This window comes from Ictidomys tridecemlineatus, unplaced genomic scaffold (genome assembly GCF_052094955.1).
Source record: "Ictidomys tridecemlineatus isolate mIctTri1 unplaced genomic scaffold, mIctTri1.hap1 Scaffold_42, whole genome shotgun sequence".
Lineage (NCBI taxonomy): Eukaryota > Metazoa > Chordata > Mammalia > Rodentia > Sciuridae > Ictidomys > Ictidomys tridecemlineatus.
In genome coordinates, this window is record NW_027522720.1 from 2742183 (window position 1) to 2793972 (window position 51790).

The 51790-nt window shown below is 36.1% G+C and overlaps 1 pseudogene; it reads right to left on the bottom strand.

Moving 5' to 3' along the window:
• Positions 1 to 26029: 26029 nt before the first annotated feature.
• LOC144373549 (cytochrome P450 3A9-like) lies at positions 26030 to 46501 on the bottom strand (annotated as a pseudogene).
• Positions 46502 to 51790: the final 5289 nt, after the last annotated feature.

Genomic DNA, 51790 nt, shown 5'->3' on the forward strand with positions numbered 1-51790 from the left:
TGTCAGCTTTGGGGGTTTTGTTTTGTTTTGTTTTGTTTGTTTGGTGCTGAGGATGGAACCCAGGGCCTTGTGCATGCAAGACAAGCACTCTACCAACTGATCTGTAACCCCAGCCCTGATCCTCAGCTTTTAAAGCAGGTTTTCTTCAGAGCACCAGAGTGGTACCTAGAATTTCTCATTCATTTTTCAATTCCTTTCAGGAATGGCAGAGTCTTGTAGACAGATCACTATGAAGAGAATGTTCCCTCAACAAAAGGAATCATATCATGACATCTACATTGCCTTTCTAGTATCCAATATCTGGTAGATAAACATCCTGAGCAGTAAGTAAAATTTACCCCTTTCAAGTGATTAGGACTTCTCAGGAGCTACCTCACAGTGCTAGAACTGAGATAGTGATCCATGAGACTACAGTTTGGGCAAGATTGCTTAACAATGCATACTTCTTCCCCACTGCTCTAATTCTTATATAAAAGCCTTCAGGTCAACTCCACACCTTGAAGACATGCCTAAAAATATATCTTCCTGGGGTGGATACACAGATTATATTTCTTTACTTGCTTTTTACATTTACCCTTTGCGTTTGATTTTGGGGGTGAGTGGCCAGACCTAGATTTTGTATCTGGCCTGAAACTTCTGTAGTATGCTTAGTGTATGTTTGGTGAAAAAATAAATATATCACTGTGTAATCAATAATGTCAATGTTATTTAATATTTTATTTTTGAACTCAAGCAAAACCATTAGCATTTAATTTTCTTAATTTTTCATAGCACCATAGCTGATGACATGAGAATACACGAGACCTTCATCAAAACAAGCTACATCCATAAATCTTTGGCTATACAGGTTACTGCACCTAGAATGTTTTTGTGCCTCACAAAAGACTTCAGCTTACCCTTCAAAAACCAGCTCCCACAGCACCTATTTTGGTATAGTCTTTCCTAATTTATCTTGAGCAGTAGGAAAACTTATTCCTTGCTCTGATCTCCAAGACTCTGAAAGCTGACGAAGGAGGATTGCAAGTTTAAAACCAGTCTCATAAATTGATTGAGGCCCTATGACACTTAGATAGACCCTCTCTCAAAATAAAATATAAAAAGGGAAGAATAATAGAATGAATAATACAGTATTACTTTATGTGCATATATGGTTACACAATCCAGGTAAATCTACATCATGTACAACCAAGAGATTCATTTTACTATACTTCCTACTCATAAACCCCCTTCATTCCCTTCACATATTTCTACTTAATCATGTCTACACCCCACTTTATTGTGAATTAGCATTAAGATATCAGAGAAAACATTTGAAATTTGGTTTGGGGGGATTGACTTATTTTGTTTAACATAATATTCTCCAGCTCCATCCATTTACCAGTAAATGCCATTTTATTCTTTTTTAAGGTTGAGTCATATTTCATTGTGTGTGTGTGTGTGTGTGTGTATCACATTTTCTTTATATATTCATCTTTTGAAGGACACCTACATTTGTTCCATAGGTTAAGTATGAAGATCTGCTCACGTATTTGGTTATATACAGACTCAGCCCCAGATACCATGCTGATTTGAGAGGGGCACACATGAACAGGCAATTGTAGGATGCCAAATAAAGTAATCATAGAGGTATGAGAAAAAAACATTCTTATCAATTTTAAAGGTGGAGCTTCTTTCTTGGCATGGGACAGTCCATTCTCTTGTGCATCGTAAGTCCACATAATATCTGTTTTGAGAAGCCTGTTATCACTTCCACTGACAAATAAATTGCACATGGGTTTGGCTTTTGTTTTACATTCAAAACTCACAGGTCATAATCTTAAGTATGCAAAAAAATAGAATGGAATGAAAGAAAAAAAAAGTAAGATGATTTTTTAAACTCAGCTCTCAAATGCTCTTTCTTTTAAGTAGGTACTATTTTCATCTTGCTAACTTTGAGAGGCAGAAGTATCTAAGCTTTGTGGTGGGGAGAGGGAATAGCCAAGTATTCTCGGCCTTGTGTTTTGAGTGGTGTGAAGACTGTCAGGTCCAGGAACACATCCTCTTGGACTGAAGGAAAAATGTTCCTCAACCCATAGTCACTGCAGGTTGAATGTGATGTATGCCCACTGTGTTCAGGACCTGTGTCAAGCATTACACATGAACTATCCAGAAACATGGCTTTCATGAATTTTAACCATTGTTGGGGGAATTAAACACTAAACAGCAAGATGAAAAAAAACCCACACATATAGATTTTGAATTACAAATTTGGATGAGTTCTGTGAAGTTAAAGAATACTTTACTGAAACTTGTAGCAGGATTTGACTCACTCATTTTTTCCTTTGTCAAACTTACTCATTTTTCAAAAAATATAAAAATAGCATAATCAACAAAACTAAAGAGAAGGGAAGTGTGAGCCATTGGGTGTAACTAGACTTCTTTCCTCATGTAGGTGATGGATATTGGCTAGAATTGACCTAAGATGTCCGCGGGTCTTGTTATCTGAATCACAGGACTTGCTCAGGACCGCCTGCCTCTCTCAGGATTGATATAAAACACACCACTTCTTCATTATTCTACTTATCTTGTATATTAAAGTCCATAATTTCCTGCAGTCCAGTCAGGAACCAAGAGATCCTATGATCATGATGCACAAAGGTAGAATAGGCAGGATCTTAAAGAAGACACAGCTGCCATGGAAGCTCTGAGTCCTAAAGTCTAGAGAGTTTTCTCAACTGGGAGTGCAGAGAGAGAGGTACACCACACCTCCACACACCCCTTACCTCAAGAAAAACTAGCTAGTGTTTATTTTTTAACTCTTTAAATTTTTATTTGGGGTTTTTTGATATATATGAAAGAAGATTGTATTTTGACATTATACATACGTGGAGTATATCTTATTCAAATTAAAATACCATTTTTGTGGTTGTACATCATGTGGATTTTTTCTGGTCATGTATGCATATATGAACATAGGAAAGTGACATCCAATTACTTCTACTTTCTTTTCTAATATCTTTTTGTTGTTGTTTTGTTGTTGTTGTAAGGACTTCTCCTTCATTAACTGGCACAACCCATCCAACAATTCTATGAGATATGTATGGCTATAATTATCATTTTATGAAAGAGCAACTAAGCCCCAGAAATTTAATTCATCACATACAGTTACATAGCTAATTACTACCATCAAAAAGTGGGGCCCTGGAGCAAAATCTTGTAATTTCATTTTCCATTGAAAGTTCAAAAGACCTTCTAAAAAACCTGGTTGATGTTTCAACCTCACATGTGTTACATATTTCTTTCCGCATCTTCCAGAACACTCCCAACACAGTTACAAAATGTTGCAGAACTGCTTGTAAACACAAATCTACAGACGACCTTTTGTTTATTTATTACTAAATGTGAATTCACTGAATTCTATGAGTCAGCAGACAGTCAGAGGTAAAAGGAGTTCAGCCATTTTGCAATCAGAATCATTCCAATAGTCAGGAAAACAAGAAGGAAAAGAGGTCAAAACCAATAAATCAAAGATAACTGAGAGAATTAATCAGTGAGGACAAAATGTGCATCATGGGGTTATGTTGAAAAAGCCTGAAAAGCCTGCACACTGCCCCTCTATGTGGGCCAGTGACTTTCTAACTTGCCTGGTGGGACTGCGGGCTGGCCTTATTCAGGGAATGACCTGCTCACCATTATGGAGATCTCTGTAAAATGCATCTGTTAACATTTCTTACTGATTTTGTTACCCAGTCCTTTTGATTTTGAAACAGAGTCTTCCTAAGTTGCTTAGAACCTCACTATGATACAGATTAAAACTGATAATTCACTGGCTTATGTAAGCTTTTCTTTTCAACAATTTCACCAAGAATTTTGGATTTACCATAAAACAGTTATTTCATAAGGAATATTCCATATTCCCTCAAGGTCAAGCCATTGTAGAATGAGCTCGTTTATCTATTAAGCTACAATTACAAAAATTAAAAGGGGGATATAAGACTATGACTCCCCAAAAAAACCTCAATAATGCTGTATTTGTTTTAAATTTTCTAAATTATGACTCAGAAGGTCACACTGCACTGAGTGACACATCTCTTCCACAGCAACAGGCCCTTTAGGACTTACAGACTGATCAATGGAAAGGACAAGACACAGTGATTATGTGGGCCATAGGTCATGCTTGTATTTTGCAAGAAGGTGGTTTTTGTTTTATTTGGGTACCTTTGTCTAATGTAAGATGACTGCAATTATGTGGGTTAGTCTCTGTGTCCTCTATTCTGTACTATTGTTCTAGCAGTCTATCTTGGTGCCAATACCATGCTGTTTTTGTTACTATTGCTCTGTAGTATGGTTTAAGTTCTAATATGGTGATGCCACCTTCTATACTTTCTTGCTAAAAAGGGAATATTAGAGAGAAGATCTTATACTAAGACATCTAAAAGCATAAAAGAAAAAAGAAAAGAGATATTAGAAAAGGGAATTTAGAGTCAATCTTGAATTTTCTTGAAGTATTGTACATATTGAAGTAATTATTCTCTTTTTTCTTTGAGATAAGATTTTGCGATGTTCTCTATGTTGGGTATAGTCCGAGAAGTGGGATATCTGGGACAAATGGCAGATATATCTTCTTAAAGGTCCTCAGATTACTCCTGGATTTGCAATTCTCCTGCCTCAGCCTCCAGAGTGGTTGGGACTATAGGTATGTGCCACAGTTTTGCTTGTTGTCCTTGAGTAGGAATATGAAGCAAATCTAGTTTTCTGTATCATTTTCTCATGTGCATGAACTGTTTTTGAAATCCTTCCAACTTTGAATCATTCCTTCCACCTGGATGTGAAAAAATCAAAGCTGAGAGAAAGTGAGTGAGTTTCCCAGGGACATTCTCAAGGACACTTCACTCATTTTTTCCCCAGATCTTTTTCATTTCTTTCATTAATCCTTCTAGAATCATGGGGAAATTAGGAAATTAAAGGCACAAATCACCTCTTTAGTTAACCATGTTGATGTGATTAGTTTAATTGGCTTCTTCATTACTGTGACCCTGACAAGAACCACTGGACTCACAGTTTCAGAGGTCTCAATTCATACACGGCTTACTATGTTGCTGTGGTCTGCAGTGAGGCAGAATAACATGGCAGAAGAGTGTAAAAGAATAAAATAGTTTAGGACATGGCACTAGAAAGCAGACAGAAACTCCACTAACCAGGGACAAAATGTATGCCTTGAAGCCAGGCCCTCAGAGACCCACCTCTTCCACCAATATCCTACCTGCCTACAGTTGCACCCAGTTAATCCTTACTGAGGAAATTCTGTAATGAGTAGATTAAGGCTTTCAGAATTCAATCACTTTATTTCTGAACTTTCCTCACACATGAGCTTCTGAGGGACACCAATGCCATAACAGTGATTCTCATGTATGTTGTAAAGTGAGAAAGAATAAGTATGGATTGACAAAATGGGGTCACCTTCCAGTTTTCCAGCTCAATGTGGAAAAGATGGGGAGATGCCACTCTACCCATGGGAGTCAGCAAATTAAGTTCTCTAAGTTTTTGCTTCTAACACTTAAAAATAAATCTTCTTGTTGCTATGTTTCAGGGGTGATATTTTATGATGCACAGGGAGACCCCCAATTATGTGGATCTTACAGCCTGTCTAGTATACTGTTGAACAGAAAAACGTGAATAGGAAAATAATGCCTTTTTAGCAGAAATAGCTAAATTATGAAATTCTCAGATGGTCATTAGATCTCAGAATTTTAGAATTAGAATATGATAAATAAGCCTCAGTGTTTGGGAGAGATAATCTGAGCAGAGTGTAGCCTTTTTTCTGGCCTCTAATTTTGAGCTCATGAATTTCTGTCCAGTAATCAAGATTTGAGTCAAATACCTAACCAGGTTAGTCCCAAATGCAAGCCACAATTTCACATTTCTTTTGGAATATTCCATTCAGTTGACTTAAATTTTAATAATATTTAAATCACCCAATTTCTGCTCATTTGAAATCACTAAATGTGCCTTTGTTGAAAAAACAATACTCGTCTTATGTTTAATTATGTGAAGTCCATAGATAAAAACTGTCTGATCTCATTTATAATTTTTTTCATTTGACATCACTAAATGTGCCTTTGTTGAAAAAACAATACTCATCTTATGTTTAATTATGTGAAGTCCATAGATAAAAACTGTCTGATCTCATTCATAATTTTTTCCTTCTAAGATTTATAGACAGGGCATTATCTTTGGAGAATAATAAAAAATTCAGAATGCTTTTGTTTCATCTCTCAATTCCTCTAAATGTACCTTCAGTAGTAAAACTTGAGTAGTGCCATAGAAATAACCACAAATTTAGACATTAAGAAATTATGTATGTGTAAATTATCAAACTATGAATACTTGCATTGCTCAAGAAATTTTAGTCTCAAATCTATCCATGAACATTTTTAAATAGCTACTCATGAAATCTAGTTATGAATACGAGTGTTTGAATGTGCTTGATGTCTTCTATTTCACAGATTTTTGATCAAATATTAAATACAATATAAATTTCCTGGAAATGTGCAAAGGCAAATTAAACATCCCCTTTATGATATGTACAAGTCTGAACAACATCATGAGCATCCAATGCAGATGAACTAGAGATCTGAGCTGTTCCACTGAGGCTCTTGAAAATTTAACAGCAGAGCCCCAGGGAAAATCTGGCCATGCTCAGCGTGGAGCTTGCACACTGTTTCAAAAAGGATGAGAGCTGGGAACTTCCTCCAAAAGAAGTGCAGTTTTACCAATGACATTAAACTGGTACTTTCTTTTTGCCAAAGAAAAAAGAGGGAACTCAACCATACTCACCTTGCAGTAGTACAGAAACATTCCAAAGAAAGACAAAGGTGTTGGCTCAGAAATTCCCAACTTCTCAAACAGCACATATGAATAGGTTTCAAATATATAAATTGAGAGACAAAGCCAGGTGAGTATGATTGTCATTCTATAGATAAGAGCCTGACCAGTCTTTGACTCAGAAACTGGACCAGGCAATGAGATAGGTAACATGTAGGTGATATATAACAACTCCAACTCACAGTGTGAGAAAGTGGGCACATTCGATCTTTCCCAACTTCATTTAGAAAGCACTCCCTTACACCAAAGTCATAATGATGAGTTAAGAGAAGTTGAGATTTTATTACTCAATTATTAGGTTTATACTCAATACACATTCCCAGACTTGAGTGCTCCTGCAAGGTCCAGCCTGGCATTCTGCCAGGGCATTTCATTTGCATGTCTCTTTGGTATGTTGGCCCTTCCTTAATGTAGTATTTCCCAGTCTAAAAAGGGGGGTGATATTTTGAAGTTACTTTGATGAAGAGATTTTGCTTAACACAGTCTATTCAATCACAGAGGGCCCATTGAGAGCCTCTGGTGACATTTTTTTCTTACAACTTGGTCATAAAACTTTGGGGTTTTTCATTTTTTCTCTGCAATGCTCCCAGTTCAGCATCCAGCCCTTCTTGAAAATTGACTTTATATGGATCCTTGGAAGCAGTAATAATATCCTTCTGTTGAATGGCAAATATACCATTTTGAAACAATGAGACTTCCCTCTACCTCACACAAATGTGAGCCATGTTGAGTGTCACCCAAGTCTGTTGTCAGACAATCTGGTTGCCTTGATTCAAAGGGAAGACCGAGTTCCTTGTGTCCTCTGAGTGCTACAGCGAGGAATGAATGACTGAGGAATCATCTCCAGGCAATTCTCTCTCATTGATTCTGTTTCTCCAACTGTGATGCTCAGATAGTAGCCCAAAGCCAGGCATGCTCATGTTCATCAAGGTGGCCAGTCACAGCACACTTTGTTTATTGCCCCCATGCATCAACTTCCTTTGTATGAAAACCCACAAAGGCTGGTGCTCCTTTAGCCTGGCTGGCAGCAACTCAGATGTGTCATACTCACAGCCCCATGCCAGAGTGTTCTATGTCATACAACCCATGCTCCACCATCCCCAAAATGAGGGAAACATGGAGAAAAAGAAATAGTGTACAAGAGACTCCTAGCAGCTATTTTAACCATTAAACAGCTATTTCTGCAAAAGTGGCCCCATAGTGGCAAAGGAGAAAACTGTGGCATGGATAAATGGCCCAGCATGCTCTGTAATTCCTCTCATCTACATGGAGGGGGACCCTCCAAAGTTCAGGAACTGTCTTTTTGAATGAGAAAAAAATATGCAATATAAAATAAGAACCCATAATGTGTTCCAGACAGTTGCAATAAGAACTTGCTGCTGCTTTTTAGAGGAGAATGTTTAAGGCAGTGTAGGTTTCTTATATTCTTACAAATCCTGCCATTTAATACTGTGATAGTAAAATTAAATGTGACTCCATTTTGTTTTGTGTATCCATTCTATAAAACGACCATGCCAAGTAGAAGGGTCATGACTGGGTCAAGATGTTCTTTTCCTTTTTTTATCAAAACCTTTAAGGACATGGAACTACCTAATGGGGCATGGTTTCTATAACTAGGGTAACAGGGCTCTGTTTCTGTAACTGGGGTGACTGAGCCAACTGTGATTGGTTAGGCTTCCTGCCACTTGACTGCACTCTTCCGCTTCTGAAACCTGGCTTGCTTGCATTGGCTGGACCCCCAAACATCCCTTTTGTGGTTTTCAGGGTTATAAGTAGCACCCTTGCAATTGTTCAGGACTGATCAGGGGAACAGCTTTATATTCTGTTAAGTGGCCACTAGTGTGCTGCAAAAAAGGCTTGATTCGATTATACAAGAGTGGTCTGGAAGTCAATTTGTGAAACCCTGGGGTGAAGCTTTAACTATAACATCTGGGGGGCTATAGCATCCTAGGATGCTCCTCCGGCTGGCCTCTCAGAAATGGTGAGTGGACTCCTCTGGGGAAAAGGCCAGATTGGGCAAAGTTGCTTACACCTTTCCTGGGACAGGAGGAGATATTGCCACTGTCTCCCTGGAGACCTCCCAGTGGGCTCTTACCTTTGCCTGGGGCAGGATGAGTCATGACTCTGCCCCATTGGAGGACTCCCTGTGTGACCTCACCTGTCTGTATCTTGGGGCATGAGGAGACATTGTCTCTGTCCCCCTGGAGGACTCCCTGTGGGGCCTCATCTTGTACCTGGGGGCAGAATGAGACGTGGTCTGTGCCCCATTTGAGGTCTCCCTGTGTGACCTTACCGATTGTTGCTTGTCCTGCATCTGTTCTGCTGTTTATCGTTTCTCCAGCTTCTGCCTTTCTATTTGTTATTTGTCCAGTGTCTGTTTGCCGGACATCTGTCTTGTGTTTATCTGTTCCTGTGTTGTGCATGGGCCCTTTTTTTGTTCTCACAACTGCTCTTCTCTCATCAGAACTCCTTCTCTTCACCATCATCATGGGACAAGGAAGCTCTATAGAGATCTCTACCTGGACCCCTTTAACTTATTTTCTTAACAATTTTCAGAACTTTTGTTTGTTGGTTTGTTTTTGTTTGTTGCCTTTGTGTTCTGTGTTGATTTCTACTTCAATTTGTTTCTAATGAGAAAAGAAATGATTAAAATGGTTTTAACTGTGCTCACTACAGCTTTCATTAAAATATAAAGTGCTTCCAACAGGAATTGTCAATAGTAAAAGCTAAAGGTAAAAAAAAAAAAAAAAGCAATCTGGAGATTGCCTTCACTTAGTAACTAGGCCAGGTGCCAACTGGGTAAATCGTGTCAGTTCTTATAGAGAACAGATTAAAACTAAAGTGTTTTATAAAATTATTATTACTAAATTGTATAACAAAAAGCATAATTTTGTCTAGGAAGTTTGGATTTTGTCTCTCAGTATTTGCAAGCATGAATAACTCCCAACTATTAAAAAAGTGGTCCAAAGATTTTTCTATGTCAGGTTAAAATTTGGTCGCCACAATCCAGGAAATGAGGAAAAAACAGTTTAGAATGAGTCCCCAACCTAGGGACTCTCCCTAGGAGACCAGTGGAGCTGCATCTTTCGGAAGTTTTTTCAGGAAAAAAATAAGACCCTTTCATTTGTCTATATTCCCTTAACTCATTTTAGCTTTGATGAACAGGACCTCCTCAAGGAAAAGGTCAAAAAAACTTTTAAAATTTTATATTTGCCAAATTGATAACTTTGATCCAATATGCCTAGATTAATATGTTTTTCTGATTACACTCTGCTTTATTCTAAGGCCAATTTACAAGGGTTAACCCTCAATCTAATAGGTTTTAAAAAATAAGTTACAAGGCTTTTGTTTGCCTGTTTGCTTTGTGTGGGTGCACCCGTGTACTGTCCATCTACATGTATTGCCATGTCTACATATATTTGGTACAAAAAAATTGACATCTGAGATCATAAATTAAAATTAAAAAATAGATCCAAATACCTTTCATTATTATGATTTAAAAGTTTTAATTTAAATTGGTAAAATAAATAAAAATACAAATGTCTTTAAAGTTACTAATGACAGTTTTTTTCTAGATGGTTAAACAGCTGTTAAAATGTTAATATTTATAAAGTGTCTGATATCCATTCTCTCTAGGACTTTTCTTCAACAGGAAAAAACGATTACTAACACTATTGAATGCACCTGTTTGATACCTTGTTTTTTAAAAATGAAACATAAATTACACCTAAACATATATAAAATTAATCATGGATGTGTTTGGTATAGACATCTAATTGTTTAACAAAGTTAAAATTCTAACTGTTAAATATAGTATCAAGTACTTTTAACACCTTAAATTCCATAAGGCAAAATACCTAAACAATGTTTGTGTTTTCATAAGTTGGTAAATTAATTTTTTAAAAAATTATTTGTGTGGGACAGAGAATGTGGCTCAAGTAGTAACGCACTCGCCTGGAATATGCAGAACACTGGGTTCGATCCTCAGCACTACATAAAAATAAAATAACAATATTGCCTCCACCAAAATCCTCAAAATAAATATTTAAAAACTCTCTCTCTCTCTCTCTCTCTCTCTCTCTCTCTCTCTCTCTCTCTCTCTCTCTTCTCCAAAAATATTTTGTGTTATCATAAAAACAAGGTTACTACAAATTAAAAGTCCCAACAAGTATAGTTCTATATGCAAGGAGTCAAGACGTTTCAACTACATTTCAATTAAAGACCATAAATAACAAATATTTCATCTTATTAAAATAGATTAATTTATCTAATTCAGGAATGTATAAGGGTTATTTCAAGGTATAAACAGAAAGAAAGATCAATGGATTAAAAATTATTAAAATGTTCTAATATAAAAATATATTTAGTAAAAATCTAATAGGTTTTAAAAAATAAGCTAATGTTTCAGATGTATGTCATATTGTGCTAGCTAACATTCATACAGAGTCAGGAAACAATATATGTAAACTTTATAAAATAATATTTTAAAAGAGAGACAAAAATCAGCTTTAAAACCATTTAAAAATAGGTTCCAGGTAAAAAGTCTTTATGTGGTAAAGTATAATTTTAATACTTCTAAGTAAACAACAAAAGGATCTAATTAAGTAATATAAAGGTCTAAAAATAAAAGATAAATATTAAAAGGTTTATATGTAAATAAGTTGGTTATATGTGTAACACAAATAGTTAAAACTATTCAAGTTCTTTCCCTACAGACAAATATTAATGTACTGATATATTTATATACTAAAATGACAAAACCTTCTGAAAATATTAATTACATTGTGTCTGTGAATTTTATCCCCTACAACAAATAATCTTGGTTAAACAGCAACGTTTATTTTAAAGTATTTTTCTACATTACACAGTCTAGATTTTTCATTAAAAGCTAACCTTGGTTAATATAAAAACATCAATACAAGTGTGGTACATTACTCTTCTTTACAGATTGAATGTGTTCAGACTTGAGGCAGACAAAAGAAGCTGACACTTGTTCAGCCTGCTCCACAACTAACAATAACTGAGCCTGTTAATGTGTTATAGAAGTAAAACTTCATTAACACACAACCTAAGTTAATTTGACATAATAAGCCATCATCTGTAGACAGATAATAATTAAAAGAGGTTAAACTAACTGAAAAGGGGCTAAAGTTATAGCTCAGCAGTGCAGTGTTTGCCTTGCATGAGTGAGTCAATGGGTTTAATCCTCAACATTAAATAAGTTAATAAAAAATAAAGATATAGTGTTATGTAAAAAAATTAACTCTAAAGTTATAAACATTAAGGTTAAAACAGAGTATTCTCAGTTTAACACTGATATAACTGACTTGCTAGATGCTTAGGATCAAATTTAAAAATTAAGATTAAAATAAAGGGGACAAGAAAACCAATATTTGGCTCTTGCCCTCTGTGTCAGCCTGAACCCAGAACAGGAGGAAGAGCTTTGCAACTCTGGGCCACATAACCTCCTGATAAGGGAGATTAATGAGACTACTGGAGAACAGAAAGCCAATGAGTATACATGCTTCAAAAGAGAAGGTTCATTAAAAAGAGGAGACATGCCTGATGCTTCCAAGGGAAGCCACATGGTCAGCAAGACCTTGACCCATCCTAATGTAGATGGCACTAGCAGAGCTGAAATACTGCTCACAATTTCCCCAAGAGTGTCCTCCAAGGAAACTCAGCTGACTCTTTCCAATAGATAGAAAAAAGGTCAGTTTGACCAGCTTGGTCTTAATCACCTAGCAAAAACAGTTAAAAACCAAAGCATAGCCATTTCTTGGCATTTAAAATAAACAACACTTATTTTAATGTAACATAAAGTGTACACTTGTGTTAACACCCTCCAGTAAGTAAGACTGGAGACAACAAAAGAAAAATTCTTGGGCAAGAATGCCTGATAATAAAAATTGCGAGTCAGAAGTTTTTAGTCAGTTTAAGGCCTACATATTTTCCTAACCTCATACACAAATAGACTTAATCAGTGTTTGTTAGTATAACTATCTTCCCCTATGTAACAAAGAAATCTCTACTGAATGTAGAGGTCATGCCAATAAAGATATTTTACAAAAATAAGATGACATTATCTAACTTACCTAAATGTTGTGTCTACATTCCTGATAATTCTGACAATGTTAAAGATTTATTTCCCTAAAAAAGGGCCTTATTAGGCTTTGTTAGGCCTTGTTATGGGAACAATTTCTCAGGTCTTTTGCCTCCTGGTAAACAATTATTAATTTCTATCATTTTCATAATATTCATGAAAAGATTTCAGATGCTACAACTACTACTTTGCATTAATCTTATTTCAGTACTCATGTCATTTTGTTTCTCTCATAGAAGTGCACACCCCCAGATGAATTTACAATCTATTCTTCCTGAATCAAATTTTTACCATGGACTCCTTGACCCTCTCAGTTTCTACAAAGGGACTCCAAACTGCTTGCCCACTGCACATCGCTCCCTCTCAGCTCGAAGCAGTAAGAACAGTCATCTCCCTTTTACTTTACAGCAGTAGTAGGTCCCTAATATTATAGAAAAAATTATGGTCAGTATAGATATTCGCCAATATGTCTAGCTCAGGAAGATGTACCTGGGGAATTACCCCCAAGATCACCCTGGGTGATCTTCCAGAAAGAGACACTTGCTTTCACAATCCAAATTATAAGTGGGACAACTCCCCATTTACCAAAAATTGTGCTTCCAGGTCCCACTTTAAACTCCTTGCCTAAATCTCAAAACTGTCAATAACTCTTATCTATGTAACCTACTATTTTGATGGAGAAATTGGAAAAGTACCTGGGCTTATTAAAAGACCAGGGCCCTCTGATTTATCAACATAGACAGGCTGACCCCATTTTAGTTCCCCTCCTGGCTGGTATGGGAATAGCTGGATCAGTATACTGCTTTGGGAACTGCAGCTCTTATCACAGGCTCTAAAAATTTTAAGTCCCTCAGCCATAGAATATATATAGATTTTGGAGAACTAAAAATATCAGTCTCCAAACTAGAATTTTTACTAGACTCTCTGACAGAAATAGTATTACAAACAGATGGGGTCTAGATCATCTCTTTCTAAAACAAGTAGGATTTTGTATGGCCCTAGGAAAAATGTGTTGTTTTTAAGCAAACCATTCTGGGAAAAAAAAAAAAAACAATTTGGTGCTAGTGAGAAAGAAACACAAACCATAAGAAGCTTCAGGCAATTAGTTCTAAAACTATTGCTCCTGGTCTCCTTGGCTGACTACAATCATCTCAGCCATAGTTGGGCCCTTAAGTCTTTCTCCTGATTGGGACTACTATAGGGCTCTGCCTATTACACAAGAGTGTAGGTGAGGTGCGACTTATGGTCTTGCCAGCCTAGTATGGTCCCTTAGACACAGAAGGATGAAAAAGAAACTGAAGCCTAATGATGTGCAAGATTGACAACAAACCTACTAAAACCAGTGGGAATGTGATAGTAAAAAAAATGTGACTCCATTTTGTTTTGTGACTCCATTCTGTAAAACAGCCATGCAAAGTAGAAGGGTCATGATTGGGTCAAGATGTTCTTTTACTTTTACTATCAAAACCTTAAGAACATGGAACTACCTAGTGGGGCAATGTTTCTCTAACTAGGGTAACAGAGCTCTGTTTCTGTAACTGGGGTGACTGGACTCACTGTTATTGGTTAGGCTTCCAATCGCTTGACTTCACTCTCCTGCTTCTATAACCTGGCTTCCTTACATTGGCGAGACCCCCAAACATCCCTTTTGTGGTTTTCAGGCTTCTAAGGAGCACCCTTGAAATTGTTCAGGGCTGACGGGTGGGGGGGGCAGCTTTAAGTTCTAGTCAGTGGCCACTAGTGCACTGCAATAAACGCTTGATTTAATTATATGTGACCAGAATGGAAGTTAGTTTATAAAACCCTGGGACAAAGCTTTAACTATAACAGTACAATAAAACTAAATTACATCACTTCTAGATTGTATGGATTCATTCTTTCATGCTGGAGTGTGGAGGGAAATAATAAAGAAAAGCCCAATTGGGTTTGGGGTGTTTGTCAGGTTGCTAGTAGATTTTATACTGGGGGTAAATAAGTCTCTTTACTGATGCTAATCTCCCAGAGAAAGGAAAGATAATACAAAAGAAAAGAATAAAACTTCTTAAAATTTCTGTCAGGTATTTTTGCTCTAGATGCTCATCATTTAGACATTTCTGTGAATTTCAGGGTGGGAGAATTGAGATTTTTGAAGGAAGGATGTGCTAGGAGAGGTTCACAGAAAAGAGGGAATTGTTCAGTCAGCCTCCCAGGGAGTCTGAGGGGCTATGGTGCATTGTACAAATGGTTCTACAGCCAGGAGGGCACAGGAATCACCATATGAACAGGTACAGTCCTCCAGAATATTTTTAGCAGATAACCCAGAAGATGAAGAGACTAATTTTCCCCAGAATTCCCAAAGCTTGAAAGGGTGACGTTCCCACTACATGTGATAAGAACTTATGCATTAGCTGTATCTGTTGAATTCTGGTTCATCACTCTATGTGTAAACTCAGAGCCAATCAGATTATTACTGGGAATACACATCAACATGAATCCCCAAACCCATAGGAATATAGATTTCAGTGCAGGGAGAAGCTCAAGCAGTCTGCCTAATATCAATAGAAAATTCTTAAGTGTGTATAACAATTTCAATTCCATCATCTATTTCGATCTTCTGAATAGTTAAGGAAAACAGGAACCTGATTAGGCCACCAACTCCAGGCTTCTGGAGGAGAAAAGGCTTGACAGTGACTCACAGACAGAAAAGCATAAGGCTGATAGCGAGGAGCACCCAGGTGTCTATGAAAGAATTCAGGGATAGGTTCTTCACCACTTTTCCTCATAAGTTTTGAATTCTGTATCTTTCTTTCAGCAAGATGGGCTGCCCTTTGCAGAACTGTGCCTGCAGAGTGTCCCTTCTGTGACAAGCTATGATTCAGTGAGGCTAGTTTTTGTGCTGGGGAAGGAGGTGGGGCCAGGGATGAATTCAGTGGAAAGGCCACCTTTGCATCTCCTAGAATTGGAGGGGTCAAGTGTCCTCTTTGCAGCTGGCAAAGAATCACGCACTCTCCTTCTTTGACCTTTGCTTGAAAACAAGGACTTACAGATACTGCCTTGGGTAAAGACATTGACTCTGGGGCCTGCCGCTGTACAATGAGTAACTAAAAGCAGGATAAAGCTTGGCATTCTGCCTTAATTCAGGATCCTTTACTAACTTAATATTTGTGACTGCTCAGCTGTGCACATAGACATGTTAATAATTTAAGGAATGCTCATATAAAAACTAGCAATAGATTACCAATTTATCTAATCTGTCTTATCCCCCTTGAATATTAAGGCAATATTGAAGGAACATTCAACTATCAGCTTTTAAAAAAAAATATTCTTTTTAGTTGTAGATGAACAAAACACCTTTGTTTAATTCATTTAATTTTATGCAATGCTGAGGGTCAAAGCCAGTGTCTCACACATGACAGTCAAGTGATCTACAACTGAGCCACAACCCCAGCCCATCAAGTGTCAGCTTTTACAGTATCTTTTTTCAGAATCCAAGGGTGCTTCTCAGAAATCTTCAGTCATTGTTTATTTCCTTCCAGGAAAGGCAGAGCTTGTAGACAGATATACACAGGAGTTTATTTCCTGAACAGGAGCAATCATCTCATGGGACATACACTGTTTTTTTTAGGATTCCAGGTCTGGTAGATAAATATCCTGAACAGTAAATAAAATTTATTCCTTTCAAGTGGTAAGAACTTCTCAGGAGCCACCTAAGAGTGCTAGAAGTGAGATAGTGATCCCTCAGACCTCAGTTTGGACAAGACTGCTTCACAATGCATACTTCTTCCCCACTGTCCCAATTCTGCTTCTATTTAAACCTTCAGGTCATGCCAGCACCCAGAAGACATGACTAAAAACATGGATCACCTTGTCTTTCTGGTGTGGCTGCACTGACTAAAGTTCTTTTTTTGATTTTTGCAATTTCTTTTTGGATTTTTTTTTTGGGGGGGTGAGTGGCCAGACCAGGATTTTGTACCTGGCATGGGACTCCCATAATTCTTTACATTATTATTTTGTGGAAAATCAATAAATCACTGTGTAGTCAATAATGCCAAAGGTTATGTGATATTATGACAAACTCAACTGAAGCTACGGGGACTAATCTCCTTATGTGTTCTTGGAACCTAGCTGCTTTTCTTTTTGCTGATTTTGTTGTTGTTGTTGTTAGTGTTATAAGTGGACACAATATCATTATTCTTATTTTCCTGTGATGCTGAGGATCAAACCCAGTGTCTCACACATGGTAGATGAGCATTCTACCTCTGAGAAAACCCAGTCCCATAGCTGCTGTATGTACAAATCTTGAGACCTTTGTGAACACAAGCTCCATCCATATATCTTTGCCCACACAGGTTTCTCTGCCTAGAATAATTTTGTGCCTCAGAAAAGACTCCTGTTGAGCCTCCAAAAGCCAGCTCTTTTAGCACCTATTTTGGTAGTCTTTCCTTACTAATCTCAAAGAGTAGGACAACTTATTCCTCGTCTCTTCTCCTTTGGACTCTATAGTCTGAGGCGGGAAGATTATGAGTTCAAAACCTGCTTCAGAAATGCAGTGAACCCCTCAGCATCATATATATAACAGCAGAAAAAACTGGTCATTACCCTATGTGCATATATGGTTACATGACTGGTGTATATCTGCATCACATACAACCAGAAGAATAAGAATTTATACTCCATTTTTATATAATGTGTCAAAATGCATTCTACTGTCATGTACAACAAATTAGAACAAATAGTGAAGTGTTGGGGATATGGCTCAGTGACTAAGCACCCCTGGATTCAATCCCCAGAACCAAAATAAATAAACAAATAAATAAAAATAAATGAATAAAGGCTGCACCTCAGTGGAGAATCACGTCTGGTTTAATTCCCAGTTCAAAACAAAACAAAACAAATTCTCACAAACCAAGAAATGAACAAACCACCACCATCACCACCAGCAATAGCACTTATTCCTCTGAAGCAACTTCTGTGCTCTGCACACACTTCCATTGTTTTCTTCTCTACTCTTATATCACATTGCTTGTTTCCACCAGTGTTTCCCTGAACCAGACATTGAGCTTCTCAAGGGCCCAGTCTGGGTATCATCCACTATTTTAGCCTGATATCCAGCAGAAGGTTTTACTCCTGGCATCAAGAAAAGTTGGCTGAGTTGAACTGAGTGAGATTGTTGTGGTTGTGCATGATCCTTTCTGGGGAGTCTTTGGTGACCACTTAATCTTCCTGCCTTGTTAATATACCAAGAAAAGTTGTCTCTGTGTCAGTCACCTTAACTGTACTTTCAGTCTGATCTGTACTAATTCTGTTGGGAAGATGGCCTCTCAAGAAGAGATGGGACATAGACAAGATGGAGCTGATGGTCTCACCAGTGTGTATTTATGTTGCTGTGCAGTTCCTGAGGGAATATTGCAGTACACAGCAAGTTACCCAAATTCTTGACAAAAGAGAGGTTCATGCTTTCCGGAAATTCTGCATGTCCCAAACCAATGGATGTGAAAGAAAAGAAAAAGAAAACAGCGGCCTGCATGGACACATAGACCTCCAACCCCCTTGGTGCAATGCCAGAGCGGATACAAGGTCTAGGAACACCAAAATATGATTTGAACTTTTCCTTTGGGATCATAAGTCAGAATATATGGCCTCCTGATTTTTGGTGAATAGAGGGTTAATTAAATGGGTGGGCATCAATTCTGGGAAGCTAAGAGAGGAACAGCTCTGTAACAGGTGTCATTACTACCTGTAAGCCCCCATCACTTTAGTGATGAAAGACATCCCCTGATTATATGGAAATAACACCAGTTTTTTATCTAATTTCACCATATGATGGACTATCTATCTAATTGGAACATTATCTATTATTCTGTGTCTACTTGGTCTGAGGAATTAAGGATTAGGTGATAAATCTTCAAAGTTCTTAAAAATCAACAGAAAAAAGTAGGAATTTAAGCAGCACAAGGAGGTCATTCTATTTTTATCTGTTCTCAGTGTCAACCTTCTGTATAAACTTGTAACTACCCCAGGCAACTCTTCCCATCTCTCTGGTCTGTAAATCCCCAGGGATTACTGACACTAGCCTGAAAATGTGGACTTCTCACTGGCAAAATATGATAAGGTTTGAATGCATGTGAAACAACATTCATTCATCAAGGAAAGTTTGAAATATCATTTCATAACTATAAACAATTTAATTAGTCCACCCAAACTCTAATCATTTTTATTTTTTTTTTGGAGACACATTCCTATGGAAACTATATGTTTCTATGTTATAAAAACATGTGTTTTTCTGAGATGATGTTATGACTAAATCTAATTTGACTTTCCACATGCTCTGCTTACATGAGCAACAGCTCACATATGTTAAAATGGACATAATGGAGTTTTACTCAGCCATAAAGAATAATGAAATTATGTCATCTAATAGGAAAAGTATGGAACCACATAACATCAGAATAAGTGGAATAAGCCAGATTCAGACAGTCAAGTGTTGAATGTTTTCTGTCATACACAGCAGCTATACCAAACTAAGAAATAAAATGGGGAGTGAAATCCCATGAAAGTGAAAGGGAGGTCAGGGGGGCAGAAAAAGGGGATTGAGAGGAAGGAAGGAGCAATGGGAAAAAGAGAGAAAAAATAAAATTAAATTTACCAAATTATTGTATGTCCATAAATGAATGTATTACATACATTGAATTTCACCTTTATGTACATCTACAAACACTAATTTAAAAGCTATAAATAAATAGAACACCAATAGATTAAATGAAGTGGAACAGGGGAAAGGAGGAGAGGAGAAAAAGTGGATGCACTGGGGACCAAAGTGAAGCAAATTATATTTTATGCTTGTATGATTACATCAAAACAAACCCCAATATTATATATAACACACAAATAGAATCATTAAAAAAACTGACATCAATATCAATAGGATAATCTGTGCTTAAGACGAAATGTAATATGTACCAGGTATTAACCAATGCATTGGACCATTCATTGATTGGATTATGTGTTATTTGGTGTTAAATTTTTTTTAGTTCTTTATACATCCTAGATATTAATGCTCTATCAATGTGTATATGGTTAAAAATTTGCTCCTATTCTATAGGCTCTCTATTCACCTCATTGATAAGAAGCTTTTCAGTTTGAATTCATCCCATTTATTGATTTTTGATTTTTATTCTTGCACTATAAAGGTCTTATTAAGGAATTCAGGGCCTGATCCAACATGATGAAGATTTGGACCTACTTTTTTGTCTATTAGGTTCAGTGTCTCTGCTTTAATTCAGTGTCTCTGGTTTAATTTCTAGGTCCTTGATCCACTTTGAGTTGAGTTTTGTGCATGGTGAGAAATTGGGTTTAATTTCATTTTTTGCATGTGGATTTCCAGTTTCCCTAGCCTCATTTTTTGAAAAGGCTCTATTTTCTCCATTATAAGTTTTTGGCTCCTTTGTCTAGTATTATATAACTGTATTTATGTAGGATTGTCTCTGTGTCCTCTATTCTGTACCATTGGTGCCAATACCATGCTGTTTTTGTTACTATTGCTTTGTAGTTTAGTTTAAATTCTGGTATAATGATGCCACCAGCTTCACTCTTTTTGGTAGTTTGCTTTATGTATTCTGGGTCTCTTATTTTGCCAGATGAGTTTCATGATTGCTTTTTCTATTTCTATGAGGAATGTCTTTGGGATTTTGATTGGGATTGCATGAAATCTGTATAGTGCTTTTGGCAGTATCATCATTTTGAAAATATTAATTCTGTCTCTCCAGGAGCATGGGAGGATCTTCCATCTTCTGAGGCTTTTTCAATTTCTTTCTTTAGTGTTCTGTAGTTTTATATTAGAGGTCTTTTACTTCTTTCATTAAGTTGATTCCCAAATATTTTATTTATTTATTTACTTTGAGGCTATTGTAAAGAGGATGATTTTCCTAGTTTCTCTTTCAGAGGATTTGACACTAATGTAAAGAAAGGCCTTTGGTTTATGGGTGTTGATTTTACATCCTGCTACGTTGCTGAATTCATTTATTAGTTCTAGAATTTTTCTGGTGGAATTTTTTGGATCTTCTATGCATACAATCATGCTGTTGGAAAACAGTGAGAGTTTGACTTTTTATTTTCTAATCCATATCCATTTAATTTCTTTAATCTGTCTAATTGCTCTGGCTATATTTTCAAGAACTATGTTAAATAGAAGTGGCAAAAGAAGGCATCACTGTCTTATTCCAGTTTTTAGAGGGAATGCTTTTAATTTTTCTCCATTTAGAATGATGTTAGCCTGTGGCTTAGCATAGATAACTTTTACAGTATTGAAAATGTTCCTGTTATCCCTAGTTTTTCTAGTGTTTTGAACATAAAGGAGTGCTTTATTTTGTCTTTCCTGCATCTATTGAGATGATCATATGATTCTGATCTTTAAGTCTATTAATGTAATGAATTACATTTTATAATGAATGAATTGTACTGATGTGATGAATTACATTTATATTTATGTTGAACCAACCTTACATTTCTGGGATGAACCCTATTTGATTGTAGTTCACTATCTTTCTAATATGTTTTTGTATTTTATTGGCTAGAATTTGATTGAGAATTTTTGCATCTATGTTAATTAGAGATAGTGATCTGAGGCTTTCTTTCTTTGATCTGTCTTTGTCTGATTTTGGAATCAGGGTAATATTGGCATGATAGAATTAGTTTTCAAGTGCTCTCTCTTTTTCTCTTTCATGAAATAGTTTGAGGAGCATTTGTATTAGTTCTTTGAAGGTCTTTTAGAACTCAGCTATGTATCTGTCTGGTCCTGGGCTTTTCTTGTTTGGGAGGATTCTGATGCCATCTTCTATTTCATTTCTTAAAATTTATCTATGTAACTTGTGAATATTATCCTGATTCACTTTGAGCAAATCATATGACCCTAGAAATTTGTCTATATCTTCGATATTTTCTATTTTACTGGAGTACAAATTTTCAAAATAGTTTCTAATTATCTTCTGTATTTCTGTCGTGTTCATCATGATATTACCTTTTCCATCACAGATATTAGTAATTTGAGTTTACTCTCTCTTCCTTGTAAGCATGGCTAACGGTTTATTGATTTTATTTATTTTTTTCAAAGAACTAACTTTTCATTTTGTCAATTTTTTTCAATTGTTTTTTTTGTTTCAGTTTCAGTGATTTCATATCTGATTTTAATTATTTCCTGTCTTCTACTGCTTTTGGTCTTGATTTGTTGTTCGTTTGGGGGGCTTTCAGATGTAATTTTAGGACATTTATTTGTAGACTTTTTATTCTTTTAAGGAATGAACTCCATGCAATGAACTTTCCTCTTAGTATGGCCTTCATAGTGTCCCAGAGATTTCAATATTTGTGTCAGTGTTCTCATTTACCTCCAAGAATTTTTAAAATTATTTTAGATTTTGTGTGTAGTTGTACATGGACATTATGTCTTTATTTTACTTATTTTCATAAGCAGTTCTAAGGATCAAGCCCAGAGACTCACACATGCTAGGCAAGCATTGGGTCACTGAGCCACAACCTCTAATAATTTTTAATCTCCTCTTTGATGTCTTTCACAACCCATTGTTCATTCAATAGCATAATATTTACTCTCTAAGTTTTGGAGTATCTTCTATTTTTTATTTTGTTATTGATTTCTAATTTTATTTCATTATAATCAGATAGAATGTAGGGTAGTGTCTCTACTTATTTGTATTTGCTAAGAGTTGCTTTGTGGCATAATATATGATCTATTTCAGAGAAGGATCTATGTGCTGCTGAGAAGAAAGTGTATTCACTCATTGGTGAATGATATTTCTCTATATGTCTGTTAAGTCTAAGTTATTGATTGTATTATTGAGTTCTATGATTTCTTTGTTAACTTTTGTTTGGAAGATCTATCCAGTGGTGAAAGAGGCATATTAAAGTCATGCAGAATTACTGTATTGTGGTCTACTTGACTCTGGAATTTGAGAAGAGTTTGATTGGTGAGCATAGATGCTCTACTGCTTGGGGCATACATATTTATAATTTTTATGTCTTGTTGATGTATGGTTTCCTTAAGTAGTATGCAATGTTCTTCTTTATCCCTTTTGATTAACTTTGGCTTGAAGTCTGTTTCATATGAGGGTGGAAACCCCTACTTGTTTACACAGTCCACGTGCATGTGCTTTTTCCCAATCTTTCACCTTTGGTCTGTGGATGATTTTTCGTATGAGATGAGCCTTTTGAATGCATCATATTGTTGGGTCTTTTTTAAAAAAATTCCACCTGCTACTCTATGTCTTTTGATTGGTGAGTTAAGGGCATTAATATTGAGGGTTACTATTTAGACATGATTTGTATTTTAAAATACCAAAAATAAACATAAATAGTCATTATGTTTATTTTTGGTATTTAAATTGACTTGGTTTCTCTTTTGACTTATTTTTCCTTTAGTGTAATAACTCCCTTTGCTGATTTTCATTGCTGTTTTTTATTTTATTCTCATGGACTATTTTGCAAAGAGGTTCTGTAGTGCAGTCTTTCTAGTTGTAAATTCTTTAAACTTACATTTGTCATGGAAGATTTTTATTTCGTCATCAAATCTAAAGCTTAATTTTGCTGAATATGATTATTGGTTGGCATCCATTTTCCTTTATAGCTTGGTATATATTTTTGCAGAATCTTCTAGCTTTCAGGGTCTGGATTGAAAAATCTGCAGAGATCCTAGTTTGTTTTCCCTATATGTGATCTCATTCCTTTATCTGTGGCTTATAAATTTTTATCCTTACTCTGTATGCAAGACCTTTTCATTATAATGCATCTTGGTGTAGATTTGTTGTAATTTTGGTTTCCTATAGGCCTCTTGTATTTGGTTTTCCAATTTATTCTTCATACTTAAGAATTTTTTTAATATTATTTCATTGAAGAGATTGTGCATTCCTTTGGTTTGAATCTTTTTCCCTTCCTCTATCTCAATAAATCTTAGATTTGGTCTTTTGATATTATCCCATAATTATTGGGTGTTCTGTTTATCTTTTCTTAACTTTTTCGCTGTGCTCAGGTTTACTTTCAAGCTTGTATATTTTTTTCTTCATTATCTAACATTCTGTCTTCCAAGTGTTCTAATCTGTTGTTTATGCTTTCTGTTAAGTTTTTGCTTGTTTGTTGATTGTTTCCTTGATTTCTGATTTTATTTTCAGAATCTCTCTTTCTTGAAGTCCTCTATTGCTACCGATATTTGCCCCCTTATCTCTTTGTTGGTGTGATCAATGGTTGCCTGTATTTTCTCAGTTAGGTCATTCTTTACTTTATAGGTCATTTTAATTTTGTATATTCTTAATTCCTTTTCTGACATTTCATCAACTGTACTGTCCATGGATTCTATTATTATAGTATCTTTGTGTTTTGGGGACAATTTTCTCTTTTTTTTCCATGTTATGTATATGTCTTCCTTTTTTGCAGTGCAAATCTGTGTTATTACAGTTTCTACCCTATAATCTTATAGTTTTCCTGAAGATTACTTGTACCTCACCTCGGTTTTGGACTTCTGGCCCCCAGTCAATGTCCCGTGATAATGCTACTGTAACTAAATATGATGGTGGCAATAGTGGAGATAATTCAAGATAGCTGTGGGGTTGTCTTAAGATGGATGCAACTACTTTCAGAGATGGGGCTAAAAAGTGGGCCTTACAGTGGCTTTGAGCTGTCTGTTCTGAGATGCAGCTGCCTCCACGCCCTACCTGTTTTCCCAAGGTGGAGACTACTGCATAAGGAAGGTTATGGTGATACTTATAGAGGCCCAATATGGAGGTGGGGTTAGGCCTGAGTTCTGTTGTAGGTCTGCCAGTTGGCTGGGTGGACCTGGGATTTCTTCCACCCTTTTTTGAATGTTTTCTTGCATTTAGCACAAAAAGACTCACCTTGGACTTTCACAAATTTTAACCTGGAATCAGCCTTTTGTGTAACCAGCCCTGTTTCCTATAGTGAAATATGGTATTTTAGTTCCATGATCTGATCACCAAGATTGATCCACTGGTCTTGCTATTAAAATGTCACTGTTACCCAGTCCCATTAGTGCAGACAAGTATGAATTTAATTTTCTACATTCGAACACTCAAAAACACACACACACTTGTTTCCTCTATTTTTATATCTGGAAAAGCATAAATTCACAGTGATTCATCCATTTCAGTCCTACTTAACAGGCCGCATCCCAATTTTCTTTACTGAATCATAGAGTCACTTCACCAAAATTTCCTATGAAAAACTGGATTTTATTGTCCTTAATGTATTTACTTATTTAAACAATCTCTCTTTTATACAACTAAATTTTATTCATCCTATTCTAAAACCACACACCCTCCTTAGCTCACCTAGGTGTTTTTTACCCTGTTTTGTAAATGAGTGTTTATGATAGGCTACCTCTCTCTGTGGAGCCCATCTTAGGTTCCTTGGGCTTCCATACAAAGGCCAGGCTGTCCCTTCTGAGGATACCTTCCCAATTGTATCTCATATCTAACTTGAAGCCACCATTATTCACTCCTCTATCACAAAGTGTGCCCTCACATTGCTGAACCACATCTAATGGCATTAGGAGTGAATTATTCAAGAAGGTATGGGGAAGTAAAGGGAAGGAAGAGAAGGGACAGGACATAAGATGGAAAAATCTTGTGTAGCTCCTGATACCAGTTGAATCTGAGGAGCAGTGCTATAGAAACAATTGACTATCAACCACTTTCTAATTCAATGATCCTTCTGCTTGTTATAAACTTAGGAGTTGCAGATGGACTACAAATTTGTTTCTTGCTTTCCAGAATCAACAATAGAGATAGGATTGGAGTATGAAAGCTAAGCTAGAGATATAGTAATACCTACCTCAGTAGAGTGTTACAAATTTTGTGCTTCAAAAATGACACAAGGCCACTATGAATATTCTTTTCAAGCAATGGGTAAATTCACAGTGGATTAACTCTATCTTACTATTTAATTTGAATTTCTGAAAAAGCTCCATGTATTCACTGATTGTGGTGATCACAAGACTGAATTTTTATTCTCACTGATTCAGTACTATATATCCCCTTAAATAAACATAAATGCTTCAGATAAACATCTATAAGGATATGTTTATTGACTTTCTCATTATAAAATTTATCCCAACATATTTCAAAGAACACATCATATATCAATGTCACTACAAAAGCCACCACAACCACCCTCATTCTAATTAAAAATTATTGAAATATTTGGTGATAATTGTTGATTCTCTAATTAGAGCTCAGGAGGAGCTGCCAGGACTAACTGGCAGTGAGAGGAGAGAGCCCATTATACCCAGAAAGGGTGAGTCTTCACATCCAGAACTGAAGTGAGTACCTCCTTTCCATCAGAAAATACATAATACTTTGCACAGACCCTAGCAAGCTCAGCAAAGGTCCAGCATCTCTTATCATTTATCAATTGAGGAATATAGAGTTTATCTTTATTTTGAGTTTTCTTCACAAAATAAATTTTTGTTCTCTGATGTTCTGGGTCCCAGGCTCTGAGGACAACAATGCAAAAATCCTTAGGAAAGTTCAGGCTCCACTTATTGACCCATCTCTGCACACAGCCTTTAAAATAATGGACTTTTCAGTTTGAAGAAGTCCTTGATTAGTTAATTTCAGGGGAATCTGTAATGTATAGACAAGCACATGGAGAAGCAATGAATGAAACACCAGGAACCGAAGCAGCAAAGTAGAGAAGATACATTAAGCCCAGTGATGCTCCAGAAACAAAAAAACTATTTTTAGTATCATGTACTTTGAATTTGTCCTAATCATTCTCTAAGGTGTGTCATGATTGGATAGTAAAATTATTCATTTATCTGAAAAATTATTTCATAAACATTTATACTGTACAAGGCCTGAGATAGGCAGGTTTTGTAAGTTCTGGTGAGGAGAACTTTCCTCAAAAATCAGAACCCTGTGGTCACCACACCTCATGACTATGCACAGGGTCTCTCCAGGAGACATGGAGCTGAATCTACACTGTGCTTAAGTTCACAGTTCATACATACACATGTCACACTAATCTTCATTGAGCCCATATGTTTTTTACACTTTGGTCTTCATAAAGCCATAGATTTGGAGCCCCCATGGTGAAGAACTCTAAATCTCAAAGATGGTGTAAAAGAAACTCACTGAACTATAGATCTAAGAATTAAATAATGAATGAACATATATTTTTCTGTGACTCAGCCCCTCTATTTCGAAAAACATCTTCAAATAAAACATTATGTATATGAAAAGGTACTGACCTGTGTTTCCTTACAAGTTTGGAAGAAAAAGGTCTGCATTACTTTGACAAGAGTAAGTTTTATATTCATGAGAGCAAACCTCATGTTAATGCAGTTTCGGGGTCCATTTCCAAAGGGCATGTGAATGTAAGGATTGATGCTGTCCTTGTTATTCTTACTGAACCTGGTTCCACAATAGATGAGAAGTCAAAGAAATATTAAAACCACAACAGTTACTTGTTTCAGTTTGTGCCTTAGACACCCCCAAACAATAGTGTAAAAAATGATTTCATGGGCTTGTCATTGAAATACAGCTGTGGTTTTGCTCTGAGAATTATTAAGCTATGGAGTTTTTCTACCTTTCTCTTCCTTAGCCTATATAGTTTTCCACATTTCTTCTCCTTAGCCTACAGGACCTTTCAGTCTTTTTGAGATGAGATAAATGCTGTTTCAAAGGAAATCATGGTAAATTGAGACATTAAAGAAAACAAAACACACATAAAATATAAAAAGTATGAGAGTGAATACATACAATGAAATGAGATAGTGATTATGTCAGTTATGGCACATGATATAAAATTTGAAAACACATAAACACAGACACACACACACACATGCACGCACATGCATATACACAAACAGAGTCATGGTGCCATATCTGAGGATAATTAGTTTTAGCATAGGAATAAACAAAAATCCTGGGTGATCAAGTCTCTTATAAAAATAATGGGAACATACTTGTATAACCTATGCATATCCTGAAATATATTTTAAATCATCTCTGGATTGCTTATAATAACTAATAATATTTAAATGCTACATAAATACTTATTGTATTACACTGTTTAGAGAAAACTGACAAGAAAAAACATTTATAAGTTAGTTGAAAGTATAGATGCAAAAACCATACATACACGCTGAGCATGGCACACACCTGTAATCCCAGCATCTTGAGAGGTGGAGACAGCAGGATCCCAAGTTAAAAGCCAGCTTCACCAATTTAGTGAGGTCCTAAACATCTCAGCGAAACCCTGCCTGTAATAAAATACAAAATAGGGCTACAGATGTGGCTCAGTGGTGGACCACCCACGAGTTCAACTCCTGGTACCTTGCAAAAAAAAATCATACATTCAGAGGTTCAATGTATATATTATCAGGTGCTAGCAAAAATCAAATATGATACAATCTAGTTTAGCAAAAATATCTACATATGCCTAGAAATATGTTTATGAGAACATGATCATATTATTAATTCATGATTATTTAAAGAATTTAACAAGCTAAAAAGTTTCTTCTCAGCAAAAGAAACAATTTGTGAGGTGAATAAAGAGACTACACCTTGGGAGCAAATTTTTACCCCTCACACATTAGATAGAACATCAATCTCTAGGGTATATAAAGAACTCAAAAGTGAAGCACCAAAAAAACCCAAATAATCCAATCAATAAATGGGCCAAGAACCTTAACAGACACTTCTCAGAAGAGGATATACAATCAATCAACAAATATATGAAAAAATGCTCATCATCTCTAGCAATTAGAGAAATGCAAATCAAAACTACTCTAAGATATCATCTCACTCCAGTCAGAATGGCAACTATTATGATGCCATTATAACTGTTGGCAAGGATGTAGGCGAAAAAGTACACTCATACATTGCTGGTGGGACTGTAAATTGGTGCATCCAATATGGAAAGCAGAATGGAGATTCCTTGTAAATCTGGGAATGGAATCACTATTTGACCAAGATATCCCTCTCCTTGGTTTATACCTAAAAGGTATAAACATGCTACAGGGACACAGCCACATCAATGTTTATAGCAGCACAATTCACAATAGATAAATTGTGGAGCCAACCTGGATGCCCTTCAGTAGATGAATGGATTAAAAAATGTGGCATATATACACAATGGAATTTTACTCAGTATTAAAAGAGAATAAAATCAAGGCATTTTCAGGTAAATGGATGGTGCTGGAGAAGATAATGCTAAGTGAACTTAGCTAACTCCAAAAAAACAAATGCTGAATGTTTTCTCTGATATAAGGAGGCTGACTCATAGTGGGGTAGGGAGGGGTAGCATGGGAGGAATAAACAAACTCTAGATAGGGCAGAGGGGTGGAAGGGGAAGGGAGGAGGCAGGGGATTAGCAAGGATGGTGAAATGTGATGGACATCATTATCTACAGTACAGATATGAAAACATAAATTGGTGCAAATTACTTTATATACAAACAGAGATATAAGAAATTGTGTTACATATGTGTACTAAAAATTTTAATGCATTTCATTGTCATTTATTTTTAAAAACGCAATTTAAATTTTTTTTAAAGAATTTAGGATAGTGAATGGACATAGCATTCATTTTGTTCCTTGACACAAATTCATATCATTTTGCAAGAAAGTGTTATATTTATAACAATAAAACTGCTTAAAATACAAAGAAATATATGAAAATAATTACATAGCTACTTATTTGTCATCTATGATAAGAAATACAAAGACATGCTTGGACAACCCTAGCCCAGGGTGGTTCCCTTTCCCAGAGGCCCTGTACCTTTCAGGGCAGAACTCCTCAGGCTCTGGCCAGTGCTGTGGGTTTCGATGAAGAACAAAGCTTGATATCATCACCACTGTCCCCTTCCTAATGGACACTCCATTGATTCAACATCTTTCTTACAGACCCTCTCAAGTCTGCCAGCAATTGGGTACAACCTGAGAGTTTCATTCACCACCATGTCCAAGTACTCCATCTGTAACACGGTATCATAGGTAGCAGATGCCTGAAGAGAAAAAAAAAGAGATTTTTGAAAATTCATGTTTGGAACTAACTGTAAACTCAATCTACATAGTTATATTAAAGTGTTAGGAGGTCCGAAGAATAACAGAATGGTGAAGAAGAGTATTGATTACAATTGACTAAGCATTGTAATAACAATAATGTCCATTTGACAATCATGTCCATGGCTCATTGAGAAGTGCAGAGTAGTTATGAACATAAGAGGCCTATGGAACAATCCCAAATTCAGTGTATAATATCCTCAGCATCATCATGTACAATTTTTCCTCATGTGAGGAAAAGTAACTAATAGAATATGACAATTACACTCAGGCAAAATATGTGAAAGTCACTGTTACCTTTCTCTAAAAAAGTCACATGCCTATTTAAAGGAAATAGAAAAGAGGAAATAACCCATTATATATCAGTTTTTTCTTGAATAATTCTGCTTTGAATATATATATAACTTAGAGATAACACTACATCATTTAAAAAATGTTGGGAGAAACTGGTAACTTCCATCCCAGTACCACCAAAAGAAGGCTAAGATTCGATGGCACCATGTCAAACAATTTCAGTTTCATAGGACACTCTAAGGAGGATAGAAAGTCACTCTCACCCCCACCCCTTGATGCTGGACCAGTCTCCTGGTTGTTCTTCAGGGCTTTATTGTGAGCTCTGAAGAAGAGGCTTTGTGCCCACTTCACTGCCAAACCAGCCATGTCAGCCCCAGAGACCAGGTGTCTTCATATTCAATAGACTCAATAGACTTCCTGTTTAAGCAGAGGACAGCAGGCACAACATGTGGCTAATGCCTGGTATGACATTGGAGAGGATACAAGGTAGAAGTAAAGAGTTTGTCTCAGGAGTCCGAAAACCTGACTCATCCCCTGGATGCTTCTCTCTAATACATGACTAGAGTGTGAAGTTGTGTGGAGCAGAGCAGAGCTGGCCTGCCCACCAAGACTAGGCTCACTCAGCAGACAGCCAGGCAGGAGCTCATGCCACAGATCAGCAGAGCCAATGATCTGGACACTTGAGTGACACATGCTTACACTTCCTAGGTGTCATCAGAGTAACTGGTAATGGATACAACTGAAACTACACTCTTTTAAAAATTTCTTGTAGTTTTGGCAATAGAATTTTCCCCAAAATACTGTTTTCTCCCTCATTTGTCTCTTCAGATCCTTTCCAAATAGAGCTGGTGAAAAGAATCAGTGTATATATTTTGGCCAAAGCCTCCTAGAAAGTGACGAGGAGGGAGTCTTGTTGAATCTCCACCTCTCTCCTCCCTCTCCAGGTACCATCTTCTAACCTTATTGGGCAAAGCCACATCAATCTCCGGCTGCAGTTTGGTCTGTGCATCAGGATGGTTGGCCAGTTCATAGAAAATAAAGGAACAAGCACTGCTAATGGTCTCATAGCCAGCAAAAATGAAGATAATTGATTGAGCCACAAGCTCCAGATCAGACAGGGCTAATGGAAGAGAAAACACAACTTAGGTAAATCCAGCAAATCACAACATCAGAAGTTTAGATGAAGAGAAATCCCATTAAAACCCACAGATCACTAGGCAGGACCATGGAAAAGCAATTCAGAGGCATTCTCAGAGTGGTTTTTCATTTCCTTGTCTATCTGATATGGGAGACAAAGGAAAACTTTTTTTAATCCAGTTTTTCTGAGGTCTATACCACTCTTGGACTTGGCTACTAACTGTGCCATTCTCAGCACCACCAAAGATAGGTAAGCAGGAAGTGTGAATCAGGCGGTATAGATTCAAACTATACCAGATTTCAAACTATATTAAAGAGCAATAGTGACAAAAACAGCATGGTACTGGTACCAAAACAGGCGGGTGGACCAATGGTACAGAATAGAGGACACAGAAACCAACCCACAAAACTACAACTTTCTTATATTTGATAAAGGGGCTAAAATCATGCAATGGAGGAAGGATAGCATCTTCAACAAATGGTGCTGGGAAAACTGGAAATGCATATGGAACAAAATGAAACTGAATCTTTTTATCTCGCCATGCACAAAAGTTAACTCAAAATGGATCAAGGAACTTGATATCAAATCAGAGACACGGCATCTGATAGAAGAAAAAGTTTGCTATGACCTACATACGGTGGGGTCGGGCTCCGAATTCCTCAATAGGACACCCATAGCACAAGCATTAATATCTAGAATCAACAAATGGGACTTACTCAAAATAAAAAGTTTTTTTCTCAGCAAAAGAAACAATGAGAGAGGTAAATAGGGAGCCTACATCCTGTGAACAAATCTTTACTCTTCACACTTCAGATAGAGCCCTAATATCCAGAGTATACAAAGAATTCAAAAAATTAGACAATAAGACAACAAATAACCCAATCAACAAATGGGCCAAGGACCTGAACAAACACTTCTCAGAGGAGGACATACAATCAATCAACAAGTACATGAAAAAATGCTCACTATCTCTAGCAGTCAGAGAAATGCAAATCAAAATCACCCTAAGATACCATCTCACTCCAGTAAGATTGGCAGGCATTAGGAAGTCAAACAACAAGTACTGGTGAAGATGTGGGGAAAAGGGTACACTTGTATATTTTTGGTGGGACTGCAAATTAGTGCAGCCAATTTGGAAAGCAGTATGGAGATTTCTTGGAAAGCTGGGGATGGAACCACCATTTGACCCAGCTATTCCCCTTCTGGGTCTTTTCCCTAGAGACCTAAAAAAGAGCATGCTACAGGGACACAGCTACATCAATGTTCATAGCAGCACAATTCACAATAGCAAGACTGTGGAAACAACCTAGATGCCCTTCAATAGATGAATGGATAAAAAAATGTGGCATTTATACACAATGGAGTATTACTCTGCATTAAAAAATAACAAAATCATAGAATTTGGAGGGAAATGGAAGGCATTAGAGCAGATTATGCTAAGTGAAGCTAGCCAATCCCTAAAAAACAAATGCCAAATGTCTTCTTTGATATAAGGAGAGTAAGTAAGAACAGAGTAGGGAAGAAGAGCATGAAAAGAAGACTAGCATTAAACAGGGATTAGAGGTGGGAGGGAAAGGGAGAGAGAAGGGAAATTGCATGGAAATGGAAGGAGACCCAAAGGGGTTTACAAAATTATATACAAGAGGAAGTGAGGGGAAAGGGATAAATAATACAAGGGAGAGGAATGAGAGAAGTGGGGTAGAGAGAGAAGTGGGGAGGGGAGGGGAGGGGAGGAGGGATAGTAGAGGATAGGAAGGCAGCAGAATACAACAGACATGAGTATGGCAATATTTAAATCAATGGAAATGTAACTGGTGTGATTCTGCAATCTGTATATAAGGTAAAAATTTGAGTTCATAACCCACTTGAATCAAAGTGTGAAATATGATATGTCAAGAACTATGTAATGTTTTGAACAACCAACAATATAAAAAAGAAAAATAAATAAATAAAAATGAATTTAAAAAAAGAAAGACAAGAAAAAAACAGAACTGCAATGGGAGTATTTGAGTATTACAGAAATAAGCAATAAATTAGAAAAAAAAATTTTGAATGAGAGAGAAAAATAGTTTATATCCTGGATATGAGTAGATACAGAAATATTTCTTTCCTCTGTTGCATGTAGAAGTATTTCATGTTAATAATGTTTTCTACTGAGAGTATCTAAAAGCAAAAATCCACAAGATGATGACAAATTTTGATTTCTAAATTCCATTAATTGTGAAAACAAAAACAAAAAACAAAGCTGTCACGAGAAACAGAGCAGAAACCTAGAATATCTTAAATCAGAAAGGAAGAAAATACTTAGAAAATAAATGATAAGGGCATAGAATACACTGTATGCTACTATAATGTGGATACATGTCATAGAATGTACAAGACCAAGAGCAAACCCTAAGGAAATCTATGAACTGTGAATGGTAGACGTGTCTCAATATAGGTTCCTGGACTGTGATAAATATAACTCTCTGGTGGTGGATATTAGGAGTGAAGCAGTGTATTCCTGACTACATGGAAAACCTCTATGTTTTCAGTTCAATATTGCTATGGATAAAATAAACAGAAGCTACCTTTAAAACAACCATTAAAAAGATGACAAGAATAATAGAGGACTCAGGAGCCTACATGAAAGGAATCCAATGGACAAATATGGGGGAATTGAGCATCAAAATAAAAATAGTAAGAAAAGAAGTTGAATAAAAATTACCATGCTAGTGAAAGAAATAGTTTATATCAGCTTCAACATTTGAACATGGCTCTAGGTGTGCTTCTCTAGAAAGTTCCTCAGGCTACTGTATATGATATCCAAGCATGCACTTTCTGCAACTAGGTAGAAACGCTTTTCTTCCTGGAAAATCTCCTGCACATTTCCAGAACAATTCTTCCCTCTGAGTTTTTCCATCAGTAGATGAGGTAGCAACCTTGTTTACCTTTATGAGACTCCACATCTTTGGAATTCTGCGAATTTATTATAAGCTGAAGAAAATCCACCCGATGCTAGAAACATAGAGATTTCAAAGATAAAAGATCAATTATGAAGTCAGAAATAAATTAATAGTGCAGAAGTAATCTTCCCTTCTGAGACCATGACTTCTTTAAGTACAGAAGTCCAGCTGGAGTTTCCTAAGTCATCAGTGAAGAAAAACATCCATATACAAACTGAAGAGTAGGATGTTTCCCTGAGTGAAAACTGGCTGTGGTGTCCAATAGCTACTGGCCTTTGCTCTCCCTACTTGTGAGCTCCTGTAGATTCTGAACATAGCCTCATGGCCAGAGAGTGGCTGGCTTTGTCTCCTGTTACATTTGTTTGCTTAGGGAGAAGTCCTGGACTTCAATATTTTGTTTTACTACCTTAATTCTTCATCAAAGATGCCATAGATTAATCTCCTGATATTTTTAGAACTCATCATCAGATTTTGGGCAAGCATCTTGGAAGATTCCACCATGCTTGAAGGTATGAACGTTGTACTGACTGACACCTGGAGGGCCCATCCTGGCTCCCTGGCCTGCCCACATCCTTGTGCTGGTCTTTGTACATGAGGCAAAACCTTCACCTAAAAAAACCCCATGCCTGCTCTATGAGGGTCCAGACAGTGCCAGCTACCCTGAGGATGCCTTCTGTGGAGACTTTGTAAAGTGAGAGGTTTGGAAATGCAATGATTCTTGACCATATAAAATTTGATGAAATTATAGCACCAGGAAAATGTTTATGTTGAAATTTTATCTATTGAAGAGAAGGGATATGATAAAACATTTTTCCTCTATTTAAAAAAATAATTTCAAATGATATATAAGAACATTAAGCTATACACATATTAACAAGGTACCTGATTATTTTGATATATGTATATGCTATTTGATGTTTATGTCAGTTTAGAAACATCTTTAATTGCATTTATCATTTCCTGCTGGTGGATGTTTTCAAAATCTATTAGGCTCAATTAATAAGAACAATTTTAACATAGTGCTGCAATAAACATGGGAGTGCAGATGTCTCTTTGACATACTGATTTCATTTCCCGTGGTTATACACCTAGTAGTGAGATTGCTGGATTATACAGTGGGTCTGCATTTGATTTCTGAGGGTCCTCCTTACAGTTTTCCATAAAGGCTACCCTAATTTGCATTCTAGCCAACAATGTATAAGGACTCCTTTTTTTTTTTTTTTTAGAGATTTTGGGCTTTTTCTATCAGCAATATTTATGCCTTGACAAACTAAATTCCATGCCCATTATTTAATTTTAAGTGCTTTCTCTCTGATTCATTATTTTTTCAGTATTTGGAATATATAATTTTCTTTATTTAAGTCTTTTTTATTAGTTCTTTTTAGTTATATGAGAGTAGAGTCTATTTTGACATAATTATAAAAGCATGGAATACATCTTACTCTAATTTAGTTCCCTCCCTGATTCATTCTTGTATCTCAATTACCAGATACTAAATTCTTTATTCTTCCCAAATGAGAACCCTCTACTATTCTCAACCAAGAGTTCTTCATCTACCTTTTAAAAATATACAAAGAAGTATGGAAGTCTTACACCCACAGGCATATAAATTATCAAAAATGAACCTCCTCTGTAACCACCACCGGATTTTACCTGTTGTTTCTCTTGAAGGCGACTTTCTTTCATTCTCTTTATAGCTTTCTTTAAAAAAATTGTGATTTTTTGGAAACAGAGAGATATTCATTGCCTCATAAATTTGAGTAAGGAATGGAAATATTACTCTAGGGGAAAGAAAAAACAAAGAACACTTCAGAGAAAAATGTAAAGTTTACCTGGAGCAATTACATCTTTTCTACCTATCAGAAAAGTGGAAGTCACAAGGGTTCCTAAAGAGAAACTGTTCGTGATAGGACCACTGATTGGGCTCCAGGCCACTGGTGGAGCAAGAGGATGTCATATATACGGCCACCACCAAACCAGTGAGATCAGTGGCCCCTTCTGCCTCTGTGGAGTGACCAAAGGAGCAAGATGAAAACTCTGACCACTTTCCCCTTCATGTACTGTAATAGAGTGTCTTTGGATAAACCTAGGCTTTAGTCTGAGGCTCCAGTTAATCATGCTCTTCAAGAAAGAGCAGTCAGGATGGGACCAACAGAACATGTGTTCCTTGAGCACCACAGGAGGAATCCAGAAGGCATTATTAGAAAGAAAATTGGGAAACTCATAGTATGAGCAAATTGATCAATATATTCCTGAATAAACACTGAATGAAAGAAGAAATAGAGTGAAATAGATAAAGTATTGAAAGGAAAAAAGGAGGCATAATATATGAAACTTATAAAATGGAGAAAAAGCCATCATTGCTCAGAGGGAAATTCTTATCTATTAAATAAAAACAAATATCACAAATGAATGATCAAACTTTACATAATAAATCATGAAAAAAAGAATACAACAGTCACTAATAGGGCATTATGGAAAAATGTGGATATGTAACCGATGTGATTCTGCAACTTGTATTTGGGGTAAAAATGGGTGTTCACAACCCACTTGAATCAAATGTATAAAAGATGATATGTCATGGATTCTGTAATGTTTTGAACAACCAATAAAAATAAATAAATAAAATAAAAAACAACAAAAAAAGAAATGCAATTCTTTAAAAAAAAAAAATTCACAAAATAATAGCTACACTGACCCAGAAATAGAAAGGCTACAGTTAGTAGCATTCAAAATGAAAACTGGGGAAATACTGACATTATAAACATAGAAAGAATTATAAAGATTTTGTAACAATCAGATTATTATAACAATTATACAAATTACATAAATGAAATAGAAAAATTTCTAAAAAGACACAAACAACAGAAACTAACTCATAAAGTAATACAAAATATATATTGACATACATCCTGTGATGAGACTAAATTAGAAATTAGAAACTTTTCTACAAAGTGAAGCTCAGGTCCAGATGTTCCAAGGACAATTCTACCAAACATTAAAAGAACTAATACCAATTCTTTACCTCTTTACAAACATTCATAGAAATACCTAGTATTTTCTAAGTATAGAATATAGTGAACACTTGTAAAAGATCCTAAAATGCCCGTGTTAACCTAATCCTAAGACTTAACACAAAGATAACACAGAAGAACTACAAACTAATATATCTTATAATTATGGATGCAAAAACTCAACAAAATAATTTGTTATTCTTCTCTCTCTCTCTCTCTCTCTCTCTCTCTCTCTCTCTCTCTCTCCCCACTTATCTATCTCCCCAGTCTCTTTCTCTCTTTTCTCCTGCTACTAGCTAACATCTTTTGATTCCTCTTTTATGCTTCCTAAGATCTAATAACTCTATATCCTCACCTCCTACTTCCTTAACATCTCATCCTAAACCCACCCCCCCATTCTCTCTTTGCCCACCATTATTAACTATAGGTCCTTTTGCAACCTACTGTTTACATTGTTAATAATAATCAAACTCACCATTTCTGTCTGTTGTGACAAAACTGTAAACATCTCAATAGAAGCTCTTTGGTTTAATTAAGCCTGAATTTTATTTTGCATTGGGATATGTTAATATTGATCTCCTCCTTAAAGGAGAGGTCATGGAATTCTGCAGGGACACTATAAGTCTATTCATATAAACTGTAATACCTTAGATATACACTGCTAAAGGAAAAGACACAAAAACAATGTGAAAAAACAAGGGAAGAAAGTGCCCCAAAGAAACCAAGATACATTACTAGAACCAATGGCCAGCATAGCAGAAGATATGTCCAAGAGAAGTTCAGGAAGTATGTAATTAAAATGTTCTGTGAATTAAAGGATGATATAAGAAAGCAAACACAGGCAACAAAAGGTCATTTCAATAAAGAGCTACACAGCCAAATACAGGAAACAAAAGATTACTTCATAAAGCAATAGAGATTCTAAAAAAAGGAAAAGAAATCATTGAAATGAAGGAAACAATAAAGCAAATTAAAAACTCCATAGAAATCATCACCAACAGACTAGATCACTTTAAAGATAGGACCTCAGACAATAAAGACAAAATATATAATTTTGAAAGTAAAGTTGACCACACAGTGAAGATTGTAAGAAACCATGAGCAGAACATTCATGAATTATGAAAAGGCCAAATGTAAAAATTATTGAGATAGAAGAAGGCATAGAGTTCCAAAACAAAGGAATGAACAGTTTATTCAATAAAATAATATCAGTAACTTTTCCAAACCTGAATAATGAATTGGACAATCAAATACAAAAGGCTTACAGGACATCAAGTGTTCAAAATCATGACAGATTCTACACCAAGGCACATAACAATGAAAATGCCTAACATACAGAATAAGGAAAGAAATTTAAAAGCCACAAGAGAAAGGAATCAGGTTACATATAGGAGGAAATCAATTAGAATATCTGCAGATTTCTAAACCCAGACCTTCAAAGCTAGAGGGTCCAGGAACAATATATACCAAACTCTGAAAGAAAATGGATGCCAATGAAGAATCTTACATCCAGCAAAATTAAGCTTTAGATTTCATGATAAAGTGAAAACCTTCCATAATAAACAAAAATTGAAAGAATTTAAAACTAGAAAGCCTGGACTACAAAATACATCCTTAGCAAAATATTTCATAAAGCAAAAATGAAAAACAACCATGAAAATCAGCAAAGGGAGGAAGTACACTAAAGGAAAAGACAATCAAAGGAGAAACCAAGTCAAGTTAAAAACCAAAATTAAGCAAAATGACTGGAAATATGAACCATGTTTCAATAATAACCCTGAATGTTAATGGCCTAAACTCATCAATCAAAAGACATAGACTGGCAGATTGGATTTTTTACAAAACCAACAATATGCTGGCTTCAAGAGACTTATCTCATAGGAAAAGACAACCACAAACTGAAGGTGAAAGGTTGGGAATAAATATACTACTCACATTGACTGTGTAAATAAGCACAGGTTTCCATCCTCATATCAAATAAAGTAGACATCAAGACAATGTTAATCATAAGGAATAAAGAAGGACATTTTATACTGCTTAAAGAAACCATTTATCAACAAGATTGAATGAAATAAACAAGAAATAACAATTGTAAATACTTAAGCACCAAACAATGAATTATGGGCTAACAAGAAAAGGACAAATGTAATGGCCATCTACATTCTTCAAACTCTTCTTAATTTCAAGAGTAAAATAGACCACAATACAATAATACTGGGTGACTTTAACACAACACATTCACCACTAGATAGATCTTCCAAAAAAAAGCTAAATAAAGAAACTATAAAAATAAATAATACAATCAATAACTTAGACTTAACAGACATACAAAATTACAAGAATAAAATAAAAAAAAACAGACACACAGAAAATATTTCACCATCAGTGAGTGAATACACTTTCTTCTCAGCAGCACATGGATCCTTCTCTAAAATAGGCCATATATTATGTCACAAAGCAACTCTTAGCAAGTACAAATAGAGATACTACCCTGAATGCCATAAGATTATAATGGAATGAAATTAGAGATTATTGATAAAATGAAAAACAGAAGCTACTCCAACACATGGAGACTAAATAATATGCTACTTAATGAGCAGGAGATAGCAGAAATCATCAGAGAGGAGATTAAAAAATTTTTAGACGTAAATGAGACCAATGATACAACATATTGAAATCTCTGGAATACTATAAAGATGGTACTAAGAGGAAAGTTAATTACATGGAGTTCATTTTTTTAAAGAAGAAAAAGTCAATAAATAAAGGACCTAAAATTGCATCTCAAAGCCCCCCAAAAGAGAACAATCAACACCAAAAGTAGTAGAAGACAGGGAATAATTAAAATCAGAGCTGAAATCAATGAAACTGAAACAACAGAAACAATTGAAAAAATTGGCAAAACAAAAAGTTTGTTTTTTGAAAACATAAATAAAATTCATAAACCCTTAGCCACACTAATACAGAGAGAGAAAACTTATATTACTAAAATATGTGATAAAAAGAAAATATCATGATGGATACATCTGAAATACAGAAGGTAATTAAAAACTATTTAAAAATTTACACTCCAATTAAATAGAAAATAACAAAGACATGGACAAATTTCTAGAGACATGATCTATCCCAATCGAATCAAGCTAATATACACAAGTTAAACAAATCAATTTCAAGCAAGTAAATAGAAGACACCATCAAAAGCCTACATACAAAGAAGAGCTCAACCAGTCAGGGTGGGTGGGGGGTCATCTGAGGAATGAAGGAACTTTGGATAGGGCAAGGGAAATGGAGGGGAGATGGGTGTAGGATTGATGGTGAAATAAGATTGACATCATTACCCTAGGAACATGTATGATGACACAAATGGTGTGAATCTACTTCATCTACAAGTACAGAAGTGAAAAGTTGTGCTCCCTTTGTGTTTTATGTAGTGGAATGCATTCTGCTGTCATCTATAATTCATTAGAACAAATAAATAAATATTTTTTTAAATAAAGTACTCACACATGCTTCAGGATGGAAGAATTTGAAAGTACAATGATAAATGAAAAAAGTCAGACATACAAAGCCACATATTGTAGGATTCATTAATACAAAATTCACAGGGGCTGGGGATGTGGCTCAAGCGGTAATGTGCTCACCTGGCATGCAGAGGGTGCTGGATTTGATCCTCAGTACCACATAAAATAAAGATGTTGTCCACTGAAAATTAAAACATAAATATTTAAAAATTCTCTCTCTCTCTCTCTCTCTCTCTCTCTCTCTCTCTCTCTCTCTCTCTCTCTCTCTCTCTCTCTCTCTCTATCTCTATCTCTTGAAAAAAAAGAAAATTAAATTAACAGTATCAGCAAATCTTTAGTCAGAAAATAGATCCATGGTTGCTTAGGCTTAGGGAATAGAGAGTTGATAATGAAATGGTAGCCTGCTTCTGAGTTGACAAATGGTCACTAGTGATGAATGAGTATATCTTTGTACTAAAAACAATTTAATTGTATAATTAAGTGGGGTAATTAAAAGATTATTAATTATGTATCAATTATGATCTTATTTAAGTAAAGAAAGGGAACAAATAACATGGTATTCCACATACTTATTGAGAAGCAAAGGGTCAAAGAAATTAAATTTTAAGAGCTTCTTGACTTTCTTTACAAAGGGATCTTGTGGGTTGTTGAGGGAATCGATGTTCACTCCAAATGATGTAGCAGTGCTCACATTCAAGCTGTAGGCCCCAAAAATGCTGAATAGAGAAAGATATAATATGAAAAGATAAAACCAGTGCCTCTTCCCAATCTTTCCACTACACATGCAGCAAGAATTAGGAGTAAGTTCACATACCCAGGCAAGACAAGCAGAGAGCCACACACTCACAGTTATCTGCTAAACTATCAGATGACTCCATGATCCCTTCACACATACTATGAGGATGAGTTTCAAATTAGGTATTGCCCTTGTTCCAGGAGTGATGGGTACAGTGAGGTGAGTTAGACTCACCTCTGAACTCAAGAAGCTTACCCACACCAGAATAAGATCCATAATCAGACACACTACAGTAGCACAAATAGAATGTGAATAATGATAGTTGTATACAAACTGAGCTTCATCAGGACAAGGGAGGAATAACTAAGTCTTCCTAGAGGACTCACGAAAGGTGATCTTGACCTTGTCTTCTAGTATATCCAAAGTCACAAATATTTGCAGCCAAACAAACCTTGGCAAATACAGGAGAGATCCTTTCTCCCCCAGCTGCCCTGTCTCCTTCTGGGAGCAGCATCTTCTTGGATGAACAGTTGGAGTTGTGACTCCAAACTCTTGCTTTGTCTGCTCATTGCACTAGCTCAACATTTGAAATTCAGTTCTGTGGCAGGCAGTTGGAGGGGCTCCTGCTTGAGCTTGGAATGCCAGAGCTGCCCTTTTACTTCCTCTTTCAAATTGATAAACTTTCCCTTCTCTGATTACAGTCTTATGTTTTTCACCAACACATCTCCATACTGGTTAATGATGGGGAACATCTACACACAAAACACAAGATCACCCATAGTTAAGTAAGGAGACTCAGTCCCCGACGCTATAGCTTTCCCAGGATGAAGAAGTATGAGGCATTTATAATGAATCTCACTATATCTCTTCTAAAACATAATGACAGAAGAATATTTTTAGGAAGTTCAAATTCAGAGGACTATCCGTTTGAAAGGGACTACTATCTCTCTCACTTTCTACCCATACCCAGATTAAGCCTTTAAGTTTCCTATGAAAAGCCTTCCTATTTTATTACCTCCTTGAGTTTTCCACTGTTAAAGATTGGAGACAGCAGTGTTCTTATTCTCTTCTATTCTTCATCCTCAGATACAGTGATGGCTTTTTTTCATTAATCCCACTGGAACAAAATTCTAAGTCCAAAGAAAAAGAGATTTTGTCTACATAAATGTGGAGGTCTCTACAGTTGCAAAAGTTTGTTAAACAAGTTCTATTTATTTAAAAAAAATGTTTAGTGTGTGATAGTAGAAAGAAAACACCTGGACTTAAGCCAAATGATGTGCAAGATTGACATAAAACCTACTAAAACCAGTGGGGAATGTGATAATAGGAGCAAATGTGACTCCATTTTGATTTACGACTTCATCTTGTAAAACAACCATGCCAAGTAGAAGAGTCATGACTGGGGCAAGATGTTCTTTTCCTTTTGCTATAGAAACTTTTAAGAACATGGAACCACCTAATGGGGTATTGTTTCTGTAACTAGGGTAACAGGGCTCTGTTTCTGTAACTGGGGTGACTGGGCTAACTGTGATTGGTTAGGCTTCCCTCTGCGTGACTGCACTATCCTGCTTCTGTAACCTGGCTTGCTTGCATTGGCTATACTCCCTGAACATCCCTTTTGCAGTTTTCAGACTTATAAGGAGTGCCCTTGCAATTGTTTGGGGCTGATTAGGGGAACAGCTTTATGTTCTGGTCAGCCACCACTAGTGTGCCTCAATAAAGGCTTGATTCAATTATATGTGAGTGGTCTGGAAGTCAGTTTATGAAACCCTGGGATGAAGCTTTAAGTATAACATTTGGGGGTTCGCCCTGGATTTATTTCTTCCTGACCGTCACGGTTAATTTGCATCCAACGATGGGCCATTAGACCTCAGCAGCAGAGTAGAGGGGAGCTCCTGAGAGACACTCCACAGCCTCACTCCAATCCATCCTAGGATGCTCTGAAAAGCCTCCTGCTGGCTGTAAGTTCTGGTGAGTCCACTCTTCTCTGAGGGAAAAGGTCATATTGGATGCAGCTGCTTACACCTTCCCTGGGACAGGACGAGATGTTATCACTGTCTCCCTGGAGGTCTTCCTGTGTGACCTAATCTGTCTGTATCTGGGGCCCACTGGAGGTCTCCCTGGGAGGTCTCATCTGTCTGGGGGCAGGAGGAGACATAGTCTCTGTCCCACTGGAGGCCTCCCTGCAGGGCCTCATCTGTCTGGGGGCAGGGTGAAACATGGTCTCTGCCCCATTAGAGGTCTCCCTGTGTGACCTCAGAGATTGTTGCTTGTCCTGTGTCTGTTCTGCTGTTTGTCATTTCTCCAGTGTCTTCTGCTGTTGGTCATTTGTCCATTGTCAGTTCACTGGCCATTTGTTCTGTTTGCATGGTCTCTGCCCCATTAGAGGTCTCTCTGGGTGACCTCAGCTATTGTTGCTGTCCTGTGTCTGTTTGGCTGTTCGTCATTTCTCCAGCGTCTTCTTGCTGTTTGTCATTTGTCCCGTGTCTGTTCACTGGCAGTTTGTCCTGTTTGTCTATCTGAGTGTTGTGCATGGGCCCTTTTCTTGTTCTCGTAACCGCTCTTCTTTCAACAGGACTCCTTCGCTCCACCGATATCAGAGACAAGGAAGCACTACAGAGATCTCTACCTGGACCCCTTTAACTTGTGTTCTTAACATTTTTTAGGACTTTATCTGTTGGTTGGTTTTTGTTTGCTCCCTTTGTGTCCTGTGTTAATATCTACCTCAGGTGGTTTCTAATGGGAATAAAATGATTAAAATGATTTATCTGTGCTCACTACAGCTTGTATTAAAATGTAAAATGCTGCCAACAGGACTAAAAGAATTGTCAAAAGTAAAAGCTAAGGTAAAAAAAAAATTAGAGATTGTCTTCATTTAGGAACTAGGCCAGGTGGCCAACTGAGTAAATCATGTCAGTTCTTATAGAGGACAGATTAAAACTAAAGTGCTTTATAAAACTATTATTCCTAAATTATGTAATAAAAATCATTATTTTGTCTAGAAATTTGGCTTTTGTCTCTCAGTATTTGCAAGCATGAATAACTTCCAACTCTTAAAAAATTGTCTAAATATTTTTCAATGTCAGGCTAAAAGTTGGTGGCCACTATCCAAGAAACCAAAAAAATCAGTTTAAAATGAGACCCAAACCTGGGGGACTCTCCCAAGGAGATCAATGGAGATGCATCTTTGGGAAGGTCCTCCAAAAAAAAAAAAAATAAGCCCCCTTCATTGGTCTATGTTCCTTCAACTCTTTTCAGTTTTCATGAACAGAACCACCTCAGGAAAAGGTTAGAAAACTTTTAAAATTCTGTATTTGTTAAATTCATAATTTTGATCAAATATGCTTAGGTTAATGTTTTTCTGATTAAACTCTGCTTTATTCTAAGACCAATTTACAAGAGTTAATTCTCAATCTAATAGGTTTATTAAAAATAAGCTACAAAGTTTTTGTTTTTGTTTTGTGTAGGTGCACTGGTGTACTGTCTGTCTACATGTATTTCCATGTCTACATATACTTGGTACAAAAACTTGACATATGAGCTCATAAATTAAAATTTTTAAAAAATGAATCCAAATACTTTTGGTTTATATAATTTAAAAGGTTCAATTTAAATTGGAAAAAATAAATAAATGTACAAATGTCTTCAAAGTTACTAATGCACATTTTTGTTTTTAGATGGTTAAACAGCTGTTAAAATGTAAATGTCTATAAAGTGTCTGATATCCATTGTCTCTAGGATTTTTATTCGACAGAGAAAAAAATGAAAATTAATTACTAATACTATTCAATGCACTTGTCAGATACCTTGTTTTTTAAAAAAAAGATATGTAAATTTCATCTAAACGTATATAAAATTAATCATGGATGTGTTTGTTAGAGACATCTAATTGGTACAAAGTTAGAATGCTAACTGTTAAATATAATATCAAGTACTCTTAACTCCTTAAATTCCATAAGGTAAAATATTTAAGCAATGTTGGTGTTTTCATAAATTGGTAAAGTAAAAAAGAAATTTGAAACTATTTTGTGTTATTATAAAAACAAGGTAACTATGAGTTACAATGTCCCAATAGGTATAATTCTGCATTCAAAGAATCAAGATGTTTCAACTGTATTTCAATTATAGTACTGTAAGTAACAAGTATTTCATCTTATTAAAAGTAATTAATTTATCTAAATTCAAAAATTTATAAGGGTTATTTCAAGTTACAAACAAAAAAAATCAATGGGCTAAAAATTATTAAAAAGTTCTAAATATAATAATATATTTAATAAAAAACATTTCCAGGTAAAAAGTCTTTATGTGGTAAAGTATAATTATAATACATTTAAGTAAACAAAAGGGTCTAATTAAGTAATATAAAGGTCTATAAATTAAAGAAAAATATTAAAAAGTTTATATGTAACTAAGTTGGTTACATATGTAACACAAATAGTCAAAACTATTCAAGGTTGTTCCCTAATGACAAATAATAATGTACTGATCTATTTATATGTTAAATTGATAAAAACTTCTAAAAATATTAATTACATTATGTCTATTAAGGTTTAATCCTCTAGAACAAGTAATCTTAGAGAAATTAAGGTTTGTACATTTATGGCTAAACAACAACTGTTATTTTAAAATATTGTCCTATGGAATTCAAGCTTCCGTTCGCCTGCATCTCCCAGGCAAACAACTGTGACTCAGCACTAAACGATCTCGCTGAAATAACTGGTCGGCCCTTTGGAACCTGTGGAGGTTAACACCAACCGAGCCTTCATAGGCAGTGGCCACAGGATTGAGACAGGGCTTGCGAGAGCAAGTCAAGACCCACACTTGCATTGGTCACCTGGCAAAGAAAACAAACTGTAGCCATTTGCATGGGATACCACCATGGCAGAGAACTGACATCACCGGAATGCTGCGGAAGAGATCACTTCATTGAAACTGTCGGCGACAGGTGTGTAACCCCCTAGCCCTTCTTCTCCACACAGCAGGGAAACCTTAAGGGCCCCTCCCAGCTCTCCTGTGAGCACAATCGTCAGACCAAGGGAATCAGGAGTGGCGAGGGACCCGAGGCGCGAAACCCTTGGCTACTGTTCCCACCAGTGCTGACAACTGAGGGCTCTTGCACCAGCTACCAGGGGGGCATGGCTACTGGAGGGCAAGTAAAATTTTCTGAGGGTTCTCAGCCCCAAGCTCCACAAACTTAGGGTCTGAGGGAATGGCAAATAGAAAGAGTGTGCCCAGTCTTTCAAGAAAATAGGACTCCTGGGAACAGCAGACCTGGCGTGCAGCCAGTATTGTGGTAAGCGTCACCGGTGAGTGGGGCCTCGCTTGAGGAAAAGTGGGGAAGTGACTAGACACAAGAGAAGGCCCTTGGCACTCAGGATTGGAGACCTGCCCAGTCTGGGAAGAAGAGGTTCTGCACAGTGATTGGTTCCCGCCTATTGAGAGGAAAAACTTGGCGTGGTGGGCACAGCTCCACCTACTAAAAGAGAAGTTAATAAAAATATAAGATTGCATTTATTAAAATTTTTTTATTTGAGTTTATTTTTCATTTTCATTTTTTTAATTTTTTTAAAATTTTAAATTATCTTTTTAAATTTTTTTCTTATTTTCTTTTCTATTTTTTTCTTTTGTCTTTTCATTTCTTTTCAACTTCCTTATTCACCCTTCCTTGAATTCTACCTGCTTACTCTCATTCTCTTTAGTGACTTCTTTCCTTCCCTTCTAATACATTTCCTCCCAAGCATCAAATAAATTTATAGGAGTAAACAGTAACTCAGCAGTCAAACAGAACAAGAAGTAACATGAGCAGCATGAAAAAGAAAAAAGAAAAGGAGTACACACAATGCAGGATAGCCTAAATATTCAGGAGGACCTAGAGGCATCAGAAAAATGGACAAATAAAGAAATCAAATAATACCTTAGACAGATGGAATGGAATCTGAAAGAGGATATGAGACAGCAAATTCAAACAGTGAAAGAACACATTGAAAATGAATTACATAAACAGATAAAAAAGAAATAAGCATCTTTATCAGGAGATAGAGATTAGAAAAAAATAAAACAATAATTCTAGAAATGAAGGAAACTATAAACCAAAATAAAAACTCAAATGAGAGTATCACTAACAGAGTGGAGCAAATAGAAAGCAGAACATCAGATAATGAAGAAAAAATGTATCATCTTGAAAAGAGACTAGCCAACTCAGAAAGGCCGGTAAAAAAATCACGAGAAAAACATCCAAGAGATATGGGATAACATAAAATAACAAACTTAAGAGTCATCAGGATAGAGGAAGGTATAGAGGTTCAAACCAAGGGAGTGAGAAACTCGCTGAATGAAATAATTATAGAAAACTTTCCAGAAATAATAAAGAAAACGAATATACAAATTGTTGATGCATACAGGACACCGAACATACAAAATCAGAGTAGACCAACGCCAAGACACATTGTTATGAAGATATCCAATATACAGAACAAAGAGAAAATATTAAAAGCTACAAGAGAAAGGAGGCAGATTACATTCAGGGTTAGACCAATAAGGTTAACAACGCATTTTTCATCACAGACGCTGAAAGCAAGAAGATCCTGGAACAACTTATTTCAAACACTAAAAGCCAATGGATGCCAACCAAGAATTCTGTATCAAGCAATATTAAGCTTCAGGTATGACAATAAAATAAAAATCTTTCATGATAAACAAAAGTTAAAAGAATTTGCAGCCAGAAAACGAGCACTGCAAAGCATCTTGAGCAAAACACTACATGAGAAAGAAATGAAAAACAATAAACAAAACCAACAGTGGGAAGGACCTCAGTAAAGACAGAGGGTGGGGGGAAAGCTAATCATGGAGAAACAAACTAAATTTTTAAAAAAAGATAAATAATCAAACATGGATGGAAGTACAAATCATATATCAATAGTAACTCTAAATGTTAATGGCTTAAACTCTCCAATAGAGCCTCATAGGCTGGTATCATGGATTAAAAAAACAAATCCAACAATATGCTGCCTCCAGGAGACAAATCTAATTGGAAAAGACATACACAGGCTGAAGGTGAAAGGATGGGAAAAAATATACCACACACACGGTGCTTGTAAGCCAGCAGAGGTGGCCATCCTTATATCGAATAAAATCGACTTCAAGACTAAGTTAATCAAAGGGATAAGGAAGGAGATTATATACTGTTAAAAGGAACCATTCACCAACAAGACATAACAATTATCAATATTTATGCACCAAATAAAGGTGCTGCGATGTTCATAAAACAACTTTCCTCAAGTTCAAGAATCAAATAGATCACAACACGAAAATTATGGGTGACAACAACACACCTCTCTCACCATTGGACAGATCTTCCAAACAAAAGTTGAATAAAGAAACTATAGAACTCAATATCACAATCAAAAACCTAGACTTAACTGACATATATAGAATATATCAACCATCATCAAGTGAATATACTTTTTTCTCAGCAGCACATAGATCCTTCTCAAAAATAGACCATATATTATACCATAGGGCAACCCTCCGTAAATATAAAGGGGTAGAGATAATACCATGCATTTTATCTGATCATAATGGAATAAAACTGGAAATCAATGATAAAAGAAGGAAGGAAAAATTCTACATCACATGGAAAATGAACAATATGTTACTGAATGATCAATGAGTTACAGAAGACATAAAGGAGAACATAAAAAAATTCTTAGAAATAAATGAAAATATAGACACAACATATTGGAATCTATGGGACACAATGAAAGCAGTTTTAAGAGGGAAATTCATCACCTGGAGGTCATTCCTCAAAAAAAGAAAAAACCAACAAATAAATGAGCTCACACTTCATCTCAAAGCCCTAGAAAACGAAGAGCAAAACAACAGCAAATTTAGCAGAAGGCAAGAAATAATTAAAATCAGAGCAGAAAACAAAGAAATTGAAACAAAAGAAACTATTGAAAAAACTGACAAAACTAAAAGTTGGTTCTTCAAAAAAATAAATAAGATCGACAGACCCTTAGCCATGCTAACGAAGAGAAGAAGAGAGAGAACTCAAATTACTAACATACGGCATGAAAAAGGCAATATCACAACAGATGCTACAGAAATATAGAAGACAATTAGAAATCATTTTGAAAACCTATATTTCAATAAAAAAGAAGATAGTGAAGACATCGATAAATTTCTTAAGTCATATGATTTGCCCAGACTGAGTCAGGAGGATACACACAATTTGAACAGACCAATATCAATGGATGAAATTGAAGAAGCTATCAAAAGACTACCAACTAAGAAAAGCCAGGACTGGATGGGTATACAGTGGAGTTTTACAAACCTTTAAAGAAGAATTTATACCAATACTTTTCAAGTTATTTCAGGAAATAAAAAAAGAGGGAGCTCTTCCTAATTCATTCTATGAGGCCAACATCACCCTGATTCCTAAACCAGACAAAGATGCCTCAAAGAAAGAAAACTACAGATCAATATCTCTAATGAACCTAGATGCAAAAATCCTCAATAAAATTCTGGTGAATTGGATACAAAAACACATCAAAAAAATTGTGCACCATGATCAACTAGGATTCATCCCTTGGAGGCAAGGATGATTCAATATACGGAAATCAGTAAATGTTATTCACCACATCAATAGACTCAAAGATAAGACCATATGATCATCTCAATAGATGCAGAAAAAACATTCAACAAAGTACAGCATCCCTTTATGTTCAAAACATTAGAAAAACTAGGGATAACAGGAACTTACCTCAACATTGTAAAAGCTATCTATGCTAAGCCTCAGGATAGCATCATTCTGAATGGAGAAAAATTGAAGGCATGCCCTCTAAAATCTGGAACAAGACAGGGATGCCCTCTGTCATCACTTCTATTCAATATAGTTCTCGAAACACTGGCCAGAGCAATTAGACAGATGAAAGAAATGAAAGGCATAAAAATAGGAAAAGAAGAACTTAAATTATCACTATTTTAAGATGACATGATTCTATACCTAGAATACCCAAAAGGGTCTACAAAGAAACTACTAGAACTAATAAATGAATTCAGCAAAGTGGCAGGATATTAAATCAACACGCATAAATCAAAGGCATTTCTATATATCTGCCGCAGTCTGGCTGGGCACAATTCAGGAGCCACTTGTCAAAAGAAACTAACTTTATTTTTAGAACTACAAATGCCAAACAAAACAGCTCCTTTGGAAAAAACCCTCAGAGCCCAACTGCCACCACCGGCTTCCCACAAGCCTCTCACCCCCACACCAGCCTCTCCACCTCCCACAATCCTCCTGCTCTTGAGGCCGATTGGCTGGGTTGCGTGGGCGGAGCCAAAGAAGTCCCCCAGTGGGCAGCTCTGCAGAGGAGCCAATCAGCTAGATGTTTCTGGGGCCGCTGTGAGCCAATCATCAGCTGGCAGTCTGAAGGGCAGGGAAACAGCCCTATGAACATCACCGCAGAGGAGCCAATCAGCTAGATGTTGCTGGGGCCGCTGTGAGCCAATCATCAGCTGGCAGCTGGAAGTTTGCTGGCAGCTGGAAGTTTTCTGGGGCCCCTTTGGCTGTGGCTCTCAACATATATCATCGACAAAACTTGTGAAACAGAAATGAAAAAAAAACATCCCATTCACAATATCCTTGAAAACAATAAAATACTTGGAATCAACCTAACAAAAGAAGTGAAAGACTTAAACAATGAAAATTCCAGAACCCTAAAGAGAGAAATAGAAGAAGATCTTAGAATATGGAAAAATATACCCTGTTGATAGATAGGCAGAAATAACATCATCAAAATTGCAATATTACCAAAAGTTCACTATAGGTTTAATGCAATCCCAATCAAAATCCCAGTGGCATTTCTTGTAGAAATAGATAAAGCAATCATGAAATTCATATGGAAAAATAAAAGACCCAGAATATCAAAAGCAACTCTAAGCAGGAAGTGTGAATCAGGCTGCACAGCAATACCGAATTTCAAACTATGCTACAGAGCAATAGTAACAAAAACAGCATGGTAGTGGTACCAAAACAGGTGGGTGGACCAATGGTACAGAATAGAGGACACAGAGACTAATCCACAAAGTTACAACTATCTTATATTTAATAAAGGG